Genomic DNA, 72,089 nt, shown 5'->3' on the forward strand with positions numbered 1-72,089 from the left:
AGCAGACCGGTGAATCGTGATGTGGTGTCTGGGGTTATAGGGGGTGACTCCTTCACTCCAAGGGAGATGTCTTCGGTTGTCCTTGATGATCCACAGGTGCTGCACAGAGCCTGTATGGTGCATGGGCACAGACGATGCTTTGGACGGAATCGGAGACGAAGTTGGGCCCAAACGAAACCCAGCAAAGTCCAGAGTGTCCAGACAGTTGAAGGTCAATGGTTTCTTGATCAGAATCTTGTCCACGTCAAATCCAGGGCTTTACAGGCAGGTAAGCCCTTTTGTACCCACGGGAGAGGGTTAGACAGATTCAGGGGATCCTCTCAGAGGAGGGTCTGGGCAATGGGGAGGATACTCCCCTGTCCTTTGTCCAGTTTCGCGCCAGAGCAGGAGCCAATGGCTCCCAGGACTGGTTTGAACTGGACTATGCACAGGGACACAAAATGTGCCCCTCATGCAGACTTTCAGATGCTGGCAAGTGTACCCACTCAGCCCCAACACACGAAATCCTTCCTGAGAGGTGGTCACACCTCCCGGTGACAGGATGCCTATTATTCCACCTTCCTCTGCTCGAGCTCGGCTCAGCAGCAGGAGGGCAGAAATTTGTCTCTGGTCGGCAGAAACCATTTTGTACTGCCCGGGACTAGAAGGCTGGTACTGGGAAAACCAGGGACCCAACAAACCTCGCTTCTGTGGGGTGGAATCATACCTCCCACACCAGTTACCGGTGTAGAAGGTATGATTCCACAATGTTTGACACCAAACACGATAGGATTACTGTCAGCCGTTTTAGAGTTTTAGAGTTGGTAATCACGTGGTCGCGTAATGCCACTCTATATGTCGTCAATGTCTGATACACTGACAACCCAGGAGAATGGACTGTGAAGGCTGCAGGGGTGTTCTGCTCATGTAGTGGCACTCTCTCACTTAGAGCCAAGAATCCTGCCTCCAAGATTGTAAAGGCCTACTAGAGGGGTGACTTATATGTTTTAAGTGCAGTGACCCTTAGATATAGTAAACCTATTTCTAAAGTAAGTGGTGCATGCAGCATCTTACACCGGCTGCAATCGCAGGCCTGTAGTTCAATTTTGCATGACCTCTCATGGGTGGCATAACACATGCTTCATCACATGGGAGGACTCTGGCGTATCTAAGCCCTGGGTACATGTACATATACTAGGGACTGACAAGGGTACCCCAGTATCCAATCTGGAGTGTACCTAAGTACATAACATAACAGTTTAGAGAGAAAGAAGATAGACGGGATCCCAATCAGACTAGTCAAAAACCAGCTTAGCACGAGGCACAAAGTGGGGGCACACATGCAGAAGGATCCCACCTTCCTACAATGGGGAATGCGAGCCTTTTGCCAAACGGGTTTAATTGGGGCTAATTATCTTGGACTTTTTTGTGGTGCAATTATCTATCTGTAGAATTGATCGGGGTTTTCCCTGGGCGTGTGTTTGTCTTGGGTTTATGGAGGGCCCCACCTGTGACCTGTTACTCGATAGGCATGGACATGGGTCGCAGGACCTGCCTAACCACATATCTCTGACTTGGGGTTGATGGAGAGGTCACCTTGGGTAAATTCCAACAGAAACAATGTGTTTATAATATGAAATAATATGGCAGCCACTAGTACCATTTTTATTGACATTATCATCATTACGCATACAGTTGTTATTTTGTACATTGATATAATTTGTACTGGCATTAACAGAGTTACGTATGCTCTGGTCTGAACATATGTTGACATTGTTCCTATTAATAACAATAATATTATCGTATGAGCGTGGATTGCTGAATACATTGGTATAATTATTGCTGATGTCGGTGCTGCTGTGCGGGCACAAGTTACGGTACACATTGACATTGCATTGACGGGCAATGTGTGGGCACAAGCGGTGGCACACGTTCACATTGCATTTGATGATATTGCCGCTGTCGGGCCTGCACATATCATGACATTCATTGGAATCATATTCACCCATTCCGACATTACACCCTCTAGTTGATTTAACTACTCTATTCTCGTAAGTCATGACAATTATATTATTTGAAAGTGTGTGTGTGTGTGTGTGTAGTGTTGGTTGCTTTTTCCCTAGCTAAGTGCATACTACCTAATTTGCGGATTACGTTTTTAGAGCAAGAAACCCCCCTTTAGAAAAACACATAACAGAAGTACAGCAATGACAATTGGTGCGAGCGACATAAATAGTTTGGATACCCATAAGGGGATCAATGGATCAATCAATCAATCAGTCAGGGGATTGTAAGCGTGCTACTCACCCGTGAGGGTCTAAAGGCGCGTGGGGGATGAGCAGCTCCTTTCAGTCGAAGAACCAGGTCTTGAGTGTCTTCCTGAAGATGTTCAGCGAGGGGCGCGTCTGATGTTGATCGGTAGCGCGTTCCAGGTCTTGGCCGCGATGTAGGAGAAGGTTCTTCCACCTGTTCTAGCTCTGCGGATGTGCGGGGTTTTGGCGAGGTCGGCAAATCGGAAGTTTCTCTTGGGTACTTGGCAGGAGATTCTCTTGTTGAGGTATTGGGGTCCAGTACTGTGGAGGCATTTGTTGGCATGGGTGAATATCTTGAAGGTTACTCTCTTCTCAACAGGGAGCCAGTGGAGGTTCCGCAGGTGTTGGGTGATGCAGTTGTGTCGAGGGATGCCAAGGACGAGTCTGGCTGTGGTGTTCTGTGTGGTCTGGAGTTTGCAGATCAGAGAACTTGTTGATCCCGGTGTAGAGGGTGTTTCCGTAGTCCAGAGTGCGTGGGTGATGGTCTTCCTTGATTTGGGGGGGATCCATTTGAAGGTCTTTTGGAGGATGCGGTGGATGTTGAAGCAGCTGGGGCGGACGGCGTTGACCTGTCGGGTCATCGAGAGGGCATCGTCAAGTAAGATGCTGAGGTTTTAGGCATGGTCCGTGGGGGTGGGGCTTCTGAGGGCGTGGGCCACCATTAAAAAATACTATGCAACCAGTCCTTCTCCGGGCACCTCCCTCCTTTTTCGTGTGTATTTGTGGAGGATGCAGTTCTTTGATAGTATGGGCTAATGACCACCCCTTATCCAGGTCATTTCCAGTGATAAAAGTACAACAGGAATCACCAAACTTGGCACACACCCCACCTTCCATAGCGGTCATCAAGTCTAACTCATACCGATGTTGCATCAATATAAGGAGGATGGCTCTCAATTTCTCATTGATAGCAGTAAGGCCGAGCTCAGTACTGTTTATGAGTTTCCTCATTTCCCATTTGGTTATTTGCAACCAGGGGCATTGGCTTTTGTTTGCATGGTGAAAAAGGGTATTGATCTTTCGGCGTTTACTTGAGCTTCTGTGAACAGTATGATTCTTACGGAATATCCTTGTACTGAGCCTAGCCAAAATACTCAGCAGTTCTTCTCCTTCGAGCCTGATGCAATTGATTTGCTTTCTTCTGTAATGGATATTGAGACAATTCAGACAGATCTCCAGGGATAGCCAGGCTTGAGGTGTGTATGGTCATGAGGATGCAGGGGACACGCCATCCGGGTTGAGCTGGGTGTAGGTAAGGTTCCCACATTGCCAATACAGATCCATCAACATAAAGGTGCCCCATTGCAAGTCCGGACTATGCCTTATTGTACAGCAATTCTCATTGCTACCCAACAGTATGGGTCCTTTGTCTCTCAAACATATAGAGCACAGCATACGTTTCCGTACAATTGGGATTGCTTCCTACCCTCCAATCGGGTGTACCTATCAATCTCCCTATCCCAGATTTCTTGGCACAGGGTTTCTATGCTGCCATTGGTAGCCATCCCATGAGATTCATTCTCCCTCGGGTGATTACGATGAGCGGCCTTGCACAGGAAATTCATGTCTGGGGTCCATTGATCGTTAATGAAGGTGGCTCCAATATGCTAAGGGTCGCCGTGGGACCGCAGATATAGGAGGGAGTAGACAAGTTTGGCAAGGAACCTCTTTTCTACCGAGTCCTGGGGACAAACTGTGTCCTCCCATATGGTGCCCTTCCTGTGCATTCTGTCTACCTTAGATAGGATATCACTTGGCTCGTTGAAAATATAGAGCGCAGTGGAATTGGTCTCATACCTGGTGATGTTTACTAGAGTCCTACGGGGTTCTCCTTGGTTGGATTTTTGCCTTGATCCTACATAGCTATAGATTGACGAGGCATTTTGCTTTTGTCTGGGACTATCTCCTGTGATAAGTAAACCCTGTCTGCACCTACAGCGTGAGGTATCATACTTCTCATATGCTGATACCAGGTGTTGAGTAGGAGTGCGCTGTATAGTGCATGAGAAGTACTTGTGTTTGGTTCAGTATAGGTGTAGGTGAGGTAAGAGAGGTCTCTGTGCATGCATTGCAAGAATGTAAAAGTAGAACTTACAAATCATGTACATTTATAGTTCTGGAGGGGCTCGAAAGCAGCTCTCAGGAGAGAATGTACAAACATATAGGGGTACATACTTTGAAAAGCATTTGTAGAATGTAGAATTGTCTTCGGAAGAGATGCCTGTCGCCTGGGTCTGTCTTTTGTTGTTCATTGTCTGTGGTCCGGTTTCGGGTGGCTGTTGTCTGTTATTTGGTGTCTGTAGTCTGGGCTCCCAGGGTTTTTTTCATCTTGGTGCGGTGCAGAAAAATGTCTCTTAAAAATGAAGTCACAAAAGTAAATTGAATCTAGAAGTACTTGAGGAACTAGTCTTTTGGAATGGAATGGTGGGTTACAGCAACGTTGGTGCACTTACAGTTCAGTTGCAGACCTGTGGAGTAAGTACTGTGCGTTGTAGGTTAACCTGGAAAAATAAATTTGTTAGGCAATTCATTGGAACATTACTGTTTCATTTGTAAAATGATCCTGTAAATGGTTTTACTGGGAAGCAAATGTTCCTATTGGGGTTGGACAGAGGTAATCGACTTTTTAACGGTATTGGTGAGGTTTTTAAGAATTGTAACTAATTTCAGTGAGTGTTAGAATTTTGGGGGTGACCGCAGATTTTTAAACTAATTTTAATGTGGTCCCTATAATGGGTTACTCCTCCCTCTCTTTGCCACAGAGGGAACATTATTTTCCCTGCAAGCTATTCTATTCAGAGCGTGATGTTTTATCCATGGGCTACAAAAAAATCTTTCAACTCCCAAAACATCTCTCTCTAGGGCGAGACTCAGGCTGGAGCTCGGATTGGTCAAACAAACACTAACCCTTGAGGCCGACTTCCTAAAATATTATATTCGAATTCTGAATTCCCCAGAGGAACCTTTAAAGAGCTGCCTCAGAGACATATTTGAAAAAACTGGCTACTCATGGAACACGTAGCTCAAGAGAGTCATGGCCTTCACTGAAATAAATAAACCAGCACTCGCTCTGCCTTGCATCTCATATGCTACTTAGAAAAAGAGCATCAACAAACAAGTCAAATTAGCCTTGTTCTCGCAAGACCAGGCAACATTAAAAACATCACTTTTCTTGGTCCAGCTGAATGCCTCATATTTGGTAATCAAACCTCAGCCTTACCTCTCCACCTCGCTGAACCCCAAAATTAGAAGAGAGATCATGAACATGCACTGCCAATAGCGGATTTCAGCCGGGTCTGTGCAAACAAAAATACAGTACGAGCATGTCGACTGTGTGACTACAGACGAGAATCATGGCTACACCTTCTGTGCTGTTGCCCGGCCTTAGTAAACGAAAGCAGAATTCTTCTTGAGAAACTATACCTGAGTGAAAAGCAAGCACCTGCTTTGAGGCCTTGGCAATATGTTTCACACAAAAGGAACCCTACATCCTGGCCCACTGTGGAAGATTTGTGCAATCCATCTGGGATGCTCTACATCACCGCACTGGCCCTAGACCACGCCCTCGCAAAGTCCACGCAGACCCTGCCTTGGATGCAGCAATTAAGACCAGAGACCTCCAACCATTTAACCCAAATAGAAGTCTGTGCTAAATTGTCATAAAATCGAATTGCACACGCACAAGCACTTTACAAATGAACTAGCCCCAACGACAGTAAACGTGGTGTCTGAGGAGAACAGAAATGAAGGAAGATTTGTTCAATCGACGAGCCAGACGGATGTCATCCTCAACTGGGGCCGGAAGCAAAGCAACGGTCAAAAGTAAATATAAGAATAAGCCCCTGGAATGCATGACGGCACATAACATTTGCAGCATTACCTAAAAAAATCTGTTATAATTTCCCATAAAATTGCAAAGCACAAGCACTTTACAAGAGAACTAGTACCCACGAGGAGAACGGAAAGGAAACAAGATCTGGAAAATCATAGAGCCAGATGGGTGACACTCCCCCATGGGGCCGGTCGCAGTGAAAAAAGAACGACAACTGCCACAAGTCATATGACGCAAAAAACAATTGCACCTTATCTGAACTTTCAATTTTCAAGAACAATGGTTCCTTTTTAAATGTTATTTTATTGTAATGCAATGGTTTTAATTAACTTATGCAAATAAATTTCAACTTTCACTGATGTTGGAAACTCTGTAGAACCCAACCCTGCCCCTAGCAGCTCCTTCACAATGTTATCTAGTGTGCAAAAACCATCATGGACATTCATCAAGTCTATGTAGGAGCAGCATAAACCAGCATCCAACTGACAACCTTGTCTGGCAGGCAGTAGCGGCTCCTCGAGGGAGTGGTGCGGGCAGTGAGGCGGGCGATGCAGCACGCCCAATGTAATTTGTTTTATTTACTTATTTAGCTACTTATCTCAGTGCGGCCATATGCCGTAGTTTACTACCCCCCACCTGCCCCTCCCCGCCCCACCCCGCATCACTCCCTCGAGGAGCCGCTACTGCCGGCAGGCTCTCTCCATACTCCAATTTGTAGCCACTCTTACCCGGGAGATCCAAAATGTATTCCCGTGTGGATGTAGTCACACCCACACACAGCCCACAAACTCCAAGCTCACTCTGCACCACAATCACAGAACAACCATTTAAGAGGCAGCCACGCCTCACACGGATGGAGCAAAGGACCAAGATGAAATTGACTGGCAGAACCCTTTTTAACTGGGGAGGCCAGTAGGCCACACTCCACAAGCAGATAACTGGAAAAAGGCATGGTTGCCCATTTATAATCAATTGTGTCACCACTGTCAGCATTCCTCAACTTGGCGACAGAACAGTAGTCACTCTCAACAAAAAGGAGCGGTGTGGGCTCTCAACAAACAGGTTGCACAGACGCATGTGTCAACTTCGCCTGTAAATATCTGCAGATCCGACTGGTGAACCTTATTGCCAAAAATACACGGCTAATCCATTTTCTCTATTGTTGCTGCTTCTAAACAGCACAAGTATTGCACATACGGATTTCACCCTATGTGCTGCTTTTATATAATAGGATCTGTAGAAGATTCGTGTTCTTAACTTTTCAGATGTGAAAGATTGGTCTCGGTTTGGGCTACAATCATTTTTTTCAATTTGTTTATTATAGAAGAAGCAACAACCAAGCAGAATCAGTTTGAAAAGGTCTGTCCACGGACTAGACAATAGTTTGTTTTGTGAATTGATTGAGGGCCCTTATTAGGGAAAAGTGATACTGGGCCAAAAATAGATGGCAAATCAATGTATTCAATTTAAGCTCCGAGCAAAAACATATAAACCAGGGCAAAAACTGCACAACGTGATTTCACCGTTGTTTGTAGTCTTTATATAACAAGATGTATCGAAGAAACATATTCCCCCATTCTCAAACGTGAAGTCACAGGACTAAGTTTGGGCTCCACTCAATTTAATTAATTTCTATTACAGAAGATTTCAAAATAATCAGTTTGCTCAGTTTTTTGTTTTTTTTAAAGTGTCCTTCTTGGGCTACAGGTTGTTAAAACCTCAAAAACACGTGCAAATTTATATAGAAACAAAAAAGGTGTTATATAGGTTCAGCAATGTTTCTACAATCTATTTTTTCATTTTTACCTGATGCAAAATAATTCTGTAATATGCACAATACTTCTTTACACAATCCTGTATTGCAGAAATAGCAAAACGGCGCAGGATGAGTTTGAATGGATATTTGCATGAGTGCAAGATTTCTGTAATTTATTGCCAGATTCTGTCATTTGCACGTGCATAAGACCATTTTTTCCGCACCTGTGCCACTTGCCTTCTAAAAGGCTCTGTGTATGCTACTGGAGGCGGGAAAGAGGCAACCGGTCTTAAAAAATGAGCAAACATAATGTGACCTCATTGTAAAGGGCCAGTAATTGACCCGAAGCCCATGTTTGTGCAAAGTGGCTTTCGGCAGCGTAAAGACACAGGGACGCACCGCAGCCTTCTGTCAGTCAATCTGTGTTCATAAATCGAGCATTGGAAATGCTGCGTCCAAATTGGTTTTTGAGGATTCCGGCCCACTCCACTGTTAGCGTACATGGAGAAGGGTAATGTGTTCTTCTTGCTTAAGTGATTCAGTTTGACCCATGGCAGAAGCAAGGCAGATGAAATGAGCAGAAAGAGCGGCTTCATGTTGCATTGCCTAACTCCAATGTCAGTCTAATGTTGACGTACAGCGTTCACCTGCCGTATCTCATTCATTTCTACAGAGAGATGCCGGGCATGCTCTCAAATACATGAAGGAGATTAGGCCTAACTTGCAAGGCCTGCGGCTCGCCGAGCTGTCCCCGCCAGAGCCAATGAAAGGCCTGCTGGTGCTGAGCCAATGAAAGGCGTGCTGGTGCACCCATCACTTTGACCCATATCCTGAATGGCTCTGAGCGAATGAGCAAAATGACTTAGTCGATTGTTTCCTAGTGATGTTTATGGCCTTGTTCCATCCCACATGAGGACATATTTAAACTAATATACTAGCTGATAGAGCACATTTCTTCATTTAGCAAGCTGAACGCATTTATCTGAAAAGTGCTATCTTTAATGTCAAATAGCACCCATACTCAATGCAAAATTTGTAGTGGGTAATCTCATCTCATAAATCTTTCCTCGGAATACATATATCCATAGAAAGCATCAAACATATCACAGATCAAAATTTCATTGCACCTTTAGAACATCAATCAATACATAATATAATTCATGAAGATACGTATAGAGACAATACCAATAAATTCCTACCGTATATACACAAAAGTTTCCTCCTCCTATTTAGAAATTGAACTGATATTTGCACTATAATATCGTCCTCCGGCTTATAAGTAAAGTATGTAATCATATGTACACATTGTAAGCAGCTTCTCAAATTAACCTATTTTAATGAATTAAGTTAGCCTAACTGATGATGTTAATTTGAATGTCGGCTTTACATGTTAGGGCCAAAAGGCCTGTTTTCATGTTTAAGCTGTTGTTTTTGCACGAGATCTTTCTCTCTTCCTCCTACTGCAGATGCTGACATTTTCCAGAAGCTTTCTGTTAGCTAGTGAATTAGCATTTGTTATATATTAGATAACAGGTAGTGAGGTGCTCACTGGGAGGAGAGGAGATGACAGGAAGAGTGACTCGTGTTCAAAGTAATAAATCGAGGACATGGTTGTCTAGCCTAATGTAAAGACATAAGAAACTAGTGAGTTTACCTGTTTCCAAAGTTTGCTGAATAATGATTATCTCACGGCAAAGGGAATGTGGAAATTGCTGCCACTAATGCTTTGATTGAATTGTATTAACCTGTGTTCCTTAGATTAGAGAGGGTCCTCTCTCTTACACTGACTTTCAGAGAGCTTGCTGCAGAATTTAGAAGGGAAAGCTTAGAGATGCCTGCTAACTTTGAGCTAAGAATACCCTTCCAGCCTCTGATAATCGCCACTGCTTGAGTGCTATGGCTTCATGCCAGTGTGATTGTATTCTCTCATTAGAACCCTTCATTTGGGTTTCTAAAACTGACACCTTACCTAGCATGCTAAAAACAAATGCCCTTTTCATGCCCAAAATGTCATTAACTAAGATTAGGTATTCTTCCTTTATGGAATACACTTGCTGCATATTTAGCATTCGTGTTGTAATTCTTACTATTGTGATAAACTTTCTTCTTTTGAAATATTGCCTTTTGGATTATTTAAATATGTAATAATGAGGACTAAAACTTTAATTACTTTCTGAACTAATGAATGGGTTGAAATAATTTGTTAATAAACCTTTTTAAACTCAGATCAAATCTCTTGGCCGATTCCTGTGAAGCCCCAATTGGACTTCACTGGTAAAGGTAATTGATGTAAATGAAATCACCTTATAATCTCTTTTTGTGAACTAAAAAAAGGTCCATTCCACCAATGGTGTTTTTTTTGGGTGCTTAGACCCGACATTTGAGATATAAAAAGCTCTGCTCCCTCAGAACCAAATGCAGAATTCCTTACCTGGGATTCAAAAAATGAGTTTATAAATCTAAAGGTTTCCAAGGGAGTCCTGTTTAGACGCATGAAACAATCTAAACATTAAGGGCTAACTACAGAGGTGGACTGACCACAGAGAGGTTGAGGGAGTGACTCCTTCTCAGGAAAGGTTTAAACAATTGGGTCACATTGTGTATTTTGCAGCACAGTTTTCAAATACTTTGGCAATAAAATGATAGATTGTATTCTAAATCTATGGGGGACCTCGTGTAATATCCCACTACTTACATGGTCAGTCATGTTTCACTCTCCCCAGAAGGTAATTAACCGTTTCTGTTTCCCAAAAGCATGATAAAAATGGTAGCAAAATTACACTTTTTGCAGTCCAGTTTCCCTAATAATTGTGTAAAAAGTTATAGATTGCAAGTCAATTTAAAAAATCCTGTATGAGATTTCACATGACCTACTATTTTATAGATTTGACTAACAACATTTTTGATTTTACTATATTTCTATGTTCTATCACTTTTCATTTTACCATACTGATCCTTTAAAATAGATGTGATTTCATATACATTGTCTCTGAGAATCTACGTGCAGGCCTCAGGATGGAAAAATGAAAATACATGGTGAATTGGGAGACTGGGAGGGGGGTATCCCTGAGGTCAGAGAGATCTCATAAACTCGGAAAATAAAGGTACTACTGCTTAGATTACAGAGCCGTACTGCTCCAGGCAATATATTACTAAGACGACACTGCTCTGACAGTCTCTGGCCTCACACAGCAATGCTGATGATAATGTGATGAAAGCTTTATCAGTATAGATGATGAAATACCTCTACATGAATCAGGAGATAACACCCATAACAGCAAATGCCTTCTGGCACAATGATGTTAGCATCTGCATTAAATGTCCCCATCTAAAAAGGTATTATCATAAAGTCAGCTGTTCTAAGTGTAATATGGAAATGCAGTCAATCTGCCCTTCATTTTGACATTATCTGAAAATCAAAAACAAAATCCTAAATTCAAGCTTTTTATTTTGATTAAATAACTTTAAATCTGCTGAAGAAATGTTTGAATTTTTAAAAAAAATAATATTTTGTCACCCAATCACCAGCTTTCAATTTTTAGCAATTCCACAACTTTAGTCCCAAAATACAAGCTTGTCATTTTGAGGCACTCGCGTGTTCTTCTGGCCCCCAGGTCAAAATCTGACTCACTTGCCCATGTAGCACAAACACATCGGAGAGATGTCCATCATATGTCTGAGGTAGCCAGCAAATGCCACAAGGGCCCTCTTTTTCCCAGGATGACCAACACAAGTCAGGGGTTACCAGTGACATTGACCAGTAGGTTTGCGATATCCACAATAACACAAAGTATGTTTAGGAAAGACACATTAGGCCAGGGGTGTAGACACCTAGCTCCATGCCAACCCTTAACTCTCCAAAGTAGAGGGCCTCAGATCTTGTTCTAAAAACAGCCTTCATTGGCTATATTATATTTGCCCCCAGAGTTATTTTTGAAGCTGCAATTCTTATTTTATCAGAGCTCTGAGACCCAGGACTTTTCTGAGGCCCATGTCCAGGCAGGGAATTGTTTTCTGCTGAACCTGCATTTCAGTGAGATCTCGCTAGAAGACAAGGTGCTGCATACTTGGCATTCATCTTGGAAGTGTTATCTACATATATCTCACACAACCAGGACAGAAACACGTTGTCTGATTAATCCTTCCAGCTACAGCACTGGGGCTTCAAGACTCCTGCAGACAAGCCTCTTCAGTATCCTCGGTCATCTCTGAAGATCTTTGAGCAGTGACTCATCTTAGGTATGGTACCTGCCTGAAGAGAGAACATAAAAACAACAAGGAGGAGAGGATGTGGCCTAAGGGCTAGGGTCAATCTCAAATCTGGAGAACCAGGTTCGAGTCTCGGCAATGACGCTCAACATCTTGTGATTCTGGGCAAATCACTTAATCTCCCCGTGCAAAAGAATAACGCAACTGGTGCTCATGTAAAGTGCTCTGATACCTTTGGGTCAAGTCCGCCCTATATAAAACTCTGAAAAATTACAAAAAACAAAAGGTTAGTTCACGCGACGGGAGCTTGAAGTTACAGAAGAAAAGACTATGGGGCATATTAGCAACAAATATCGATAATTATCGCTAAATGCGCTTAGCGCATTTTTTTTATCGCCGCCTATCATTGGATATTATTGCAGAGATAAAATGCTATTAGCAACGTTTATCTCTAAAGCGATAACATATCCGGCGATAGCGGCTCAGTGCGTGAATATCGCTGGAAATCCAGTGATATTCAGGCATTATCGCTGATGGGGACTTATCCTGAATATCCACCTCCCATTGGATATACAGGTTAAGTCATGGTCTGAGCAGGCGTTCGGTTCTGGCGATATTTGCGCTTAGTGCAAATTTTTTAATCGCTTCACCTGTAATGTAATGTAATGTCATTTTTTCTTGTATTGCGCGGTTTACACTCCAAGGAGCATCTTGGCGCTTTAGAAAGGTTTAGGCCGGGATAGGGGAGTGTCAGGCTGATGAGGGGGTACTGTATGCTAGATTAGGGATTTGCAGGTGGTGCTGGGTAGTTTATATATCCATGTTTTAGGGCCTTTCTGAAATCGGTTTCTTTACCAAGTTGGCGAAGGGGTGGGGGGAGGAAGTTCCAGGCCTTGGATCCCAGGACTGCCAGTGCCTTTCCACCTCTGGTTTTCAGTCGGAAGTTTGGGATGGTCAGGAGGTTGGAATTTTGGGATCTTAAATTACGCAGGGGGGAGTAGTGTTTGAACATGCTCTGGATGTAGCTGGGTTCTTTCCCATGGAAAGCCCTGAAGGTGATTAGGAGGATGTTGAAAAGGACCCGTTTCTGGATCGGTAGCCAGTGAAGTGTGTCCATTGCTGCTGTGGCTGAGGTTCTGCTTTTCCAGCCTAAGACCAGTCTCGCCGCTGCGTGTTGGACCATTTGCAGTTTGTGGCAGACTGTTTTGTTTGTAGGCTATTGCAGTAGTCTAGGCGAGATGTTATCAGGGCTACTGCCGCCATTTTACGTGCCTGGAGTGGTATGAGGTCAAAAAATGTCCTAAGCCCTTTTATGAGGCCGAAACATGTTCCGGCCACTGCTACTGCTTGCTGTTTGAAAGTCAGGGAGGAGTCAAATCTAATCCCTAAATTCCTGACCGATGTGATGGTGTTTGGGGGTGTGTTGGCCTCCTCCGGCCACCATAGGGTGGGGTTAAACAGATTCTCTTTTCCAAAAGGCACAATCTCTGTTTTCTCAGTGTTACATTTAAGGTGGTTTTCGCACATCCATTTGATTGTGGCTGTGAGGCAATTTTTAAGTTTCCTTTCACTTTCTACGGTGTCATCCTCCATCACCAGGATGAGCTGTGTGTCATCCGCGTATGATATGGTGTCAATGTCGAAGGATGATATGAGTTTAATCAGGGGGGCCAGGTATATATTGAAGAGTGTCGGGCTCAGGCATGAGCCCTGAGGCACTCCTAAGGTAAGATGTTTTTCTTCAGACCTGAACTGGCCTAAAATGACCACTTGTCGCCTGTTGGCTAGAAAGTTTTTTAGCCATTCCAGTACGTTCCCAGCAATCCCTGCCGCTGCAAGTCGTTCCAACAGGATGGTATGTTACACCGTAACAAATGACGCGGACAGGTCTAGGAGCACCATGACGGCTTTTTTCCCTGGTCCATTGCGGCTCACAAGGTTTCAGCGGTGAATATAAGAGCTGATTCAGTTGAGTGCTGGGATCTAAATCCTGCTTGGTTTGGGTGCCATATGTTATTTTCCTCCAGGAAGGCTGTGAGTTGCCTATTCACGAATTTTTCAGTTAGTTTACAGAGAGCTGGGAGTAGGGAGATGGGTCGTAGATTGGTCAGGGTGGTTGGATCGGTCAGTTGTTTTTCTGCAGAGGTTTTACTGCAGCAAGTTTCCATTCCTCTGGCACTACGCCAGAGTTGAGTGAGCAGTTAGCCTTGCTAATAGGCGATAGCTGTGTTAGCGACTGCTTTCAGTCACTAACAGGTTGGGTACGCCCACTTTGCATGTCATTAGCGATAAATATCGCTGACATGCAAAGCGGGCCCCAAACCTGTAGCTATCGTCTATCAGTTATCACTAACTGCAGTTAGCGACAGTTTGCTAATAGGGCAATAAAAATATCGCTGCTTTCGCGAGAAATGTCCTACTAAAGCGGCGATATCGCCCTTGCTAATATGCCAATATATTCTGACAGCATTATTGTTTTGATGTGCTTCTCATTTCATTGAATAATTTAAAATTTACAAAACTTGTCCAAGAATGCTCAAAAACATTCGACTACAAACATTTGCAAAAATAAAAACCCTTTGCTTTAAGGGAGAATACTTCAAAATGTAAACTTTGAACTTAAGTGTTACACTAGTTTCGCATTTATTTGAAAAAGACAACCAGGGACCAATCACGTGAGAAGGTCAAGTTTGGAAATGGATCTTAATAGATTTTAGAACAGTTTATCGAATCAAGTAACAGGTGCGACTCTTGCAGAACAATATAATCACTTAACCTTTGTTTTAAAGTCTAAATATACCTTAATTGTTACTATTTTTTGGGAGTGCTTGAGAAAGCATCATTAAGTGTGCTAAAAATCACGTCAGAGGTACTTATAGGAAGATTAGCCAGTGTTCAGTGATACATCCAAACCATTGATTATTGGATTGTGGTCGCTATAGGGGAGAGGCCTCACCTCATAGTGGGGTAGTCACCGGGCCAAATCCTCAGATGCGATCTATTAAACTGCTCTTGCCTTTCCCCACAATAGTGGGCAGGTTGACAGATTTGGGACTTGAAATATCAGATGAAAAAGACAGGTTATTCAAAAAAATAATTTCTCTTAGGGCTTTCACATATGCAGAGTGTAAAAAATGGCTAGCACCTTCCCTCTCCCCATCCAAGTCCCACATATACGATTACCACTGTGCAAACATCACTCAATATTAAAGTCACCGGCCCGTATAATCGTTCATTGTACTCTACATCCACAACGTGCACCATGTGTTGTATCACTCCCTGCTTGCATGAAACCCTCATTATGTTAGACAGTATCATATGTTGCTATTCATGCATTCGTTTTTTGGTATTAAAGAAGGTCCATTACCCCTAACCCTCTTCTATAATGTGCAATTCCCTGGCATTTGGACTCTGCTTATGTGCTGAAGTAGGCCCCCATAAAGGAATCCATGCTTCCCATGAGCAGGAACCCATTACAGGGACAGAGTGAGAGAAATGTTTTGAGGTAACAAGTAAGAACTAATGCAAATTAATTTCATATTTAAAGAGGTCTCAGTCACAGAACACCAGAAGCAAGTGTCTCTTCACCAACAACAAGCTCTAAGAAGCTCAACCTGAAGATTTGTGTCTTTACAATTGTTTCACAGTCCTTGAATGACCAGCATTCATGAAACACTTGGTTTCTAGCTTTCTGTGTGAGGTTCTTGTATTTTTTTCAACTTCCAATGCCTCTTTAAAATAATCTTTAGATGTATGCCTGGATTCCTTACTTCCCAACACAGATGTTTTTATTATGTGTAGTAGTATTAGTGTTATATTCAGTAAAACACTACTCAAAAGTAACACGGCCACATTAATGGCTCCCCATCTCTGTAGTAACATTCTGGGAACTCATTGTGTGCAGAGTGCAGCACAGTGGTGGAAGTGCGGGACTGAGCAGGAGTGGGGAACTGGTGGGTAGCAGACTTAGGGTGCACTTGTTCATCACTCCAACCATAATGCAAAGAAATGGGACTGTTACCAAAAGTAGCATGTAAACAAGTCATAAACTGAGTGTGGCGGCGAGCATGTTCTCTTCCTCCTGTCAGAAAAGGCTAGGTCCAACACTAGCACATGAAGTTATTGGCCTAGAGGATTAACATCTCGAGAGACCTCAGGTGTGCATGTTTGGAATATTACAAACCCACAGTATCCCTAGCAGCTGACTGACCATGTTTAGAGAAGAAACATATGCTCTCCAAGAAGGAACCAAACTGAAAGCACTTCCCTGAAAGCTCTCTTAGGTTATGTAATACACATTTAGATACGTCAACTGAAGTCCCTTTCCCCATTGGCTGCATAAGTATATTGTTGTATGAGTAGATCTATTTGAGAAATAAATTATCACCTTCAACACCAAAATGTAATGGCTGTTTAGAAAGTAGCACACATATTACAATCCATCCCTCTTTAGCTGGAGGTCAATGTGTTCACATCTCAGTTCAATGAGAACTTGCGAGCGCCAATAATTATGATGAGCTTAAAAGACAAGGAAACAAAGAGATTTGTTCATTGGATCTCAATAGAACTGAAGTGTGGTAGAACATCTCTAAGATGTTATCCCCCTTCTTTGTTGAGCAGGTGAAGAAGATAGACATTTTTCTCCCTCTTCTGAAGAATCCCTAGAACTAAACAATAATCGCACATAAACTGAGGTTAGTTGGCCCTCCTTCAAAGAAGACAACCCAATAGAACTGCTTCATAACATGACCCAAACGAAACAAACCTCCTATTTCACTGAATGTAACCCACATTACTTCTCAAGAAAAGTAACTCCTATGTTTCTCACTACTGAATCCAACAGATTAATACCACTTCATACCAAGAAATAATCTCTGAAAAAATTGTCAAATCGTTCTTTCTTGGTAAAAGACCTTAAAAAAAATGGAATTCAGCTTATAGGCTTGATTGAGGAAACCAACTTGCTAGCCGAGCTCCATTCAGACTCCAGGTTAGGCTATAGAACAGAGACCGCAATTTTACAAATAGTGGATGATGCAATCCACATCCATGATGAGAGTTATTCATGACTCCTCTTCCTTCTTGACATTTCAGTCTCCTTCAACACAGTGAAACACACCATTCTCTTGAAGAGTCTCAAATGGAGTTTGTACTTCTGGGCAGTCCTTAGACACTCATCATGCCTGGAAAACTAATATCATTACATAATATAGGAAGCCAATATAAGGTCCCAAGTGTTATTTTATCCCTCCCTCTTCAGACTCTACATAGCTAGCCTCCACTCTGTGTCCTGCCTTCTAGAAAAGATCAGGAAAATTCATTCTGTACAGAATATCAGAGAATTTACATTTCAAAGAAAGCTTGTGCTTTGCTTGGCTCAGGTTCCCTGCCAGCGTCGTTATAGCAGGATACAAACGGGACCCACCTAGCCAGCAGTGTACTTGACCTGGAACTCACAAGGATCTGTGAAACAGCCCCGATACTTGTTTGCCAGCTACGGAACCTTGCTGTAACCTCTTTCCCTCCAAAGCCTAGATTTTGAAAAAGGACAGTTGATGTACTTTGTCCTAGTAGAATAGTAAACTGTAGTACCTGGTGTGAGGACTTGAGCAGGACATAGTTCATGAAAACAAGAGCAAAGGCTAGCTTGCAGTAGACTGATTCAATCAATAGATTTGTAAAGCACTTCTTTTCATCTGTGAGGGTATCAAGACCCTGGTATCTCAGGGTCATCTCGAGGTGTAGAGTCACATAGTAGCAAGGTGGACCTTGTAGTCTAGCTAGGCATAACCAACCAAGCAAGCATGTGTGTCCACCTATCTATGGCTTGCAGGGATGTGTTCCATGACTGTTAACGAGTTTCCCATATCATCCCAACACAATAGCTGACCATAAGGAAGTCAATATTTGCCCACATTGAGTCACAAACATTTTTCATGTTCACCTCTGGACTTGGGATGTCCCATTGGCCTTGATTAGTTATCCTGATTTTGGAGCTGTTGTAATTCTGTTTATAGCCCATACAGTTGCAAAGTTACGAATACCTGAAATCATAGATGGACTCTAACCCTACTACCTTTTTCCCACGCCACAACTGGCAAGCATCTGGGTCGAATGGATGCTTTTAACCCTGGGGGCCCTATCTAAATAGCCATACCAGGGCTGGCAAGATTGTAAACACTTAACTCTAGAATGTGGTAGCCCACTTACTGGAGGTAACAGGAAGGGTAGTTGGCCGCCAAGGATGTCCTTGAGGGAAACTACCCCTCCTGTTACCTCCTCTCACATAGGTGGATTGCTGAGAAGTCTTCAGAGGCCATGCCCACTTTCTCCCCCATTCTGCAAAGGCAACTCCTTGGGCACTACTAGAAAGAGGATGATGTCCCCTTGGCATTTGAGGGTCCCTGGGACCCAACAACCCCTCCTTCTACCTCCAGTAAGACCCACACAGTGGGTTTGCTAAGAAATTTTTGCTGGCCACACCCCCTTTATCCACCACTCTGCAAATGCGCCTCCTGATGCACTACTAGTTTGGGGATGAAGTCCCCTTGGCTCTTGAGGGTCCTTGAGGGCCAACTAGCCATCCTGTTGGAAACGACAGTTTGCGTTTTCAATGGCCCATGAATAGGGGTGTAACTGAGTTGTGGAGAGGCACTCCTTTTTCTGACTGTATTTATTAGGCCCAGCCTCCCCACTTGTCCACTAGGGCCAAGCTCCCCTTGTACTCCCAAGAAATTTTTGCTGGCCACACCCCCTTTATCCACCACTCTGCAAATGCGCCTCCTGATGCACTACTAGTTTGGGGATGAAGTCCCCTTGGCTCTTGAGGGTCCTTGAGGGCCAACTAGCCATCCTGTTATTTCCAGTGAGATCCATACAGCTTGATTGCTGAGAGGTCCTCAGGTGCCACGCCTCCTTTCTCCACCACTCTGCAAAAGCACCGCCTGGTGCACTACTTCTTGGGGGAAGAAATCCACTTTAGTCCTGAGGCCCTCAGGAGGCAAGGAGCCTTCATTCCCCAACCAGCAGCATGCCAGGAGACGCATTTGCAGAGTGGTGGACAAAGGGGGCGGGGAGTCCGGCGAGTTGCCGGGCTTTAAAAAAAATGTCTTTTCTTTTTTCATGCGGCCCTCGCCACCCCTTCCCCCAGAGCCCGGTCTTTCTTTTTATCTATTTTTGAATAAAAGAAGTGAGGCTGCGTGGCAGGGAGGGGATCCAAGAGGCCCCCTCCATTAGTTAAATATACAAGCCCTGGAGAGGTGGTGGTCACCGGGGTGCGTGGGGTGCTGTGCGGGCAGCCCCGCATAAATCATAACAAAAACCCTGGGGAGGTGGTGGTCCCTGGGGTTTAATTAACCCCTGGGGGGTGCTCTATGTGCTCCTCCTTGATTTTTAACATGCCCCCAAGATTTGGCCCACCGGGAGCTTCATATTAAAAGCAGACGCGCAGGAAAGGGGAAGAGGGGAACACAGGGCCCCTTCATAATGCTTTTTGGAGCCCCAGGGACCACCTCCCTGGGGCTTTTTGCAAATATTGGAGGGGGGCCACGCAGAACCCCCTCTATTGGGCTCTTATGAGCCCCAGGGACCACCACCTCCCCTGGGGTTTGCAGGGAGGTCGCTTGGACACCCAGGACCTCGGGGACCACCATCCTCCAAGGGCCAGTAATATTTTTTAAATTGGGAGGGGGTCTGCGTGGCCCCCCTCATGGGCCATATACAGCCCTGGGGCCCACCAACACCCCAGGGCAGGACTGTGCATACTAAAGAAGGGGGCAGTGCAGCCCCCTTCTGGACCCATTTATGACCCTGGGGACTGCCACAGCCCAAGACCAGCTCCTGCTATCTCCTGAGGTGCCCACCCTCGGGAGATAGCTGTTTGCTTTTGCTTGGTGGGAGCTGTGACAGCTCCCGCCATAGGAGAATAAACATTAACTCCGTTCTCATCAAGGGGGAGTTGTCAAACTGCTCCCGCTTGCTGGGAGCAGAGTTTTCATCTGTTTTGCGGTCCGGGAAACAGATGAAAGGCTGCTCCCACATTAAGGGAGATGCATATTTAGCAGCTCCCTTCGTGCGGGAGCAATGTTGGCTCCCGCAGGAGGTGGGGAGCCGGCTAGTACAGCAGGGCATTCAGTCTCCCCCTTCCAATATTATTTTTTTAATAGGCCACTGGAAGGTAGTGGTCCCCAGGGCCCAGGAGTTCTGTGTGCCCCCTACTAATTGTTAAATTTAGACCCAGGGAGGTGGTGGTCTCTGAAGCATGGCAAAGCCCAAGGAGGAGGGTCCTCGTGGCCCGCATCCATTGATAGAATAAAAGTCCCAGGGATGTGGTGGTCCCTGGGGCTCAAAAAAGCCCAATGGAGGGGGTCTGCATGGCCCCCTCCAATTTTTTAGCAATACCCTGGGCAGGTGGTATTTTCCGGGGCTTCAACGAACCCTAGGCGGGGTGCCCCGTGGGCTCCCCTCCCTTTTTCAATATATTGAATGCCCTCTGAACTTGGCCCACCCTGGGTCTATACTGAACAAGAAATCACAATTTTTAAAAAACAAATTTCACCAAATTAGCAGATTCTCCACGTTATTTGGCAAATTAAAAAAAATATATGTTTTTTTTGCCCTGGTGTGGTCCCTTGGGGACCCCGGAACCCTGCCCCTTTTCTTTTAGGTAGTGTGTGGCGTGGAGCTGGTTGCCTAATGGGGTTTTGGCCGCAGAGCCTGACCACAGACCAGGCCCTGTGGCCAACCTCTGCAGTGCACAGCCAAAGGTCATGCGTGGCTTGGGGTTGGGTGCTTACAGGGGGTAGGCCATAGGGCCTGGCCATGCATGGCTTAGGGTTTGCTGCTTATAGGGTTATGCATGGCGGTGGTTGGATTAATGTAAAATAATTAAATTACTTAATGTTAAAAAACATAGAAATTTGCAGGAAAAAAAAGGTTACAGAACGTTATAGATAGGAAATAAAGTTTTAAAAAACGTAGAAATTCACTGAAAAAAACAAAGGTTACAGGGACTTTATAGTTGGAAATTGAATTTAAAAAAACCTTAAAAATTCAGTGAAAAAACAGAGGTTACAGGGCCGTTAAAGTTAGGCTCAGATTTCACTCGTACAAAACCAGTGAAATGCAGCAGTAATAGTTAGCTGAGCTAACTATAACTGACATAGTCAGTGACATTACTGATGAGATTACTATTGACATCTCAAATGACATCACTCATGACATCATCCACAGAACCCCCCACATGCCCATACAACCTCTCATACACCCATTCACACACCTGCATAATTAGTCACATACTCATTCACACTCATACAACTACTGATACTCACCCAGTCACTCACTCATACAGCCACTCACACAATCACTCACTCACCCATGCAGCCACTCACACAGCCACTCACTCACACATGCAGCTGCTAGCAAAGCTACTCAGTCATGCATACAGTCACTCATAAATACATTCACTCTTTCACAAAACCACTTACAAATGCATTTACACATCGAAACAAGCACTAACATGCCCAGTTACTCACCTATACAGCCACTCATATAGACACTGACTGTAAAATATATCTACTCACGCACCCACTCACTTAACCATATAGCCACTCAAACAGCCACTCACTCACCCATACACCCACTTACACACCCAAATACAGCCAGTCACACACCTACTCACTCACCCATACAACTACTTACATACCCACTCATTCACACATACAGCCACTCAGACAGCCACTCACTCAGCCATACAGCTACTCACATAGCCACTCACTCACCCACACACCACTTACATATATACCCTCACACATTGAAGCAAGTAGTCACATGCCCACTAACTCACCTAAACAGCCACTCACACAGACACCGACTATGTATTCCAGCCACTCACACGCCTGCCCACTCACACACCTACTCAGTTACCCAAAAACCCACTCAAACTGCCACTAACTCACCCATGCACCCACTTACACATCCAGTCACTTACCCATAGAGCCACTCACACAGGCACTGAGTCACCCACTCAGCCACTCACACATCCACTCGCCCACCAATACAGCCACTCACATAGCCACTCCCCACCTGGACACTCAAAATCCACTCAGTCACCCATAAAGATACTCACACAGTCACTCACTCACATATACAGCTACTCACACACCCACTGAACTGTGTTTTCTTCTTTTAAAAACTCTACTTGGTATTTTATCAAGTATATTGAAGTTAACTTTTCTGGTGATGCCACAGTGATGTCACTGACCATGTCATGAGTGATGGAATATTTAAGGTCATAAGCAGTGCAGTGCGGGGGCAAGTTCTAGTTAGCTCGGGCAACTATAACTGCTGAATTTCACTGGTTTTGTACAAGTGAAATCTGTCCCTAACTATAACGTCCCTGCAACCTTTGTTTTTTTTAGCGAATTTCCTAACTATAACATCCCTGTAACCTTCGATTTTTTACAGTGAATATATATATATATATATATATATATGCACACTAATGTACATACTTACATTTGTATTTCAGCAATGAAAGTAGTGTCATTGTTGAAAGCTAGTCCTAAAAGGCCTGGCACTGGCAGAAAAATTGAATAAACTAAGCATCGCGGTACAGAGCAATTGCATTGTTGCCATACATACACATATATATATTTACTTTAATGTTAGCAAATATATACAGCTGTTAAATATTTATTTTAATATTTTCCAAATATTTTAATAGTTAACAATAAACTAAATTTAAAAAAGATTCAATTAAACTTTTATTTAAAAGTTAAACCTGATTTAATTGAATTAAACAGCATGTTTTACATATTAACTTAAAATATGAATGTGTTTTTTTTTTATTATTGTTTATAGAATATAATTTATGTATGAAATTAATATAGTTAAATTGATTAATTATTCAATACACACTTAATTTCAATGAGTTATTGTGCTGTAACATTTTATTAGTTCCAGGTTAAAATTAAGGGCCTTGTTTATATATTGGTGAATGGCCCGTTATTCTGCCAGGGCAGCAGAGTAAATTACTCTGTCGCCTTAGTGGAGGGACCTCACACCGGATTTATATATAACTGCCAAGCTGGTAGTCATATATAAAGCATTTCCAGGAACTGCTAACACAGGGGGTGCTGCCAGTGCTTTTTTCTGTTTGGTACAGGGCTCCATAATTTTTTGGTAAGGGGGAATTGTATAACTTGGCAGGACCTTCAAGCAAAGGCGGGGATAGGTGTAAGTTCTTTTTATATGGATATCAACAGATTGCGCACTTACTGAAAAAATGGTGTTCTTATTCTAATCTAGTTTCCTCCCCGATGACGGCCGCCTTATTAAGGTCAAAGCTAAGAGGGGTTGGCAACTGGTACAGACTACTGCAGAGCCAAGGGGAATGCCATCAGGTGAGTTTTTATTTTAGAAAAGATCACCCTGGCAATACAATGCCCTTTCTCTGATGTCAAGTGGCAGGGAATCTCGCAATTAGGCAATAAGGCCTTAGGAGCCGCAAACTTTAAAAGAATGTTTTTTATAGTACTAGATGGCATATTACACTCCTAAGGCCCTCCATAGAATGTATCCACAGTTGGAGGATCCTTGCTTTCATTGCCACCAGCTGGGGGGGGGGCGAATGGGTACATACTTTTTTTTACCTGCTCAATGTTCGTGTGGTTCTGGGAAAAAATATTTGAGATTCTAAGTTTAGGATTGCAAAGAAGGATTGATCCAAACGCAGGTGTAGCACTTTGCTGGATTTCTTGGGCACAGGCAGAATTTGACATTAGATAAAGGGGGTGAATAATGTATTGCTATCTTGTTGCTCGATCTCTGATCCTGCAGAATTGGAAGACAACAAGAGCACCAACCTATCAAGATTGGCAAAATAAGATTAGCAGAACTAAGAAGTTTGAGGAGGCTTTTGCAAATAGGGGAGTAGATTCCAAAAGATTCAATGCTATATGGAGGTTTATGTAGGGAAAAAAAATGCAGCCATATAGGATTCGGTTAGCAAAATTAAATACTAGTTTTTAATAAGGATCGCCCTAAAATTAAGAATATTTATAATAGCATTTGTATTCCATGTATTTTGTCGAAGGCCGTTATAAACAGGTAAGGAGTGGAATCCGGATATTTATAATAGCATTTGTATCCCATGTATTTTGTGGAAGGCTGTTATAAATAGGTAAAGAGTGAAATCCGGAGTGATCCATCCTATTTAGCAGCTAAAAAATTATTGTTTATAGGAACATTTTAAAACATATATATCCTAGGCACATGTGCACTTTGTTCCCCCACAAAATATATAGATTGATGTATTGTACTTTATTTAAGTATTATATAATATGACCATTCTGCAAATCAGAATATTTGTATTTTGAGGCATGGTTGCGCTATGTCGAAAGAAGAAATTTCCTTTATTATTTTGGGATAATGCATTTGAATGTATATTAGGAATAAAAATCTAGATAGAGGTCCACATGAATCCAATGCCTTAATCAATGATATACATACACTTTTGGGTACGCTTTACACTTTGTAAAAAATGTCCACTAACCGGAAAGATGTACCTTATGCATTTAGCTGCTAAAAGAACTATTATTTACAAGAACGTAAAAACAAGTACATTCTAGGCACGTTTGCACTTTCCTTAAAATTTTAATAACATGGCTGCTAGGATTATTAGAATTTTTATTTTTTCAGACACATCGCCACTTTGTCAAACTGTCTTAATATTTTCCTGCCATGATGCATTTATGTGTGTGATTGGAGTTAAAATCTAGATTAATGTCCATATGAACCCTATGCCTTAATTAATAATGTACATTGTAGATGACGCTGTGACTAGTCAATTGGTGTATTATTGTTACCCTATGAATTTGCTCAATAAAAAAAAAAAGAATACTAAACTTAATGATTTTCCCGAAACATTCCCATTGGAAGCTCTCCGCCATCATAGCGGAAATTTCCAGCTACATGTGCGAAGTTATTAGTAGTAACTTTATACTTGTAAATCCTGTTATAGGATGCTCTACCTCCTGATTTGAGGTGGTGGGGATGCGTAAACCTCCACATAGTTACAAACCTACTCTCCGAAATTATGAATAGCAAAAATGTAGACTTACACCTAGGTCTTGTATTAAATATACTCATAAGTAACTATGCACTTATATTTTTATCTTTCCAGAAAAGGCCTCAATGAAAGCCTGTAAAAAGGGCTCAGAGCCTAGAGAAGGAATACAGCAACCCAGTGGTGCAAAAAAGGGGATGACTGCAACATGCATGTGGCCCGGCAAGCAGAAACACCTAGAGAAGGGAAAAGAACACCGCTTCCACAAAGAAACAGGCGTAAACAGGCCGCAACTAGTGACACTAGTGGACCCCTAAGAGAGATCCAGCCAGGCGTGGCACAAGGAGAAAATCAGCTGTGTCAAGTGGGCGATAAGGTCACTACAAAGCCTTACTGGAAAGAATATGCTGTGTCAGGGCAAGTTTAATGCTAAAGGTAAACTACAAAAATAAATATGCAAAGCAGTAAACACCACTAGAAATGTTACAAACATGTAAAAAAAAAGAATAGAACACACTAATCTCAGCTGCCAACTGTAAATAAAAAGGACTTACTACTTGTAGTTAGAGTATTTATTCCACTTATTGTAATTTATATTTATGTATTTTATTTTATTTAAGAAGTTTTCTATAGCGCTGGCCTAACCCTGGGGTATCGGAGCGCTTTACAGCAGGTACATAGCTGATAATCACCAGATACAAAATAGAAGAGCGACATATTAACAGAAGAACGCAAAATAAAGAACAGAAGAACGCAAAATAATTCATGTAGTTTCATGTCTAATTGGTTCACTAAGTCCTGGGTTTTAGTGTTTTTCATGTTCACTGCTACTCTTGGCCACTGTTATAATAATCGCAAGATTGGAAGCTTAACAGGAGCTTTCCATCTGGCTATAAAAGCATTTAATCAGTAATTCAATAAATTGAGATTGGAGCAACTCAGGGATATAGAAGGTGTGGGGAATAAGGGTCAGTGTTTTTGTGTGGTAAATAGCCTTCTGCCTCCATGCACCTTTGTGACCAACTCACTTTGGGGTGGTTTACCAGGACCGGTGCTCTTCAAACTAGGAAGTGCACCTCCAATGAGTTGCAGAGGCCTCTGAATGGGGTGCGCAAGTCAATACATCGCAATATTTTACAACTGGAAAGTGGGAGATTTTGAAAACAAATCGAAGAAATATAGTTTCCCTGTTGACATATATTGAACAGAAACAATATCAGGAGGGAGACAGCTAAATTAAAGCTATTTTTGGCTTTTAAAAATCGGGAGTCTCATGCCTGAATCTGTTCTTTTGTCATGTATGCAGGCTTACCCACCCTGAATATCGTAAGAGTCCTGCAACAATTAAATCATGGTTTTCTTTGGTGTATTTTCTGTGATGTATTATTGTTGTTGGGTGTTTGGTTTATTGTTTACATGCAGTTGGGCTTGCATTGCAGTTTGCTCATTTTTAATGTGTACAGTGTCAACTGGAAAAACATTTGAACCTTAGTAAAATAGTGAGGAGGGAAGTCCACACTCTGATGAGAGAGCTCTTTATAATTCTTTATATAGGTGTGTGCAGACTTTACAAAATAAAACATTTCAAGGGTGTCTGATTCCAAAACATAGTGTTCAGTGGAGCTCAGTATAACAAAGTTTGAAGACGACTGGTCTAGACTGAAGAACTAAATAATCCCCCAAAGGCGCAGTTATTTGATGTCCTGCTGAAACAGATTACCATGTTCAATGGAGTGGAAAAGTGTTTGCTTGCAGACCACAAGGGTGATGAGACCAGGGGTGGGGGTGGTGATACAGCACCCCTAGAATAACTTTGCAGTTGTTAAGAAGGAGAACAACCGGTAAGGAGACCTTTCAATTTTGCTTTAATCTTGTAGCATTTGCTGTGCATTCAAAGACAGAGGACAAATGTCAGGCAATGTTTTGTAACAAATTCTGCTTATTATGTGGCATATTCTCAAGGACTTACCGCCGAGTTAGCGGCACTTTATCTCAGCCAAAGTGGCGATAAAGTTATCGCCCTATTCACAAGCTGGTGCTAACAGCCGACATCACCAGTTTTCCTGCGATAGCACCTGCAAAAAACATCACCACAGATGACACCGGCAACTAACGCTAATGATATGCAGAGTAGGCATTACTGTGCAAAAAGCAGCAACAACACCACTTCGCAACATTCTCAATGACCAGCCAGGTCGGCAATAAGATCCCAACACAGGAGATAAGGCACGTTAGCAGCAGGGATTTAACACCTGCTCTTACCTGGTGTTAAGTCAGACGACTAACTGCACCATAAAAGGGAGCCCAGCCCAGAGCCAAACCTGAAGAACAACAGATTCCATGGAGCTACTGATCATGCAGCTCAGAGCCCCATGAGAGCCACAACACCGACCGCCACCACCCCCGGCCCGCCCCCCCCCCCCCCCCGAGACGCTCCCCGCCCCCCCCCCGGACTACCACAGAGGAAACACAGACAAAGATAGAGGACCTTCAGAAAATGCACCAGCCTCACAGACTTACCACCAGAGGATGTCATTGCCCACTATAGGCTCAAAAGGACAACCATCCTCCGCATCCTGACCATCATTGCCCACAGGCTGACAGTACCAACACAGCGGACAACCAACATCCATCCGCAGACAAAGCTGCTGGCTGTGCTGCACCTGTTGGCTTCTGGTACCTTCCAACCAACAACCGCCAGAGTCGGAAGAGTCTCACAGCCAGCCCTATCAAAGCTCCTCACACTTGTCTTGGATGCGATCATCAGCTTGGTACCCCAGCAGCTTCACTTCCCCCACAATGCGCAGGAACAGTTGGAGACCAAGCAAGGCTTCTACGCCGTAGCTGGCTTTCCGCTCTGTTGGGTGCAATTGACTGCACACATGTGCTACTTGTGCCCCCTTCCAACACTGTACACAATTACCTCAACAGAAATCACACGCATTCCATCAATGTGCAGGCAATAGTGGACCACCGGGGACTCTTCACCAATGTCATCGCCAACTACCCAGGCAGTGTGCATGATTCCTTCATCTTCCGACAGTCCATCATCAACAAGCGCTTTGAGGCTGGCACCTACAGAAATGCACTGCTCGTTGGTAAGAACCAAATGAACACACCACACACCTGAACTCCACAATGATACAACTCTGGGAATGCACGTTACAAACTCACATACGGTTTGAAAAATATCAATCCTAGGCAAACTAGAATGTCAGACTCAAGATAGATAATAAAATACAACAGTATGCAATATATGAAAAAATAAAAATAAAGCAACAATAATTGCAAAATATATATAAATTTCAATAGGTATTTTTGTTTTAAATTTCCAGACCGGAAATTACACAGTGCAATACAATACAATACATTTCAATATTTCTATTTGTATTTAATCATAAAAAGTCAACATAAAAAGTGGCAGATAAATCTCAATATTATTTCCGACGCGCGTTTCGGCGTACAACACGCCTTCTTCAGGAATAGCCACAGTCAAACTCTGAAAGTTAATAAAATACACAATTTAAATTCATAAAAACATTACATAACTTCATTTGAATCTTTTTAACTTTACATATCTGATTGCACTCTTATTGCTCGACTGCACATACTATTTTTATGTATAAATAGCCATGCATATATATTTCTCATAAATGCATACTAAAGATACAATCATGTCTGAGTACTCATATCTACAATACACAACACCAAAAAGGACACCCTGGCCTAGGCTACCTTAATCCTAGTTCAAACAGCTAATAATGGGACCCATATCTATTAATTTGTTTAATTAATGGGTCCGGTGTTGATGGTTTTACACACAGAGGTTGAATTGGTGAACCTGTACCAAATTATATATCCATTTAGATATGATTATGTAATGGATGACTCACTATTTATAGAACATAACATCAATAATATGGTGATTACCTTGTTGTTTCCTATATACGAGCGGGACATTGATATATATTGAGAGCAGGATCCTCAGTTAGAATAGCCATTGTATTTAAATCGATAAATATCATTTTATGTATTATAAAACATTTACCTAAATTCTATTTTATCGATGTAGTAGCAATCTCCTCAGCTGCGAATCCAAAGCCAACGTCCTACGTAACCCAACAACGCTCTTGTAGTAGTTTATTGAAGGGCACTAATCTGAGATAAAAGAGAGCAGAGAGGGCTCAACTGTATATTCCTTATTTATCTTCTAACATATATCATATTATCAAATATAGAAGCTATACCTCCTATGTTGTTGGAAGTAATAGAATATTATTCTATTACTTCCTTCAATAAACTAACTCTGTGCATCGCTAGCCATCGACGTGTTGCTGTGGGCACCTGCTAACCGCTGCCTCCGGCCTACACTGCGGTCAAGTAGGTCACACATTTGGAACTGAGTCTTGATTTATTCATGGCAGAGTTTATACCATTGTTCAGGCCCCATCGCACACTGCATCCCCTTTCAGCTCTGGTGCCACTAACTCTGTGTCCCAAAATTCATGGACATTCCCTGGTTCAACTTTGGTGGTGTCTGAGTCTATGTCCTGGGGTTTCGTCTTCATCATCATGCAGCTGATACTGACTTGGCGTAAAAAAGGAGTCTGTAGCATTCATCTCCTCCATATTGCCTATTTCCTTTTGGTTCTGCTCTCTGCATCATGCCCTGGAAGAACACCTTCCACTGTCTGCCGAAACACTCCGTGACATTCAGCTACGACATCGATGAGGATCCGCTCAGCTCTCATGGCCCTTCCTCAGTGCACCACAAGTCACCGTCCAGTGGCGTTGTGGCTGTGCAGGCCGCAGTGCATACCGGGCTACTAACTCTGTGCAGCACAAGTCATGGACCCTTGCTGTTTGAACTTTGAACTTCTGATTGTCTGATCACTGTTGTAGTAGTTGCCAGCACCAACCACTCCCTGAGGGCTGGCTTACACTCACCCCACACCCATCCAGCACAGGCGCCACTAGACATGTGCCCCTGGCAATAAAAGGGGCCGGGCGCTCGTGCCCGTAGCTAGTTCCACAAACTATCTTAGTGTGTCTGTGTGGTCATTATGTATGCATGAGGGCCCCGGGCCCTACCACATTACATTGTGCTGCGTACAGCGGACGCAACCATGTCACCTCAGGCTGTGGGGAAGACCTGGAACATGTAGCTGTGTCGTACCCCCCTGTAAGCGTAAGCGGTGTGGACTGGTGTATAACAGTCCAGCGTAGGGGTTTGGTTAAATGAAGACGAGGCAATGGGCGTGGTTAAGTTTTGGTCTTGCCAAGGAAGTAACTAATGCGTGTGTCTCTGTTGTAGTGTCCCACAATGGACAATGTTGCAATGTAGCATGCCCCCGGAGTGCGGGCTCGGCCGAAGGGGTAAATGAAGGAGCGCAAGCCTGCTCGTGGTCCGGGATCATACATGCCAACTGTTGTGTGTGTCGCTATTACTGCAGCATACACCAAAGGTCTACACTCAGCGAGCCATGATCTCATCATCTGTGTCCGCACTATATTTACCATAGGCCAACATACACGTGGCCACCCACCTTCAACGCACAACATCACAGTGTCGTTGTCAGGCTTGTGGACATGCGCAGACAGGCATGACAATAGTGTGCCATAGGAGTGCAAGTGATGCTACGTGCCACGCACACTAGTAAATAGGCTCAGGGAGGGAGGAGCAGCAGTGAGGGTACGTAATACACATTGATGCTGCTCATTTGCCTCAAGTAGTGCATGCCAAACAGGAATCACTAAGTCACACATATCACACACCAATGAACCAGTGAGTCTGCCAATACATCATGCAGAACCAACTATTGACTCATGTCTCTCTGCACTGTCACAGGAGATCAAGGATATTCACTCTGCTTTTGGTTGATGACACACCTCCGAGCCCCGAACACACAGACCCAGAGGCAGTACAATGCGGCCCACAAATGCACTAGGGGCATCGTGAAACGCACATTTGGTGTGTTGAAGTTACGTTTCAGGTGCCTGGACATCAGAGGTGGAAGGCTCCTGGGCAGGCCAGACATTGTGTGCAAGATGATCGTTGCATGTTGTGTGTTGCAGAACATATGTGTAACCACCAATGCCCCATAGATACAAGTGCCAGATGCACCGGACGATGATGAGGAAGATGAGGCAGGTGGACCACCCCCCACTGCAGCTGTAGCAGGAATAGCCCGTAGGAACACCATCATTGACAATTTCTTCACATGAGCATGTCACATTGTGACAGTCCTTAGCAATCATGAGACAGTACAAAATGACCACAGGCACAGCATGTGCAAATACATTTACAACACACATTCCCTGAGTGCATGTCACTCTTCTGTACAAGCACATCACACTGACAAGTGTAAGTGCAACATGTAGTGCTAACAATCTCATAATTTGAAAATAGATGGTGGGTGTGTAACCTCTGTACAGACAGGCTGTTTAGGGTGTCACGTATTTAAAATGCCATTTCTGTGTGTCAAGGATAGTACGGAATCCCACTCATCAGCGTTTCACATGTGTCCCAAATCATTACATATAGGCTGTCATTTGTGACCTACAATTGAAAACAGGCCTTCTTTTGGGGTCCAATATGTACCACCATGATGCAGGGATGCACTCTGTGACTTAAGTCCAACAACATGAGCTACATTGACATAAGGGGGAATCACTGCCCCTACATTTGTCCATGCTTTCATACTTGATTAATCATAGACATGACACGTCTGTGTGTATTAGTATGTATTATTCACGTTCAGTGGAGTGTTGAAGCTGTCTTACTACTGGGCCATGCAGACAACACTTTATAATGTTGCCCCGTGGAGGGTCAGCCAGAGTCCTTTAGGGATAGACAAGTTACTCGGAAGGGGAGGAGTCCAGTACGCAGGCTGATTGCTGTGTCACTGTTAAACAAACAAAATATGGTAGTCCATGTCAAGGTTCAAGGTTAGTGTCGCAGAGTGTATCGGGGGACAGTGGAAAGTGTTATTCCAGGGCATGATGCAGAGGGCAAAACCAAGCAGAAACAAGCCATATGGGGGAAATTAGTGCTACTGCTTCCTTCTTACCACTAAGGCAGATTCATCCTCATCTTCGTCCTCTGACGTTTCGTGTGCCTCACATGTGGGTGGTGGTGTTTGGTCTGCAGCACAGTGTGACACTGACATATCAGGGGCCGTAGATGTGGATGTAGAAGTAGCAGCAGCATTCATCTGCACAATGTATTGCGGCATCCCTCCCATGATGAGGATCTGCAGGGAATGGAAGATCCCATCTACAGCTTTCTCATGTGCAGCCGTGGTAGCCATTCTTTGCATCTGCATCTACTCCATGTTCTCCATGACCCTCCTTATGTTTCCCAAATCACGGATGACATAGCTGTAGCCACTCTGACTAGACAGTTGTTGTTGTCTCTGTGTCATGACTCCAGCGATGCCAGCCATGGATTGTTGGAGGGCATGGGACGGACTGTGGGTGTCCGATAGGAAGTGTAAGTGGTCCCTGATGGGACTTAGACACCCACGTATGGCATCTAGTGTGGCTGCCATGAGGTCAAACCCCACCCGCTCCTGTTCAGCCAGCTCCTTCTGGTGATCTAACACACGGCGTTGGAATGCCATGTGTTCTTCGGTGAGGTGCTGGGAGCCAGACGTTGTGGTTGGTGCTTCCTGCTATGTGGTCTGTGCAGGGGAAGGCTCACCTCGATGGTGCTGGGCTGTCGTGCTACTGGAGGTGGGGTGCGGACGTTGTCCATGAACCATTGGAGTTCGTCGTAGTCGTTGTCCTGGGGGTTGTCTCCATCATCACTGACGTAATCTAGGGTCTGCTCTGCAGGAGGTGTTGACTGTCCCTCTGCAATGTAAAGGGGAGATGTAGTTTCACAATGTGTTCCATGTATATTTACGCATTGGCGAAGTTTATATACCGACTGCATGACAATGCACATTGTAACTGTTTGTGATGAGATGCCTATTTGATGCGGGACAGTGGACATTTGTACTACATCACAGATGTGAGGTTGTACTCGTACATTGTCACCTCACAGTTTTTTTTCTCTGCTTTTATAGTGCATTTTCCCGCATGACGCATGGGAATTGCGGGCCTGTCGCTGATTATCGCTGATTTTTGTATTGCGGTTTGGGACATCACCGCTTTTTTCAGGTTTGTGTTTTGCATTTTTTAGGCGTCGCGTTAATTTTAACACGGTCATTTGACATGTTATCATGAGTCTGTCACATGGAACTACTGTGTTGTGATACAACCATAACACAGCGTTATTTTCCCGTGATAGACTGTGATGTAAAAAGTTGCGTTAAGCTAATTTCACGATAATGATCACAAGTTCTTGAGAATATCCCCCTATGTTTTTTAACATGGAGATCGGTGTTTATTGATGTTTATAATCCCTTCTTTCACTGTAAAGAGGGTTCATTTTTACAACCAAGTGATAATGATCCTGTGGTACAGACAGCGAGCAAGGGAAAGTCAAACACTTTCTAGCATACAAAATTGAAATATTTGTAAATTAACATTTTTTTCAAAATAGTATCAGCAGCTATTTAAGAGCAACTGAGACATATTGGTGTTTTTTTTTTATCTAACTCTGAAGTCTGATGGAAAAAAATATTTTAATAGGAACAAAACAAGACACTTGTGTGGTAAATTACTAAATATACTTAGAAATAAAATATCCAAATATTATTGTTTGTGCACCATAATGGATGAGCAATAATACTGTGTGCCTGGTGCATATTTAATACCCATTTCAAGAGGTCGTTTTACTTGAAAATGTGATCTCTGTTGATGGCACCCTCTGCCTAGGTCATATATTTGAGATTATGTGCTTCATTGTGCCCGAATGGACACTACAACCATGTCATTCTCCCACTGAATGGACAGGGATCATTTACTACACTTCCCCTTGGTGCAACACTTTGATTTTTCACAAACTGTGACTTCAGTGTCAACATTGTGACAGCACCCCGCTGCGGAAATTGCTCCAGCACCACTGGCAGACCCTGCAGTTCATTTAACTGAAGCTTCCACCGGAGCCATGCTACGCCACCTGCACAGCTGCAGCACAGTTTGCAAATTGATTGACAGAAGGCAGATAAGGCGAAAAAGTCAGAATCGCCCGGGTAAACCCGAGTTTCGAAACGTTAGGCAGATCAGAGTCCTGAACAAGCCTGCACGGGTTGACGTGCTCTGCACTTTGCAAATGCTGCCACCTTGAGGACGTTTTCTGAAAATATATTATTCTAATTAATGTTCAGCGCTGGAAGTGTCCCCATATGTGTGAATGTTCAGCATTACTCGCCTTTGTGTTTTTACACTAATTTGAAAAGTGCGAGAGGATGTCAAGGTACTTTATTTAATGCCACAACGACTATTGCGCTGCATTCTCTCCTCGCGTTGGTCAAGCACCTGCTGCTTGCTTGCAATTGTGGGAAGACAACTGTCTGAAGGAGCCATGAATAGAAAAAGTGTCTATTTGTAAGTTCATTTCAATAACTTTTCGGTCTTCTTTCTCTCTTCTTCACTGTTACGACATGTATGGCTTGCTAAGAATAATATTGTCAAAAAAGCGATTGCAATAACCTATGCTAACCCTGTAACAAAATTGCTAATGTGTTCTTGTATACAATTAATAAAACATATTGAGATTAAAAAAATGTGTCTATTTAGTTTCCATTATTGCCTTATAGCCTGTTTCCGAGAGCTATACTGAGGCAGGAGGGCTATATGGCTATTAGAACTTACCACCCACTCAGGGTAGAATGTTCTAAATTATAAAGGGAGAAACAGAAAGACAAGCAATGGAATGTTGGAGTTTCAGATTTATATCAGCCATTAAAAAATTGGAGCTACTCCATTGCCTTCATTGGAGCTCTCAACAATCCAATAAACTGCTAAACATTCACTCGAGGGCACCAAGGTGCAAATCCCTACGGAAACAAAAGGAAAGCCAAACTCCACTGGCTAGCTACGGTGGATAGAGTCAAGTTTGTATGGCTTTCCTGAATTTCAACGTTACATACTTGACGTATAGCCCGAGAGAGTTTGTGCAATTTGATGGAGTCAGCCACTGAAAAGGCCTTGTAAACAATCCTGAGTTTCTTCACATTAGGGTCTTATAAAAAGGATTAATCGTAACAATCAAGGAGGGTGGAACCATGTAAAGCAGGACTAAACTGCCGTCAACTCGTTATTATGTATAGCCTTGTGCACTAAGCACATAGGGCCTCATTCACAAGCTGCACTTTGTAGTAATTTTAGTAGTACTACAATAGTACTACATAACTTAGTAAAAAGTTCTATTCTCAAACCGCGCTTTTGTAGTAACTTACACTTTTGAGTAATTGTACTGCTTTTTGGCATGTACCTATGTACAAATTAAACAGTAGAGGGGATAAGATAAGAACCCTGTGATACTGCAAAGAGCATTTGCTGCAATGTTTAATAAAAAGGATATGGCAATTTTCTGTGCAGGAGGTTAGAAAATCTTGTGACCAGACCAGGGTCATATATTTAATACCAAGATGATCCAGCCGAGATATGACAACCTCATGATTAAGGTCTAAGGCTGTGGACAGATCGGATAATATAAATGCTGCGGGAATACCTAACCTATCTTAGTCCTCCAAAATTCATCGACAACAGCCGCCAGCACCATCTCAGCACTGCAGCGAGGGTGAAACCCAACCAGCAGCAGATGGAAGATGGAATTTGTTCAACAGAGTTCTGCAATTCATTGTATGTTGCCCTCTCCAGCAGCTTAAATGAAAAAGTGTTTGAGAAAAGAGGTGATAATTGGCCAAAACTGCAGGGTCCTTAGTGATATTTTTTTAATTTAGACTGCAGTCACTGATTTTTAAGCAACAAACACCTTTCCTGCGGTCAGTGATGCATTGATAATGCTCACTGCTGCTCTGCCAACTAGCAAAAGGACTTTATGCAGCCGAGCAGGTAAAATATCCTCCGGGGAAGCAGATGGCGGGCTGGTCCTGGCCATCAAAGCAACCTTGTCCTCATGAAATGTGCCAAAATCTAAAATGCTGGATTCCACAGGAGGAACTTCTCCATCAGCTGAGCCAGATGAGAGAACAATAGCTTTCCAAATACTGAGGGTCAATGGAAGAGAAGTCATTTTCTCTCAGAAGAGTTGGTTTCATTTCTCACCTGAACCAGTCAGTTGATTATTTTAGGCATGCTCCTTTTACGATGGAAAAATGGCAGCCATCTGGTTGGTGGCCGCAAAAAGTCATTCATATATCAAGTTGCATTCAACCTTTTAATAGCTAGATTGTAGTTGCAATTGTAGATCTGCCACTGCCCCTTAGTACTCAGGAGAAATGTTCTTACGACAACCGCACTCTAAGCCATGGATATTTTCCACATGGCTCTTACATTGGAGGTGAATCAGGAATTATTAATCCTGAAAATTTCTTCAGATCCTTTTGGGGGCTGTCTTATTAAGGGAACTCCAGAGAGTGCTGTTGTAGCTATTCAGTGACAGCTGGGAATAAGAGGTTCCCTGAGTGGGCAAGTGTCAGATGATAAAGTGTCTATAGACATGTTATTCGAGTTATGGGTCACAACCTTCCCTGCCACCACCAGTGGTGGTTGATACATATTAACTGTGGTGTGGCGGGTGGAGGCAGTGGGGTGGAGCGTGGCGGGAGAATAAAAAAAGAAAAAGAAAACTTACCTCATGCTGCTTCTGCCGCCGCGTGCCTCAGAGCTCCTGGTCCTGGTCCCAGCAGACACTGGGACAGCAGCAGACTCCCATCCAATCATAATGCTGCTCTCATGCTGTATGAGAACTGCACAGGGATTGGCCTGAGTGGGCTGGTGTGACGCTCCATTCAGGACAGGGAGTCTGTGCTGTTTCTCCAATCCGGCTGTACAATACAGCTGGGTTGGAGAAACCTAACTGCGCATGTCTGTTTGGCCGGCCTAAGACGGCCGGCCAAACAGACATGAACAGTTAGTAGTGCACATCACTCGTCCCCCCTCCCATGGCCCAGCCCAGCCCCACCCATGCCCACACACGCTGGCTCAGCCAGCAGCAGAAAAATAAAACAATATTGTTTTCTTTTTAGGCTGCTGGCTGAGCCAGTGGGGTGACACTCCTCCGCCATTGCGGAGGAGCCGCCTCTGGCTACCACATTAGTATGACTTGGTGAAATAATGGCCTGCCAAGTAAAAGTAACCACATAATAGTCAGTCCACCGTAACAAAAAAGGATTACTAATGAGACAAGACCGTGAGTTGAAACAAATAGTATCAAGTGTAGGACCCTTTTTTAAAAAAAAACTTTCTTTATTGACAATAAGAAACACATTTACAGCATATATTGCGTTTGTCATTCCTCACTCATAAGTGTAGGACCCTTAACATTAGTGGGAAGTGAAGAATCCATGTTAAGGCATGCATGGAGAACAGTTTCACGTATCGCATAGAAGGGGTGGTCAAAGTGTACATTATGCTTACTGTGAAGACACTAGTCCCATTATCAATCACATACTCTGTTAATAGCTCTGTTGTGTGAAGTTCTGCCATCAGGTGAAGGGCTATAAACTAATACAATATTACAAGAAGACATCACAGACACTTCGACATTCGCTGACAATAATTCTAGCCAGGACTGTTGAGTGATACACAACCGAACCTCCTTAAGGTGGGTCTTCAGGAGGATTGGAAGCCCACCTCCCCTATTTAATCTCACAAATTAAATAGAAACCTATATATTTGTCTGGAATAGGATCATTTAGCATTGGACCATAATAGTTTCTTGACCAGGTCTCTGTCAAACAGGTTATATGTAGGTTACGTCTATAAGTATGCCCCTAATAAGTTGGCAGTTTTTAACTACTGAGGTGGGCATTAACCAACAAGCTATGGTTTTCAGTTTCTGATATATGTGAATGGGACACTCAGATTTAGTAAATAGCCAAAATTAGTAAAGCTACTCAAAAGCAGGGGTGGGTGGAGCTTGCAGAGTTTCACTCCATGGAATTCTGCAGAGTTACATAAAAACTCTGCAAGATTCCATGGCATTACCAGTGGGCCCAAAATCTGCATGTCCGCTGCCTGCACTGAAATGTAGCCCGAGTAGCGCGCGCAGCGCAGAAAATTCAGCTCGAACAGCACCATGTAGTGCACAAGAGCGTGCAGCCATTCAGTTTGATTTTGCTGCCGCTTGAGTACAAAATCTACTCGAAGGGCAGCAATTCTACTCAAGAAGCAGCCCTCTGACCATGACCACCCACGTTTGCCCGCACAAGAAAATGGCGCTCTAGGATGCCAAATCTCATTCGCATTTCTAGAACCTCACCGAAAAAAATTCCGCTACGGTTCGATTGGCGGAATTTGGCCAGAACTCTGCATTACAACATTAATGCGGAGTCACCAAATTCCGCCAATTCCGTAGGCAGAATTAAACATTCTGTCCACCCATACTCAAAAATGTAAGAGTAAATTACATGCGTAAATTACTCAAAAGTATACAATAGGATCTACAGCCGACTACAAATTGAGCACCTCAATCATAAAGTCCCATATATATCAATTTCTGTGCAATGAGCCTCCGGGACCTGCTGTGGTTGGGTCCCACTGGAATTCCAGAGGAAGATTCAAGAAGCGTAGAAGCAGCGCCAGATAAGCAGTCACGGCAGAGCCAGGGATAAACTTTATCAATATGTTTTTATTCTTCTCAGTAAAAATCAGAACAACAGCTGTTGTGACTGCTTATCTGGTGCTGCCTCTACGCTTCTTAAATTACTCAAAAGTGCAAGTTACCTTTGTGCATGGTCCCTGCAGTTTATGAATAGCCCCAAGGGCCTTCAGGTTGGTGAAGATATGCAATTTACACTTTTGGAATAAATGTACACTTGGATTTTGCACACACGCAATCCCAGACTGGCATGAGCCTACTTAAGCCACATCAGTGCGATATAGCTTGAGTCCTGTGGCACATTGAGCATGGGACCCACATCTGGGCTTTCCCGTCGCACCCATGGCATCAAGTGTAAGAGACAACAAGGTAATGGATGGAATGCTTGCATTCATCTGGCAACCACTTGGACGATAGTCCAGGCCATCATTTTCACCCAGTTTTGCACTCAAGGCAGAGACCTGCAAATGCACATCAGCCTAGGTCCTACCTTAATAGGAACAGTTTATCCAAAACTGATGTATACTCAAACGGTTCCATCGGACCTTAGTGGCAAGTATCAGAAACAGAGCCCCAAAAAAGTCTTAATTTGCCATGCTAGCCCCCTCAGTCAGAGGCTATATATTCACTAGTATTTATACACAAATGTCAAATGCGCCCACACAAGGGAGGGGAAAGGAGTGCAAGGGGAGGGGAGGTGCTTCAATTAGTTAACATCACTAATTAGAAAAATCATTAAGAACAAGTCCACACATGAAACCATCATTGTCATTGATCTATGAATCGGAGATCAAGAGAAAATACATGTTTTACAAAACATTCCACATAACAGAGACTCCTGTAATGATTATTATTATCAATCTTGGGGTGAGGAGTTCGTCTTGAGTAGAAAACGGTCTACGTTTCGACCCAGGGGTGTAGGATGATGGATCCTTACTAGCGGGTCTTCTTCAGGACGTGAGGGGGGTGTGGTGAAGGAAGCGGTGGGGCCGAGTCCTGGCACGCAGGTAGACAGGGCCAAAGGCCTACTGGGCGTGTTATGTCTCCTGACGTAGTGAGATCCTTCAATAGCCCAAGAGTTTTGTTAGAATTAACCAAGCGCTTGTCCAAACCGGATGATTAAATTCTGTCAACAAGGAGCAGACACAGCGTGTCTCCTTAAGGGCGGCGGATGACTCCGTGGTTTTGGCGTCCCCAGAATTAATCAAATCAAAACATCTTGTATTCTGTGGATCACCCGTTCCGTAATTACCAAAGATTAAAGTAGGAATGAAACCGGCCTCGTCCGACAGGATAAAGAATTTCTATCGACAAAGAGCAGACTCAGCATGTCTCCTTGTTTGGCGGCGGGGGCCTCCGTGGTCTAAGCGTCCCCAGAAATTATCAGGTACATTTTGGAAACCATCCGAAATGGGTCAGAGCGGAGCCATCGTCAGCGCGTGTCTACCTGGAACCGGTGGCAATCGTGGTGACACGCGCTGACGATGGCTCCGCTCTGACCCATTTCGGATGGTTTCCAAAATGTACCTGATAATTTCTGGGGACGCTTAGACCACGGAGGCCCCCGCCGCCAAACAAGGAGACATGCTGAGTCTGCTCTTTGTCGATAGAAATTCTTTATCCTGTCGGACGAGGCCGGTTTCATTCCTACTTTAATCTTTGGTAATTACGGAACGGGTGATCCACAGAATACAAGATGTTTTGATTTGATTAATTCTGGGGACGCCAAAACCACGGAGTCATCCGCCGCCCTTAAGGAGACACGCTGTGTCTGCTCCTTGTTGACAGAATTTAATCATCCGGTTTGGACAAGCGCTTGGTTAATTCTAACAAAACTCTTGGGCTATTGAAGGATCTCACTACGTCAGGAGACATAACACGCCCAGTAGGCCTTTGGCCCTGTCTACCTGCGTGCCAGGACTCGGCCCCACCGCTTCCTTCACCACACCCCCCTCACGTCCTGAAGAAGACCCGCTAGTAAGGATCCATCATCCTACACCCCTGGGTCGAAACGTAGACCGTTTTCTACTCAAGACGAACTCCTCACCCCAAGATTGATAATAATAATCATTACAGGAGTCTCTGTTATGTGGAATGTTTTGTAAAACATGTATTTTCTCTTGATCTCCGATTCATAGATCAATGACAATGATGGTTTCATGTGTGGACTTGTTCTTAATGATTTTTCTAATTAGTGATGTTAACTAATTGAAGCACCTCCCCTCCCCTTGCACTCCTTTCCCCTCCCTTGTGTGGGCGCATTTGACATTTGTGTATAAATACTAGTGAATATATAACCACTATATGGTCTTGTGGGTTCAGTGAAAATAAAATAAAAATAAAAACACTGTCAACCGTTACTTTGTGTGTTTGATCTTATACAATTGTGTGATAATCCAGTTGATTTTATATATTCTGTGTATTCCTTGTCTGGGACCCCTTCATATACTTCAATCTATTACCCAGGTCCCACTGACTATATGGGTCGAACCCCTCTATTTACAATATAGCCCCCTCAGTCAAGCATGTGACATGCCTCATCAGTAAGCAAAAAGAGTAGTCTACCCATGCAGCTCATTCCATTGTCCATTCAGCGTGAGAGTACTGCAAACAACTGAAAATATAAAGGCAAAGATGATCTTCAGACATTTCCCAAATAGAGTAACAATGTCACTGTGTGTACTAGCAAAGGGTGGTGGAGAGAGTGGGAGGTGCGCGGGGAGCTGGCACAGGGCGTGGGGGGACCTATTAATAATTTTTTTTAAACTTACCTGACGCCGCTGGCTGTCTCTTGCATCACGTCACTCCTGGTGGCGTCTTCCTGGTCCCAGAGCAGCCCCTGGGACAGACTCCCATTCAATCTCCGTATTGCAAAGCAGCGCAGGGATTGGCCAAAGTGGGCTGAAAAGACGATCTGATAAGGTCGTGGAGTCTGTGGGGTTTGAAACCTAAGTGCGCATGTGTGTTTTGGTGAGCCTGAGACTGCTGGCCAAACACATATGCGTACTTAGGAAGTGCACAAGCACTCCTCCTCCCCCCTCCCATGCCCCACCCCTCCATGCACAAGCTGGCTCAGAGCCGACAAACGAAAAATAAAACAATGCTAGAGCACTGTTTTATTTTTCGTTTTCTGGCTCTGCACTAGACAGTGGGGCGATGCTCCTCCTCCATTCCGAAGAAGCCGCCACTGCATGTAGGGTTATATAGCTGGACAACAGCAGGGGTGTAGCACAGGCCCCTGCGGCCCCTGTGGTGAAGGGGGGCTCATAACCCATTTGGGGGCCCACATTCAGTCCAAGTCCAATGAATATCTGTTAAATATTGTAGACTCACAGGGCCCTCTTCATATTCTGCAGGGGGCCCAATCACTTTGCGTTATGCCACTGAGTAACAGTGACTAGCGTGGTAGACAACAAATGAAGAAGAGGGAAGCTTGAGCTGTTTATGATGTTACTCAGATCCCAAAGTGAATACATTTTTATTCACTTTTTACCCGTCTATAATTTTATGTTATGTATGGCCCTTAACATCATCCTCTTTTGCTATCAACAGCTACACTGGGTCAGGGGAGTAATGGGAGAGCCATACATAACAGTGGGAAACAGCTTTCGTTTCCCACTGTCGCTACGTTATTGCAGTGAACACCTACTTTAAGAATCTGGAACGCCTCATAGATTCTGAAGTCATACATAACAAATAAATGATACCTTAAAGATAAACATGAAAACATAAACTTAAGACAGCAGCCTCGATTGTTCTTCCCTATTCTCTACTCGATGGATTACTTAGTTAAATAGTATCTTGTGTTTTCCATGAGTCGAAGGTTTATGAAACGTTTCAGTCAGCAAAGAACTGATATCGCCTACTTTTACAAGGAGGTGCGGCCTCTCTCCTTTGCCACATGGAGGCGCTGTGGGATAGGCAGATATTTTGTAAATGCGCGCAGTGAAATACAATCTCGTTGCAGAGAGGGCATGTGCTGCTTACAAATAGCTTCATAACAATATAAAAGGGGAGGTCGGTGTGCGAATGTGAGGCCCTGTATAGGCGACACTGACATCTGAATGTTGCTTTGAATGCGTCAACGTAGTCGAAACTCTACATTCCATAGGTAGTAGTTATTGATCATGGCCTCTGAGTCAAGTATGTTCTTTATTCACCTTTTAATGCCTGGAAAACCAGTGCGACGAAGACATGAATTTTGTCTGTTCACGCCCCATATTGTGAACTGTGTTTGCACGAGGGGGGAAATTACAGCATATAGTCTAGCCTTTCGTTTCAGCGGAAATGATCGGGCCATATGTATCAACACATTTTCCCATAGACGCAGAATGGGCAAAACCCTTTGATACATCTGGCCAGAGACTGCAAGAATGTGGGCGCACGCGCTAGAAAATATCTTTCTTGGTTTATTTTCTTCCCACATGAGATCCCTTTCACGACACTCCTTAGCATCAATATCACCGTCTTTCGCCTGTTGCAGGTACCTCCAAGGACGTGCGACAGGCAAGCTTTACAGTGCAGGATAATTGTTTGTTTTGTCCAAGCCGCTAACAATTCCAGGCGTGATAGATAGGTGGCCGTGAAGCGTTTGCGCATCGCACAATGGCTCCTCCTCTTCACCGCCTTGCCCTGCCTGATTGAGTTCAGTTAAGAAATGCGTATTTTCTCTCTCTTTTGTTACCAGCTTCGGTGGCAATCGTGGTGACACAAACAGACCAGGAAGAGTTTCAAACAGCCTTTTGCTCTCCAATCCATTAGCCGGCCGAGTTATTTCTATAGCTCTCCGGTGCCCGAGCGGCATTCCACTGTGCGCTAGAATTGTATTAGCCTTCAAATATTTAATTCTTTTAAAAGCATTTATATTATAAGTGTATGCTTAACTCCATCATGTGATATGTATAATGTATGAGGTGAAGTATGAATTGCTTTGTCACCTTTGCGTCTTTTCGTCGCAGGGTGCCACATACAACAAGTGAGGCGTGCTAAAGAATAAAAACATCAGATTCCGGTTTCAGTTGTATTATGTTGTTTTGTATTGTACGGTGGTGTGCCTGAATGCACCTCGAAACGGTAACACACCAGCAAACGGAGCAAGTAGACATTGAGAGGTCTTTAGTCTTTGTGCCGCCATTTTGCAACCATTTCCTGGCGACAGTGCGGGCTCAAAAGCTGCTGGCGTGAGCGTAGTCTAATTATGAATCATGAAACCGGTAGAGTCACCAATGAAATTCTTTTTCACCCAAAAGTATGTAATAAATCATATGAGCGCACGCGCATGTGTCAGAAGGTCAGATAAGCTGACCAATCAAACCACCTGGAAAACAGAAACAAACAAGTAATGCATGCAAATTGCAGGAGAGACATGACAAAAATATGGAAGGTTGACACGTGTGCACCAGGGTAAATTCACCACGTTTGCTCCAATGACGCTTACAACAATAGTGCACTGAAACAAGGTAGAAATTTCTGATATCATGGCCCTGTACCACGCACAATGAACTATAACTATGGCAAGCGTCTTTTGACCGCTACCATAACGTAAATCCACAATTGAAACGACCACAGACACGAGGGGGGCTTCTGCAGGACACTTTCTTGCCATAGGTCAGATATCCATGCCCTTTAAGTTTATGAACCTCGGAGGATCAGGCTGCCAATCAGCCAACAACAATTGGGGTGCACCATTGGAGGAGGAGGTCTAGGATCTACAGTACTGTGTTAATTCCTAAAAGCATCATAGAATGGCAAGTACTGACCATGTACTGGCATAATCTGGATATTATGAATACCTCAATAGATCTCATCAGAGGAGACAGAGCCTAACTTAGCACGTTACCCTTTTGACAGTGCTGCACTTTTGTGAAAAGTAAGTCCTTCCTGCACACAGTGACCCTGGCACATTTTCACAAATCTTGGCATAGGGCATGGATGCCCGAATAAAGGAGAAGGGAAAGAACATCTTTTCCCCTATTGATCCACAGAATATGAATGATGGTGGATGTAAATGTTTCTCTCACCTTGGCTGCCCCAGTGTATTAGTATCCGGTCACTGGTCCCACACTCTGCTGGCCACTCAAAAGTAATGGGACAAGTTTACCAGAAGGGAAAGATGTGGTACATTTTGGATGTCAATTTGATGTGTGATGATGATCTGGGAATTTACTTTCCTATGGGTTAAGAAAACATATTTTTTACTGACGGCCGATGTTAGCAGGCTGATTGACTCTGCTACTGAGCACCATGAAACTCATGATCTACCAGTGCCAAGAAACCCTTGCACTATTTCATTCATTCAAAGGCATTCCTGTTTTAGATTTAAACTTATGAACATCCACAACACCCTGCAGAAGGAGCCATAGTGCTTCTAAGTGGCATCAAGTAAAGCCCGAAAAACTGATAAAGACATTTCCATGTGCACCAGCAAGCTAAAATACCCTTCAAGGAAAATGAAGCAAGTGAGAATGAGTAAAGTTAAATTTCTTACTGAAAGAGGTAAGTCAATGTCACTTTATTTGGTGAATGGTCTAAGATGAATTTGCTTTTATAGTTGGACCCACCTGGATTACAGAAACAAAACGTTCAAAATCATAAGCAAGACAATGGTGGATTTGCCATAATGGAAGACCCAAACCAATTTTTAAGAAATCAATTGAGTATGTAACTATAAAGTAAAAGAATAGATGCAAATTTCTTCAGAAGGAATAAGAATCAAAATAATAATAGCCAACCCACACGAACCCCAACCCAAAAAATAGTTAAAGTAACAAAAAATATTTTGAACACAGAATTTATGGTAGCAAACGATGACTTAAGATAGTCAGCTATGCCAACATTCTTTAAAAAACTGAAGATAACTTTATACTTATGCAAATGTAACTTACACTGATGGAAAGCCCTTTTGAGAATTGTATGGTTACAGAAGTTGCTTAACCAAGTTTCAGTCTTTAAGTTCTGTCACGTCTTCCACAACCTAAGTAATTATTTTCTTTTACACAATTAAGGCTCTAAATATAAAAAAATGTAACCTCTATGATCCAGGTCAATAACTACAAGGTGAGAAGGGGGAGTAAAGTAGTTCCAACCCCTTACTGGCCGTATTATTGAGTACAGTACACATGAGATATTTGTCCTTGACAGTGGGTGACCCCATCCCACTGGCGAAAAGAAGGTTCCAAAGGTGTGTCAGGACAAATTAAGAATACAGTAGTCCAATCACGGAAAAAAGTCCATGACGGTCCATGGCGGTCTCAGCAGTCAGCGTCAGCTGACGCCGATTGCTGTGTCCGATTGCTCTAAGGCATTTACGCCCATATCCAAGAGATTACACATAAGGAAACCGGACTGCTCAGACAAATTGTAGTCCATACCTAAACTTAACGCCCTGAGGAAGCCCCAGGGCGGATGGCCATGCAAGGGGGCGAAACACGTGTTAGCTGTCACTTCTGGCTAGTCTCCTAAAAAGGAGTCTTGACAACTGTATATAAAACACTGCATATGATAAGCTGAGTCTGGGACTTTTTTTCGTGATTGGACGACTGTATTCTTAATTTGTCCTGACACACCTTTGGAACCAGGTCAATAACTAAATTAATCTGAGAGAGACCTTAATTCCAAAATTCAGTTACATGTTAGCAGACGTAAAATATTCAAGAAAGTGAGCCAGAATCTTTACCACATCCTCAACAAGAATCACCAACAGAGGTTCCCTAACTACATATATGAATTTAGGCTGAAGTATATTTAAAAACTGACCATATTGGTAAAAGTTTTTAGAAAAGATAGTTTTTAATCAGATTCAAAAATACATGGAAGACAGTGATATTTTTGATGCACCCCAAACCGTTTTCAGAGCCAAAAGAAGCACTGAACTCTTGATGGTCCTTGATGGCCTTCATAGACTGGTGGACAAGGTTGTGGCGAGGTCCATGGTCCTTATGCACTTCTCTGCTGCCTTGAATAACATTGACAACTAGAGCTTGCTCTCCAGGCTCAGACTGGCAGGCTTCTCTGGTACGAATTGGTACAATGTAAATGCAATATATCGGTTATCATAACACTGACCCTCTACCACCATCCTTCTAGTGATCAATGGGGCATATTATCAAGGAACGGCGTTAACATTATCGGCACCTTAGCGGCAGAAAACTGCAGCTAAAGCGGCAATAATGGGCTTGATAATATGCCCTTGTGAATTCCCATAGAAGCCCATGTTCTGGTGTGAACATGGGCTTCTATGGGAATTCTCTACAGCGTATTATCAAGCCCATTATCGCCGATTTAGCAGCAGTTTTCTGCCGCTAAAGCAGCGATAATGTTAACGCCATGCTTGATAATATGCCCCTAAGTTCTTCAACATAAAAAAAATGTCATGAATCTGGTTACCAGGATTATGCCATAAAGGAATTTGTTAGTGAAATTTCAAGGTCAGTGCCAAAGCTTTTGTTATTTTTTAACTTTCGTTAATTAAAGTTAATGTTGACATTGGAGTGGTCCTTAATTTCCACTTCATTATCTTAAAAATAGCCATGGAGGCTGAAAAAATACACATAGCATAATTTCTTATGGGTTTCCAGGGGAATGTCTTATTCTTTAAGGAGGAAACCCAAAGTTGGTAAAAGCATAGTGGGTATATTTTTAGGTTGGGAAACCCAAAACGCCTCAATGCTATATACATCAGCTTCCAAGGTGCTCCAGCAGAATTAGAGTGTTTTACCCTCCCCAAATATTCTTTACAAACTCATACATTCCTGAGATGTATAATTTTTTGTGGAGTGATATAGAACAAAAGAAAATGCACTAGAAGCTTTGAAGCATTCAAATTGTGCGATTTGTGGTCGTTTTTGAATGAGCCATTCTGATTGGCTGCCAGCGGTCAATTGGAATGATCCAACAAATTAGTCCAATTGGTGGAAAATATCCATGTATTATGATCATTCTGACTGTCTGCTGAAAGCTAATCAGTATCTCGGTGGGCAGCCCACATTTCTCCGGATTGCGTTTTACAGTCCAGGGAGGAACGGGAAGCCTGTTCAGCAAAGAAATCTCTCAGATTTTTCTAATTTGCCGGAGGAGTGAAGAAAGGCAGACTTTTCTCCCAACTGTACTACTCGAATGGACTAAACAAGGCTCTTCGAATTACCCCAGCACTTAGACAGATCTGCTCCCCACCTCCCCCCAGCGCCTTGAGACCCTCAGGGGTGAGTAGTTGCGCTTTACCAACCCTTGATTGATTGACTGAACAAAAGTACATCATTTGCGTGATTTGCTTTTTGGTGAATAGTTTAGTCCAGCCCTACTGCTCTAACTGAGATCAATATCAGTCTATGTGTCTTTCGGTCTAGTGCAAAGTGTTATACAACCCATACGAGACGAAGCCTCAGTAGAGGGACCCTCAGCTGCTCCTAACAGTTTGCACTTCATTTAGGGATTGAACTGAAAAGCATATCACAATCTCCATTTGGGGAGAAAGCTATCAAACCCTCAAGGTTATAGCATGCATGAGAGTATCAGGTACCTGCGATAATAATGAAAAAAGCTAAATATACTCACTGCACATCTCCCCCAACAGACAGCAGATCTATTGGGAGGGTAAACCCCTCTGCCTTTGAGAAGACATTTAGATATCAGAAACATCAGTGCCTGAAAAAACGTTAGCTGAATGTTATTCTAAAGAGAAAACATCTCCCACTCAAACGGAGAAAAAACACAATGGGCCAACTGAGATAAAACTGACACCAAAAGTAGTAAAGGCATATTTAGCATGCTGGACATAAATAGAAAACTCTTGTTACCGGATTACAAAATGCAATCCACGCACCAAGCAAATAGGCTTGGTGATGGCAGCTGTACCATCTTTTCCATTTCTATAATCATACCCACCTAAGAAAGGAGTAACTGCAATCGAGATGCACAAATGTGACAAAAAATGCATTAATAACCACATTGCAGAATCACATAATGAGACAGCCACCTGCAAAATCTAAATTGCACTAAAATGCTTAACACACCAACACACAATGCAATTTGCAGCAATAAACAAACTGCACCAGTATGTCCATGGTTAGAAGTTGAACGTTGATTCAACAAAAAAACTGACAAAGTAAACACATACAAATTTGAACATTGTGGTCAGTAAGGATAAATACTAAAAAAGAGAGCACATGCCTGGCAGGAAGCCCTTAGGGGTCTTATCTGGTCACAGTGCCCTGGGTATCTAGGGTACCATTTACCAGGGGCTGACCTGTGGTCATAGATGCCAATTGGGTTTAGGTTTCAACACAGTTTTATGGAAGGAACACAGGCCCTGGGTACCTGGTTGGCAGGAACCCAGGGCACACTCAGTCAAAGTTATTCAGCCATTCAGCAAAAAGTGGGGGCATACCATGCAAGAAAGATGGCACTTTCTCACACACTGTCATTGACTAACAAGTACAGGAGATTCTTTAACTGTAAACAACAAAACAGTGGAACAACATTAAAAAGCAACACACCATGGGCAATGGCGAAGCAGAAAAACCAGAACACACTTACTAGCCATGCACATATAGCTCCACCTGGTACACCAACCCATGCACCGCTTTTAGAAGGTATGAAAAGCAAACAGGGAAAGAAGATTGATGCTACAGGCAGTCTATAGGATTCAGGTGGTAGTAGGTCACCACCAATGAGTTACTACTAGATATCACATGGCACACACAAATGAAAACATGCCTCAGAGACACAGCTCCCATAAAGCCCTATGTTTTGCCTAAGGGCTCTCAAGCATGACACCAGCGACACCATTGGCATTGGACAAACATCCATATGCAAAGCTTGGTGACATGTAACTGATCACTCAATCCCCATGCGGCACACAATGGACCCGATTCACAGAACTAACTTATGGCAAAATCCTAAACTCCGTTGCTCATGGAATGTTTTAACAGTTTTTTTGGGTAGCCCCTGTCAAGTAAACGGTCCTTTAGACTGTTGGCATGTTTGAAATATTCCTCCTTATTGGAACAATTCCGCCGAATTCTTAAAAATTGACCAAAAGGTAAATTTTGCTTAAGGCGATCATTTCGAAAATCGAAAATGACCCAAGAGGTGGAAATATGGATTGCAAACTAGCCCAGAGAGAAGCATTCTTAATTATGAAATACAATACTGCCTCATCTGGACTTAATGAAATTTCAGAGATTTACAGAGGAACCCCGGGGTAAGCGCCCCTTGCCAATCGAGCGAGGAGACTGGATGCAATACATTACAACCTTAGACTGAAGGTTTCATTGTTATTAGTCCAAAATGTGTACTAGTGGACTTCATTAACTAGAATGCAATGCAGGCGGGTGCGTTACAACAACTCATCCGGTTTTGTCTAGAAACTTTTGTTTGCAAACTTTGCCATGGTTACCCCACTTTGGGACGGCTACTCAATAGCTGGCCACGGATGATGACAAGGCTACTGAAAACACGCGACGCCTTTTTAAAAAAATACCGCGAGCGACGTAGTTAGCACGCATACGGCCCCAGTGATGACGCACTCCGTGTAGAGCACCCGGCGACACAAGTAAGAAGACGTTTTGGCTCTTCCTCTAAGTAAAATGCCAAGGCTTTCGATCACCGCTGAAAAACTTTCACACCCCTGATGTTTGTTTAGTTCCAGACTCCGCTGCTCCGTATGGATATAACCAGAAGAAAAAACGTTTTGACTCAGCGAGAATTTTCCCAACACCAGGTAAGCAGATTGCCAGTCATACTGCTCCACAGTAGCAAGCATTGAATGTATCCATCCCTTGAAGTCCCGACTGATTTAATTTCCTCTGTTTAGGTCTTCGAAATATTAAAGACGAAGGTGAGCGTGTTCCCTCATTAACCCTCTGCTGCAAGGTAGACTAACTGAATGTCACACATGTAATCCTGTCTTTTTGTTTGTTTGTCTTGTTGTGTAGATTCATTTATACCGGACATTGCTCTCCCACACACAGGATAATTAAGGTAGGCAGTGGCGAGTTGACTGGTGGTTGTTCCTTAGTTCTTCAAATCGCAATTTCAGTGCAGATAGGCTAATTTAGTTCACACGTTTTTGTTTTGTAGAAATCGTGTTTGGTCCTGAGGAGAACCCCTACACTAAGGGTGTTCGAAACGCGTCGACCTTGATGGTCCAGTGTCACAGAAAAGATTGGAAATAAGACAAAATATATTACGTTCAGTCTTGATTAATTTGCTGTGGTGATTTATGATTTCAATAATATAGGGCTGATGTAGCATATAATTGTACCTAATTCTGACACGGACCTATACCTCAGTGGTATTTATTGCTTGTTGTTTTTGTACATCAATGTTTTTTGGATCATTAATGTTTTTGGAATACAACTGGAATGCGTGAGGAGTGAAAGTTCAAGTGTGGTTGTGTAATTTCTATTTTGTGTGTTGTACATATTTGTATAAAGTTTGTATGTAATTGTATATTTTGTATATATCCATGATATGCACTAAAAAGTTTTGATTTTGGAAAATATGAAAAACTTCTGAGAAAATATTTAAATACATTTGAAACAAATGTGTTTATAGACTGTCATGTTTAATTCATAACAGATCTTTTTGTTAGTATATAAGAAAACAGCCCAGTACTGGCACTTGTATTGTTAGCTTAGGATAAAAACAGGACACTATATATCGGACTCAATACCCATCAGCGGTGGCACCAGACAAGGATGCCCGCTATCCCCATTGCTATTCTCCCTAGCCATAGAGCCATTGGTGGAAGCTCTCCGCTGCGGTGGAGAAGAATAGGGGGTCCCATTAGGCAATGGTATACACGCGGTCTCCCTATACGCCGACGACCTGCTCCTCTATTTGCGAGACATCAGTGGATACTGCAATAACATAATGAAAACATTATCCAACTTTGCCTCTCTCTCTGGTCGACATGTAAACTGGACAAAATCGTGCCTATATCCGTTCAATGCATCTACAGATAACCCAACGCTAGTAGTCAATGGCATGCAAGTACATTGGCAGCCATCCGTGTTCCGATTTTTAGGTGTCAGGGTCTAACACCGACCAGGCGATCTGCTGGAGGGCAACTTCATGCTCGCTATCAGCACAATCAAATCACAAATGTCCTTGTGGTGCACCCTCCCCCTGACAGTAATGGGCCGCATAGCACTCCTTAAAATGGTGGTCCTTCTGTGACTCCTATATTACTTCCAATCTACCACTGTATATCAGGCCCCCAATCTTTTGTTCATTCGAACATGCATGCAAGACTTTATCTTGCATGGAACATGCTGTACAGTTGCGCTATCTAAGCTATATCTGCACACAAATCAGGGAGGATTAGCAATGCCCAACATGGAGCATTATTATCTAGCTGCACAACTCCAATGGATAGCCAAATGGATTGGAGGAACCCATCTAATAGACACGAGCACGCAGCTACCAGGGAGTACGCACTCATCCATTATAAGCCTGTTTCGTCCTCGACGGAAAGGGGCAGTCCCTGCCCAGTTGTTCCTGGGAGTGGCCTACAGATGTTTCTGTCGCAGCTTATGCATCCAACGACATACACTCCCATATGCGCCTTTTTTACCCATTCAGCGCCCACCCAAAGGGACATGAGCCATCACAGAATTGGAGTTATCCGCCTGGGGAGAGACAGGAATACAGACATTAGGAGACTTATACCACGATGTCCACTTAGTACCTTTCAATACCCTCACTGATGAGGATAGCTTGCCAAGGGGTCAATTCCTATTTTACAACTCGCTAACCTCAACACTGCGAACACTATGGGGAGACATATCACACAAACTCACGACACACCTCACCATTCAATATACACACAAACTGGGAGCAGGGAGGCACCTCACCAAATGGTTTGCGGACGCATTGAGAATGCATACAGCACAGCCTCTGACATCTCTCAGACAGCACTGGGACACTAACTTATAAAGGTCATGTACAGATCAGGAATGGGCAACCATATTGGAGGGGTCTACGCGGATTCTTAGAAATGTCAGATTCCACCTCAAATAGTACTTTATAGTCCACAGAGCATACCTGACACCAGCTAGAATAAATACTTTGGGCGCACAGATGCTGAATGCCCCAGATGCAACCATATGGATGCAGACCTGTTACACATGCTATGGAATTGCACAGATCTCACACAGATTCAGAACGACCTGCCGCTGCTGTAACGGAGAATCGTCATTGCTTTTATATTGTTGGAGGCTAGCTCCTTTTTAAACTGTGTTTCTGTTAAAATTTGCTCACAATCGAAAAATTGTTTTAGAGATCGGATTTCTGCTCGAATATTGTTTAGTGACCCTACGCTCCCCCATCTCTCGCATTGCTTGCACCATAATTGGAATTAAAAGCACATATCACCATTTCGGTGATTCCCTCGACGCCTCACGCCCGTCCGCCATCTTGGGTGGGGGCTAGAGACGCTGACACCACGCTCTGGGGGTTAGCGGGCTAGTCTTTGCGAGTGCCTTCAGCCATACACCATAAATATCCACTAGTATGCAGGCGCGCAGCGATCGCGCGCAGCATCGCGCCAGAGGAGCGCCAGAGGAAAGTTCGTCTGTGCCCGTCCGGGCCAGGACGGGCCTAGGGGCCACAAACTCTGGTCCAACCCGTACTTATTCGCCTGACGCCCTATGGGCACTAAAGACAGACTCCATCGGCTTAGACGAAGTCACATTGGCCAACCTGCAAGCTGAAGCCCTGGCGCAGACTACAGGTACAGGCTCCAGGTTTCTCCCCACATTCACTTCCCGGCAGTCACATGGCCTAAGAATAGCGACACTTAACACGCGCTCTTTGCAAAAGCATCACCTAGAGGTCTTCTCCTTATTGCTCGATGGAGAAATTGATATTCTTGCCCTCTCAGAGACATGGCTCGGTTCCGCCTCAACGCCAGACATCTTGGCTGCCCTACCCCCAGAGTATGATGCAATTTGGCATAATCGCCCAAATGACTGCAAAGGGGGGTGTGTGGCCTTTTTGTTTAAAAAATGTCTCGTAATGAAACAGATTATAGCAGAAAACTGCGCTTGCGCGGAGCTGTTAGGGATTAAAGTCTCGCTTAAATCTTCATGCATAGTGATATTGGTAGTATATCGCCCGCCGCAAAGCTCATCGGATTTCAATGACATCCTTTTTGAACTTTTGACGGACTTGGCCACCAGATATAAGTCTCTTCTGGTGGTAGGCGACTTCAACTACCACTGGGACAAAGTACCCAGAGACCCTAAGGAGACTGAGTTTGAAGCCAATCTTTCGGTGCTCAACCTACAGCAGTTAGTGGTGGGCCCGACTCATGTGAAAGGCCACACATTGGACCTTGTTTGGTCCTCCTTGCCTAATATTGAAATAACAGAGGTTAGTCCCTGCATTTGGTCGGACCACTTTTTGATAAAGTGCTGGGTTCCGGGTGACCCTGTGCGGGCTGCCCCAAATAAATCACGGAGGAAAACTCGACCTTGGAACAAGGTGGAGGCCGACTTGTTAATCGCGGCCCTGCTCTCCTCCCCCCCCCCCTAAAATGAGTGGTACAGATTTGGACCATGACGCTAAGATGCTAAAGACCTGGATGCTCGCCGCTCTGGATAAACTGGTCCCTGAGCAGATGGAGAGGACTAGAACTAAAGGGAAGGGAGCACCATGGTTTGACGCCTCTTTGAAAGAGAAGAAGCAAGCCCTTCGTAAGGCAGAGAGAAGGTGGAGACTTCATTACTGTCAAATAGAGGCTGAAATTTTTAAAACCCTACTTTCAAAATATAAGGCAGACATCCTGGAGAGAAAGTCGGCTTTCTATGAGGGAAGAATTAGGGAGGCGATAAACATACAGCGAGAGACCTTTATGATACTAAGGGAACTCACACAACGAGAAGGGAAAATCTCTACGTGCGATCAACCAGACTGTGACTCCTTTCAAACTTTCTTTCTTCGGAAGGTACAGGATATCATTTCTGACATCAATGCACGGCCAGTTACAACCATGCCGCCAAGTCTGATCGCTCAGTTGCCTTCTACGACTTTGAACAGTTTCCCTCCCATTGATGACAAGTGCCTAGCGGAACTTGCCGGACAGATCAAGTCAGGCTCAAATATAGATCCTTGCCCCCCCAAATTTTTTAAAATGGCTTTGCCAGGCATCCAGCCCCAGGTGCTGAGTCTACTGAACAATTCACTGAAAACAGGTTATCTGCCAACTCAGATGAAAGAAGCTAGGGTCTCCCCACTTTTAAAGAAAGCAGGAACGGATACGAAAGCCTTAAAAAACTATAGGCCCATCTCACAGTTACCATTTCTGGGCAAGATCCTAGAAAAGCACGTCCTCAGCACTTTAGCCGGTCACCTAGAGGAATACCATCTCCTTCATGCCAGGCAGGCTGGGTTTCGACCCCAACATAGCACAGAATTAGTCATGGCCTCAGTCGCCGATGAGCTGAGAGTCAGGGCAGACAATAAACAGCCATGCGCCCTGATTCTCCTAGACTTATCGGCGGCTTTTGATATGGTCAGCCACACCATCTTGCTGGACCGTATCGCGAAGCTGGGGATCTCAGGCCAGGTGCTGAAGTGGTTGGAATCCTTCCTGTCAGGTCGATCTCAGAGAGTGCAGTTGGGAGACCAGTTTCTGGGGTCAGTGAGGTGACTTGGGGGGTGCCCCAGGGGTTGGCCCTATCCCACCTGCTTTTCAATATCTATTTACAACCATTGGTGGAGGAGCTCATGAGTATGAACTGCAAAATTTTCAACTACGCAGATGACACCCAGCTATTGGTCCAGCTGGATGATACCAAAGAGGCCCAGGAATCAGTGAGGAATTTGCTCAGCTTCACGGTCAACTGGATGACTAACAATCTGTTGAAAGTGAATGCTGACAAAATGGAAGTGCTGGTGATCAGCAACCGAGAGAATCCCTGGAGTGACCTGTATTGGCCCCCAGAGTTAGGAGCCACCCCTTCTCCTGGTTCAGTGGTAAAAAGCCTGGGGCTGAGGATCGATGCGGACCTCTCAATGGCCCCTCAAGTTTCTGCTGTGGCCGGATCTTGCATAGGTGTGGTGAGGCAATTACGTAAGCTAGTCCCCATCTTATCTGCCTCCACCCTGCAATCGATCGTATCTGCCACAGTCATTTCGAGACTTGACTATGGCAATGCCTTATATCTTGGCTTGCCACAGAAGCTGTTGAAGAAGCTGCAGGTAGTACAGAACAATGCAGCTAGGCTGATCCACTCCCTGCCCAGAAACTCGCACGCAACTCCCCTGCTTCAGAAGTTGCACTGGCTTCCAGTGAAATTTCGAGTCAAGTTTAAAAGTCTCTGTGTGGCCCATAAGGCACTCTTTGGGAAAGCCCCAGAGTACATTAAGCAACATCTGAAGAGGTATGTTCCTGGGAGACCTTTGCGTTCAGGAACAACTTCCAATCTGTTTCAACCCAGGTTCAAATTAAAAACTAGAGGAGGCAGGGCCCTGTCTGTGCTTCTCCCGCAACTGTGGAATGAGCTCCCGGCCACCCTGAAGGAAGAACCACAGTTAGTACCCTTCAGAAAAAATCTGAAAACCCATCTATTCAGAAAGGCATTGATGACAGTTTAGGCGGTGTATCAGCTGAGGGCTCTATCGGTACCAGTGTGTTATGTTTTTTCTGTTAAGCGCTTAGAGACCGGCGGTGATAGGCGCTATATAAATATTCCATAACATAACATAACATAACATATTGGGAAGCTGTAGTCAATTACTTGTCAAATTGCATTGAATGTGATTTGGACACATCCTGGGAGGTGTGCATTCTTTGCCTCTATTAGAGACCCAAAAAACATGAAATAACATCCAGGTTTATAGACTTAGGACCAATCACAGCCAAAAGCCTGATCACCAAACACTGGAAATATCCGGACCCCCCTCCCCGAAGATAGCCTGGTTTCATTCACTTACTGCTTGGGCGCAGGTGGAGAGCATTGCTTTCCACCATAGAAATACCATGGGGATTCGTAAGTACCCAATGGCGACCACATGGGACACAATTCTCCTAGACGTCCGAACTGCCTGGCAGACAACAACAGAACACCAGGCGCTTACTTCTGTGTATTGTATGATCCCCCTCTTTTACTAATTTGTTGTTGTCATTACACTCTTGGCCTCTCTTGTAAACTGCTCTGATATTCTTCGGGATCTAGTTTGCGCTATATAAAACTTTATAAATCAAAATCAAAATGAACATAAACGATGGTAATACACCGGCCAGCATCACCCATAAATCACAGTAGAAGCAGGAATGTGACTCATTATACGACCCGCTACCTCAGCATTACGCATATGCATCCTGAAGGTACAACATATGATGAAATAAGGAGGAACATAAGCTCCAACCGATCACTAGAATGAGCTATAAGCACTGGGGAACGATAGAAAACTGCATTGGACAAAAGTTAATATAGTTCACTTCTCGACCCCGCCTCCCTTCGACCTTTCACCCTCCCACCTACCCCTTTTTTATACTACACGTAATGCTCGTAGGCACACAGTCACTAACACCAGATTGTAGTGTTATCATTGTCGGACACTCCACTGAACGTTAAGTGCTTAAATTCACATAATAATCTGACAATCGCAAAAAATGATATGTGTACTGTCTCTTCACTTCATTTCAATTTAAAATGTGAATGTGATCGGCGTGTATATTCTCTTGAAATGTGCAAATGCGTAATGTCCCTGTGCTTTTTCTTTGTTTTTTCTTTTCCTTCCCTTTGTTCAAACCAAAAATTCAACAAACACATTTAAACAAAATCAAGGCATATTTAGGAGCACAATAAAACCACTGAAGGCTGGGGCCTACTGTAAATCTGTCTTATGCTCCACAATATGGCTGTCAGCAGAGAAACTCCCAATCCTGGGTGAGCAGAGACAACACGTTCATCAGTCAGCACAACCACTACTAATGCATGAAACCCTAAGGCAACAGTTAAAACACCAATAACCAGGATCATCTGAGCTGCCATCTCTAAGTTAGGTAACTCCCATTGCCAATTTGTTACATTGCTAATGTCTGTGTTCATTGTATCCCTTGCCTTCTATGGGACTTTGTACTCAGTGCAAGTTATACATCTAATGTTCGCTCTTGACATTGTGGACATCTTCCAAAAAGCTCTGTTCACCCACTTGTAGGACAAACTCCTCAACCAAGCACCATCATGATATCCATCATGAGGCATGGATGTCCATCCTTTCACAGTAGGTGGTGTTTGGGAAGATTACAGTTGTTCCTTGTGGCAACTTTCATTGATTACTGTGGGAACAGTGTACGCTGGTCCCATTGGACAATCTGTTTAGTATTCCTCGTGCAACAGTTCACAATCTATCACTGGGGTCTTCCCTCCAGGGGTTGAGTAGTGCATGTGAAAGGTTCACCTAGTTATGGACCAGTACTTTGAGATATTCTCTCCCCAATGAACAAGCACTTTGTTCCATTGTCCTGGTTCCTCAAGCGTTTGTACAGTAACTTTTCATTGTCTGTTAGTTTGACAGTGGTGAAGGAAGCACCTGCATTCTCAGGTGGGACAGCGTCCCTCCACGTGGTGTCAAATGCAAAAACAATAGTTGATGGACAGAATTCAGAACAATGTCATACATTCACACCAATACAGAGATCTGGGCCTAAATCCATAGTTTTTTTTGCTAACCATGCCATTCCAGTTTAAACCCAGCCATATGCAAGTCAGTCTTTACCCTGTTTATCATGGAAACAGTCCAGCCCAAACTGCCAAGCAAGGTCCTCCCTGGACTGGAAACAAGCATCCGAGAACCGGTTTCGGGCTTTCCGCCCTCATTAGCCAGGATAGCATGATTCCAGTGGCATGGAGAGCACAGGACTCACCTCTGAGCATACCCGTCCCAGTTTGAGCATACCTGTCCCACTCAGGGTTACAAATGCAAAAACAACAGTTGATAGACAGAATGCAGAACAATGTCATACATTCACCACAGTACAGAAATCTGGGCCTAAATCCATCGGTTTTTGCTCATCATGCCATTCCAGTTTGAACCCAGACATATGCAAATCAGTCTTGACCCTGTGCCCCATGAGAACAGTTCAGCCCGAGCTGCCAAGCCAGGTCCTCCCTGGACTGGAAACAAGCATCCGAGGACCGGTTTCGGGCTTTCAGCCCTCATCAGCCAGAATAGCTTGATTCCAGTGGCATGTAGAGCACGGGACTCACGTCTGAGCATACCCGTCCCACTCGAGGTGACAAATGCAAAAACAACAGTTGCAACATTCCGTCCACCATCTTGTGTGTTTTGCTGTTCACCCTATGTGGGAAGGGTATGCCCAGACGTGGGTCCCGTGCTCACTACGCCACTGGAGTCAAGCTATCCTGGCTGATGACAGCTGATAGCCAGAAACCTGTCCTAGGATGCTTGATTCCGGTCCAGGGATAACATGGCTTGGCAGTTCAGGCTGGACTGTTCCCATGAGGCACATGGTCAAGACTGATTTGCATATGGCCATGTCTGAACTGGGGTGGCCTGGTGAGCAAAATAACGATGGATTAAACCCATATCTGTGACTGGGGGTGAATATTTTGCTAATGTGCAACATTCCGTCCATCACCTTTTGTGTTTTGCTGCTCACTTCATGTGGTGTGCCCCACATGGCTACAGAATGTGAGGAGTGGTAATCTCAATCCAGTCATGTCAACTGAGGCACAATCAATCACTTTGATTTCAGCAAGGTATATATGTAAGTGGAGGCAGCACCAGTACCAGAAGAGGATGCTGCAGTGGAATTGTGGTCCTCACAGATCCATGGACCTTGCTGCTTGAGTTCTTACTCAAGCCCAATCACAAAACACACCAGCAAAATAAGCACTATGCCAACTCCTGGTTGTGTCAGAGATTACTTAGGTCCCAGTGCAAGCCTCTTGGTTGACGTGGTTCTCCTCTGGAACTTTTGTTTCTCTTTTGGGTGACTGGACCATGGTCTCTCCTAGCACCGCATGGAATCTTGATGCTCAATTGTGCAACAGAACTCATATGGGCAGGAGTTCCTCAGTGCTATATTTCGAAGGAGGCAGACAGTTCTGCTCACACTGTGGGTTCCCTTCGGGTTCACTGGGCCTCACCCTCGTAGACCACTGCACGTCTTTGCCTGATGCTCGAGTGGATGTCATCAGCTTGTCCCACCCCAGTTCCTTCATCATCTCTCTCCTTATGAGCAGAATCTTTCTCATCTACGGACACCTCAAGTTCACCAATTGAGCAATCTGTCAGTTCTCTCCCCCGAAGCATGGTTCAGACAGCCCCTCCTGGCAATCTTTAGCAAAGTTCCCACGTTTCTGGTCCCAAAGCTTGCAAGTGGAGTTGATGGTCAACACAATAATGCTTTAGAATAAAAGGTTTCTCGGACCCAACTGATGTTGAGATCAAAGATTGTGGTATGGAGATTTTGGCTTACTGATTGTAAGTTTCTATCGCATATTTATGTCAAAGTTGCAGACAGTAGTTGTGTATTCCAGCAGTCAGCTCTGAGACAGGTTTTGGGCAGTCTTGGACCTTTTGCTTATTCCACTCAGAGTGGCCCTGTCAAGTTCTTTTTTACAAGGTGCTTTAAAGAAGGTGAAGTGGAACTGTGAGTCTCCTGGCAGAAGAGACCCAAAACAAAGGTGCAAAACAGAGGGAGGTTGCCCAAATTAACTGCCCATTTACAATGGCCCATTAAAAGACAGGGGAATCACTGTAAACTCCTCCACACCCAAAAGTCTAACCCTCTTTCAAGGGCCCATTGAGTATCCTAATGGAGCCTTGCAATTTCCATCTGTTGTCTGAACATACTTTTTTACCTCTTGGATGTAGGAAACACAACATGGGTTCCTCTGGGGCTAGGGCCACAGGAGTCATAAACACTCCATACTTGCATATTCTATACATGCAGAAAGTTACATCAAATGATGTCCATCCTGGGAGGGTGGGTGTGGTTAGGAGTTGAGTGGGAGGGAGGTTTCTGTTATTTTATTATTTGTTGTGATTCTTGCGAGTTCGTAATGGAACAGACCGATAAGATGTCGGCCACCCACTGCAGGGATATAGAGGCTGGCTCGCCTGAGGACTCTGATTTGACCTAAACGTACTGTTGACATTTTGCACAAGGATCACGCCTGGCGAGAACCTGAAACCCATACTGTGAGATCATTGGATATAGATGTCGATAATTGCTGTCGAAAGTACGATGTAAGCTCTAGAATCCCAATGTATTGATCCTAAATGCTACTGAATAAAATTTGTTTACAAAAAAAAAAACATGCAATATCCATGTCCTACTTGGATTAGTGAAGGACCCAGCAACAGTGGACTGGCAGACAAATTTAATAAGGTGATATTGTGTTATTCTCACTGGCTTGGGCAGGTAAAAAAGAGCCTTCCTTTCCATTGTAATCTGTATCACTGTCAGTCCTTTACATCTCATTGAACAGACAGTAGTCACTCTCACTCTTAGCAAAAAGAGAGCATACAGAGCTTCACTCTGGATCTTAATTTGCTTCATAAAAATGCCTTTAGTGCACATGCAGGATTGACATATGTGCTCAGGTGGGGTCAGAATTTTACAACTTGTTACAATGCACTTTAGGCAGGAATGCAAGCCCTTCAGAGCCATGCAGGGCATCTTTCTTAAATCCAATAGCATTTAAAACAATATCAGGTGACATGATTGTTCACCTGAAGCTCATGGGTTGAGAATGACCCACTTAACTTAAGGGGATGATTGTCAGCAAAGCTCGAGTTGATAAATCTCTTCTCGGCACAGCTTCAATGAATTGATAAAGTGTTTTTTTTCTGCACAGACTTAATGCGGGTGTAGTCTTTGAATGTAATTCATTACATCGCATACCAATACCACGTGTGCCATTACAATGCGGGTATTACTACGCGATGTCAATGACAACGACATGGCATTACATCGCAAAATGTTACCATGACTATGCTTTTACCACGCATGCCATTAAAACGCAAAGGCATGTGTGGTAAAGCTATACTTGTGGTAAAAGTTTGCAAGGTAAGTGACTCTACCCTACTCTACCCTAAACACTAATATAGTACCCCTGCACAACCCTCCCCCGACCTCCAGTCCTCTCCCTCCAATAACAGCTAAACTACCCTGCACGACCCCCCACACTACCCTAAAACACTACACTACACAAACACTACCCTAAACCCTAAAACACTACACTACACAAACACCACAACACTACCCTAAACCCTAAAACACTACTCCCAGCACGACCCTGCCCCTAGCCCCAGTCCGGTCCCTACACTGAAACACTACCCTGCATGACTCTCCAGACACTACCCTAAACCCTAAAACACTACACTACACAACACGACACAAACATTGCAACACTACACAAACATTACAACACTACAAAAAAGTAACCCCCACCTCAAGTGCAACCTCCCTTACCTCACTCTCCTCGTGGTTCCTCTCTCCTGCTTCCAGCGTCGTCTGAGAGGCAGTGCACGTCGTCGTGAGGAAACACCCTCACTTTCCCCACAATGACGTGGATAGCCATTACATCGCATGCGTTGTAAAAACGCATGCGATGTAATGGTATGCGTAGTAATGTCTACGCGTTGTTACATCGTATGCGTTGTAACGCATGCGATGTAATTGTATTGCGTGGTAAAATCTGCGTTGTGATTTCTGTTTTCCCTATTCTTGACAGTCATAGAATGTGCACAAGCACTGTTCCTTCATAGGTTTAATGCAAGTTTGGTCTTGATGTTCACTACCCTGCCTTGCCATAAAAGGTATGCAGTCATTTATGCATCTCTGGGTGATTAGATATGGAACTCCTGAATGCAGTGAAATAATCCAACCAAGTAAGTAAAAAAGCAAATGTATTCCTCTTTGTTGCATCACAGAAGAAGTCAAGAGTTATGCAGAAAAATGACAGCGCAACTACATTTTTAAGAGTCTTTGGATTAGTTTGCTTGAGCATAGTAAGTAAATTAAATTGTAGGTGTGCATTATTAATTGTGAATACTCGTGCTTAGCACACTAATCTTCGTTCCTTTGGCTCATTAGCGGGTGTCCATAAAAATGAACCATAGAGGAGCCCACAAATGTCTTTCTGGTATCTATGTTCAGAGGCCCACTGAGGAACAGCAGCAGTTTCTTAGTGAGGACAGGGTGCGTCACCCCCCTGCCCGCTGCACCGGCACAAAACGTGATAAACAAAATGGCAATTAAATAATTTCATTGTATTGTATTTTTCACGTTTAGCATGCAGCTGCCAGCCTCCCAACAGCCATGAGAAATGGGGGCGTGTCGGCAGCAGAGGAGGACTGAAGCAGGGCTGACTGGACGCTCCAAAGTGTGCATGTCACTTTGGCTAGCTGTCTTTCACCAGCAAAAGCAACATGCACAATTTGAAGCTCTACACCCAGCTGTTTTAGACAGCTGAGTGGAGACCAAGCAGAGACCTAAAGTGACTGAAGGACCGTCCAGCTAATCCTGGTGCTGCTCTCATGCTAGTGAGAGGTGCGCCAGGATTGGTTAGTGGAATTTCCTGGAGGCTGGAGCCCTCAGAGCTGACAGAAAAGAGACTGAGGAGGTCTGATATGCAGCAGGCATGGTTAGTGGGCCCGATTCACAAAAGCAATCTGAGACAAAATCCCAATTTTACAAGTTTAGGTATTCACAAAGAGCATTTAGGAGTACAAAAGTTAAGAATCATAACTTTACTACACCTAAATCCCCTTTGTGAATACCGAAAGTCGTAAATTTAGGATATTGTCTTGGTTAAACTTAAGTTTTGGTCATAAAATCCTAGTTTTATGACTTTTGGTATTCACAAATGGCATTTAGGTGTAGTAAAGTTGGGATTCCTAACTTTACCACTCCTAAATGCCCTTTGTGAATACCGAAAGTTGTAAATTTAGGATATTGTCTCAGTTAAACTTAAGTTTTGGTCATAAAATCCTAACTTTATGACTTTCGGTATTCACAAAGTATATTTAGGAGTAGTAAAGATATGATTCCTAACTTTACTCCTCCTAAAGGCCCTTTGTGAAAACCGAAAGTCGTAAAGTTAGGATTTTGTCTCAGATTACTTTTGTGAATCAGGCCTAGTGACTTTATTTTTTATTATTTGCCACTCGCCTTGCCCGCATGCACGCACCCACCCGCCACTTAGTTGCCTGACTCACCGATGCATAAACTTGCCAGCCGCTCCTGCTGTGGAGCCAGCAGAGGAGCAAGTGTATTCTCACATGATTTTGCACCTTAACCTTGCATGCAAACACAGTGACATCTATATCTGCATGGCAGCCTCGGATGAGACTTGTTGTGGCGGCACATGCTGTCTGGGGATGCATCCCCAGTGATACATTTGCTTAAACGTCTTGCCCTGCCCTTCCTATAATGCGCAGTTTCCAGTACTATTTGTCTACTGAAGGCCAATTATGCTGATAATGTATTGCAAGCAAAGTAACACAGTTATTTTAAAGCAACTACTGAAATAATGTAAGCAAAATATTATTCAGAAACATTTTCCTGCATCAAATACTTTCATAAAGAGGAACCACAAACGAGCCCATAGATGTCCTCCAGGTATCCACATACATAGGCCCACTGTGGAGCCCCCAGAAGAACAGGCAGCAGGATGCAAAATTGGGTGCTTAGGAGCTGGAACAGGGTAAGCTCACAAAACCAATAATGTAAGCAAGGTCCCTGAGGTTTGGGCATGGTATAAATAGTACCATCCCCAATCCCAAGATGGCCACTATGTTCTTGCGCTAATTCTGTGAGAGTTGTCTCCTCACATGGTTTTGAGCATTAGGCTCCAATGTGAGCACATTCACACCTATGTCTGGAGGGCTGCCTTGGGTGAGAGTTCCTGGGCCTAAGTAGGCTGTTTGGCGATGGGTCCGGAACTAAGGGAGTATGAGCAGGATGGAAGAGGATATAGAGTTGGTGACATTTTGTTAGCTCATCTAGCCAGGGGAGGTCAAGTGGCCCAAAGAGGAATCCAGACAGCTCAGTAAGCAACCAGTGACTACTGGCTGTCAGGTCTTGTAGGAGCAGCATGAATCCACCATTCCCAACTACCACTGCAAACTATCACTGAGTGAGTGACATGTGAGCAGGGTAGGAGAATGGACGAGGTGAAGACAGGAAGAAAACACACCTGCTGCGCTAATTGTTACTCAGCCCTCATGTTGGTAAGTGCCCACAATTTAGTAACGTCCTGTGTGTTGGACATGATGTATTGGTGAGAGGATAGTTAAAATAAAAATTTTAACAGGTTATGCAGCAATAATCATATAGTTATACATTTGTTAAAGCATTGATGGAGCACGGATTCACACGTAATGCGACTTGCTTGTATTCAGTCCTCTCGACATAACGTTAATGCACTAATCAACATGTTTGTCCTATTAATATTGCATTACATGACATCTAAGTGAAGCTTGCATATGTGCTTTTACTAACAATATTCCGCTTGCATTAATATGATGCTGCTACGCGGGTTTTCTTACTGCGCATGCATCTGTCACACTCACGTGACATGACTTACTTTCTGCTTTGGAGGGAATATTTTGCTTCTGCGCATTAGAACTAAGATGGCTGCTCTGTGTTACAGCATGCTTGAAGCTTGCAGAGCTGCATTTGCTAAGCTGTTCGTTCTGCTTAACTCTAACGCAATAGTTAAATATAAAGTAATGGGAATAGAGTAGAGATAAGTGGTATACAGTGCATTCATTTAGTCTTGTTCTAAAACTGTTTCTTTTCTATTATTTCATGTAATCACACTTCTGAACCTGAAATGTACCCGATACTCCATTTTGAAACCCACTGCACTCCATATTGAAACCTTTGAGCCTGCGCACCAGAGTCTGAGAACCATCGAGTCATTGCATTGAATGAGTGCCATGGACAGTCTTGACCAAGATGCGCCTGGGAACTACAACTCCTGACCCCTGTGAAGGAAGCTGATCTAAAATATGAACTAAAATGTAACCAATATTGGAAAATTCATTGTTGGGTGGAATAAAACATACATGGGAAAATAAATTGATGGGCGGGAACGTAAACATTAATATTCATTCTAAAAGTTTCAATTTGGTATGGTGTGATGACCTCTCCTCATCCTTTTGCCCAACCGAAATTGGGGATCCTTACACTTGCAACATTGGGGGTGGTACACTGACCTGGAAAATAGTATAACTAGGGTAGGCTTAGTTAGTTAATTTGTCCGACTTGTCCAAATAGCTCACCTGTCACTGACCCAATGCACTCAATCGGTGATCGGGAGCAGAGGTGCTGGCGGAGCCCTCTGTCAGAAGGTTCGAAACCCAGATCGGGGTTTGAGAGCTGAAGTGCTGGCGAAGCACTTTGTCGGAGAGATCGATAACTCTTACCGGGTTCTGGCTGTTAGCTGCAGAGAGGGAGTAACGCAGGCGTTGGAACTTTAACTGCGAGTGCCAGTCTTAGCCTGTGGCGGCCCTATCCTGATCCAATTCGGCTTTACCTGTCCTGATTCTGATCTGCACCTGCTTGCCTTTATGGTGCCTGCACTTTCGGGGTTGTGTCCTTTAAACTGACCCGTGCCCAGGGTTAGTTCTTCACACCATTCTAGGTAAATATTCAATGTGGGTATGTCATTGTATTGTTTCCTTCTCTCTTCCCACCCTAATGTCAAATGCGTAAAGACTGCTTTATAAAAACTTTGCATATTTTCATTCTAATTGTTATTTTCCTAATTGAGAATTTTCCATGTTCAATGCTTGGATTATGACATTTAAAGATTTTAGATAAAGAGTTTAAACCTTTCCCGAGTTGTGGTTATTTTCTGAGTGCAAATTTTCTTATTCTACCTATTATTCTAACTCCTTTTGATCCCTGAGGACTTTAGGTACCGATGACAAGGATTGGTAAGTCAATGGTATAGGTCCTAATGAAAACTATAAATCACTGATTAGAGTAAGTGCTCAGGTTACCTGATTAAATCTCATCATATGTTGTTTATGGGCCCAGGTGAGTATGGTAATCTGAGTCGGGTGACCTGCCGCTCTATCAGCGTCTTGTCCTGCTTTTCCTGTAAAGTACAGCTTACATTACCAATTGTCTGCTGCAAGTCGATTGTGCTGAGATTGTATTGAAAGCAAAGTAACACTACCTGATTAAGGTCCTTATTTTGAGTTTGGTGGACTGGTTATTCCTTCACAAAACGGACGAACATCGCATCCGCCTTATTATAAGTAGATTATATCCTATGGATCTTGTAATAAGGAGGACAGGCTATCAGTAGCCATCTGCCAAACTCTAAATCAAAGCCTGAGTAATCTTAAGTGGGCCTTGAGATCCAGCAAGTACCAAAGAAAGAACTGTGAACGAGGTAATTGAACTGGAAATCTACAGCTAATCATTCCTACTGCATCAACGATGGGGAGCACAATAAATAGCTACAGGAATGCTAGTGAAGTCCTGGAATCAGTTGGTCTACAGTCTGAATAGCTGGAGCATGAAGAGATGATAGTGCCTCCTGTTCAGAAGTCTCAAAGACAAGCAGAGAGCCCCAGATCAAGCAGCAGGCTTTTATACTGTGTCACATGTAAGAGCTGGTTTCAGAGGAACGATACAGAAAAGGGGGGGGGGTGGTGATGAACAGAGTGTCTGAATTAAGCAGACCACTCTTACCCAGTCCAAAGATCAGGGCTTGATCCATCACCGTTATTTATCTCACTGCCCCATCCCAGCTCAGAACCTGGCTATATGCAAATTAGTCTGTCCCTGGCCCAGTGCATCATGGGAACAGGGCAGACCAAACTACCAAGCCAATTCTTCACCAGAAAGGAGACAAGCTACCGGGGACCGGTTTCTGGCATTTCAGCCTCTTCAGCCCGGCTTGCTTGAATCCTGATGGAGCAGTGAGAAAGGGACTCATGTCTGAGTATACCCTGCCACACCTATAGTGGCCAAAAACGATACAGAAAAGGGGGTGGTGATGAACAGAGTGTCTGAATTAAGCAGACCACTCTTACCCAGTCCAAAGATCAGGGCTTGATCCATCACCGTTATTTATCTCACTGCCCCATCCCAGCTCAGAACCTGGCTATATGCAAATTAGTCTGTCCCTGGCCCAGTGCATCATGGGAACAGGGCAGACCAAACTACCAAGCCAATTCTTCACCAGAAAGGAGACAAGCTACCGGGGACCGGTTTCTGGCATTTCAGCCTCTTCGGCCCGGCTTGCTTGAATCCTGATGGAGCAGTGAGAAAGGGACTCATGTCTGAGTATACCCTGCCACACCTACAGTGGCCAAAAACAATACAGAAAAGGGGGTGGTGATGAACAGAGTGTCTGAATTAAGCAGACCACTCTTACCCAGTCCAAAGATCAGGGCTTGATCCATCACCGTTATTTATCTCACTGCCCCATCCCAGCTCAGAACCTGGCTATATGCAAATTAGTCTGTCCCTGGCACAGTGCATCATGGGAACAGGGCAGACCAAACTACCAAGCCAATTCTTCACCAGAAAGGAGACAAGCTACCGGGGACCGGTTTCTGGCATTTCAGCCTCTTCGGCCCGGCTTGCTTGAATCCTGATGGAGCAGTGAGAAAGGGACTCATGTCTGAGTATACCCTGCCACACCTATAGTGGCCAAAAACGATACAGAAAAGGGGGTGGTGATGAACAGAGTGTCTGAATTAAGCAGACCACTCTTACCCAGTCCAAAGATCAGGGCTTGATCCATCACCGTTATTTATCTCACTGCCCCATCCCAGCTCAGAACCTGGCTATATGCAAATTAGTCTGTCCCTGGCCCAGTGCATCATGGGAACAGGGCAGACCAAACTACCAAGCCAATTCTTCACCAGAAAGGAGACAAGCTACCGGGGACCGGTTTCTGGCATTTCAGCCTCTTCGGCCCGGCTTGCTTGAATCCTGATGGAGCAGTGAGAAAGGGACTCATGTCTGAGTATACCCTGCCACACCTATAGTGGCCAAAAACGATACAGAAAAGGGCGTGGTGATGAACAGAGTGTCTGAATTAAGCAGACCACTCTTACCCAGTCCAAAGATCAGGGCTTGATCCACCACCGTTATTTATCTCACTGCCCCATCCCAGCTCAGAACCTGGCTATATGCAAATTAGTCTGTCCCTGGCCCAGTGCATCATGGGAACAGGGCAGACCAAACTACCAAGCCAATTCTTCACCAGAAAGGAGACAAGCTACCGGGGACCGGTTTCTGGCATTTCAGCCTCTTCGGCCCGGCTTGCTTGAATCCTGATGGAGCAGTGAGAAAGGGACTCATGTCTGAGTATACCCTGCCACACCTATAGTGGCCAAAAACGATACAGAAAAGGGGGTGGCGATGAACAGAGTGTCTGAATTAAGCAGACCACTCTTACCCAGTCCAAAGATCAGGGCTTGATCCATCACCGTTATTTATCTCACTGCCCCATCCCAGCTCAGAACCTGGCTATATGCAAATTAGTCTGTCCCTGGCCCAGTGCATCATGGGAACAGGGCAGACCAAACTACCAAGCCAATTCTTCACCAGAAAGGAGACAAGCTACCGGGGACCGGTTTCTGGCATTTCAGCCTCTTCGGCCCGGCTTGCTTGAATCCTGATGGAGCAGTGAGAAAGGGACTCATGTCTGAGTATACCCTGCCACACCTATAGTGGCCAAAAACGATACAGAAAAGGGGGTGGTGATGAACAGAGTGTCTGAATTAAGCAGACCACTCTTACCCAGTCCAAAGATCAGGGCTTGATCCATCACCGTTATTTATCTCACTGCCCCATCCCAGCTCAGAACCTGGCTATATGCAAATTAGTCTGTCCCTGGCCCAGTGCATCATGGGAACAGGGCAGACCAAACTACCAAGCCAATTCTTCACCAGAAAGGAGACAAGCTACCGGGGACCGGTTTCTGGCATTTCAGCCTCTTCGGCCCGGCTTGCTTGAATCCTGATGGAGCAGTGAGAAAGGGACTCATGTCTGAGTATACCCTGCCACACCTATAGTGGCCAAAAACGATACAGAAAAGGGGGTGGTGATGAACAGAGTGTCTGAATTAAGCAGACCACTCTTACCCAGTCCAAAGATCAGGGCTTGATCCATCACCGTTATTTATCTCACTGCCCCATCCCAGCTCAGAACCTGGCTATATGCAAATTAGTCTGTCCCTGGCCCAGTGCATCATGGGAACAGGGCAGACCAAACTACCAAGCCAATTCTTCACCAGAAAGGAGACAAGCTACCAGGGACCGGTTTCTGGCATTTCAGCCTCTTCGGCCCGGCTTGCTTGAATCCTGATGGAGCAGTGAGAAAGGGACTCATGTCTGAGTATACCCTGCCACACCTATAGTGGCCAAAAACGATACAGAAAAGGGGGTGGTGATGAACAGAGTGTCTGAATTAAGCAGACCACTCTTACCCAGTCCAAAGATCAGGGCTTGATCCATCACCGTTATTTATCTCACTGCCCCATCCCAGCTCAGAAGCTGGCTATATGCAAATTAGTCTGTCCCTGGCCCAGTGCATCATGGGAACAGGGCAGACCAAACTACCAAGCCAATTCTTCACCAGAAAGGAGACAAGCTACCGGGGACCGGTTTCTGGCATTTCAGCCTCTTCGGCCCGGCTTGCTTGAATCCTGATGGAGCAGTGAGAAAGGGACTCATGTCTGAGTATACCCTGCCACACCTATAGTGGCCAAAAACGATACAGAAAAGGGGGTGGTGATGAACAGAGTGTCTGAATTAAGCAGACCACTCTTACCCAGTCCAAAGATCAGGGCTTGATCCATCACCGTTATTTATCTCACTGCCCCATCCCAGCTCAGAACCTGGCTATATGCAAATTAGTCTGTCCCTGGCCCAGTGCATCATGGGAACAGGGCAGACCAAACTACCAAGCCAATTCTTCACCAGAAAGGAGACAAGCTACCGGGGACCGGTTTCTGGCATTTCAGCCTCTTCGGCCCGGCTTGCTTGAATCCTGATGGAGCAGTGAGAAAGGGACTCATGTCTGAGTATACCCTGCCACACCTATAGTGGCCAAAAACGATACAGAAAAGGGGGTGGTGATGAACAGAGTGTCTGAATTAAGCAGACCACTCTTACCCAGTCCAAAGATCAGGGCTTGATCCATCACCGTTATTTATCTCACTGCCCCATCCCAGCTCAGAACCTGGCTATATGCAAATTAGTCTGTCCCTGGCCCAGTGCATCATGGGAACAGGGCAGACCAAACTACCAAGCCAATTCTTCACCAGAAAGGAGACAAGCTACCGGGGACCGGTTTCTGGCATTTCAGCCTCTTCGGCCCGGCTTGCTTGAATCCTGATGGAGCAGTGAGAAAGGGACTCATGTCTGAGTATACCCTGCCACACCTATAGTGGCCAAAAACGATACAGAAAAGGGGGTGGTGATGAACAGAGTGTCTGAATTAAGCAGACCACTCTTACCCAGTCCAAAGATCAGGGCTTGATCCATCACCGCTATTTATCTCACTGCCCCATCCCAGCTCAGAACCTGGCTATATGCAAATTAGTCTGTCCCTGGCCCAGTGCATCATGGGAACAGGGCAGACCAAACTACCAAGCCAATTCTTCACCAGAAAGGAGACAAGCTACCGGGGACCGGTTTCTGGCATTTCAGCCTCTTCGGCCCGGCTTGCTTGAATCCTGATGGAGCAGTGAGAAAGGGACTCATGTCTGAGTATACCCTGCCACACCTATAGTGGCCAAAAACGATACAGAAAAGGGGGTGGTGATGAACAGAGTGTCTGAATTAAGCAGACCACTCTTACCCAGTCCAAAGATCAGGGCTTGATCCATCACCGTTATTTATCTCACTGCCCCATCCCAGCTCAGAACCTGGCTATATGCAAATTAGTCTGTCCCTGGCCCAGTGCATCATGGGAACAGGGCAGACCAAACTACCAAGCCAATTCTTCACCAGAAAGGAGACAAGCTACCGGGGACCGGTTTCTGGCATTTCAGCCTCTTCGGCCCGGCTTGCTTGAATCCTGATGGAGCAGTGAGAAAGGGACTCATGTCTGAGTATACCCTGCCACACCTATAGTGGCCAAAAACGATACAGAAAAGGGGGTGGTGATGAACAGAGTGTCTGAATTAAGCAGACCACTCTTACCCAGTCCAAAGATCAGGGCTTGATCCATCACCGTTATTTATCTCACTGCCCCATCCCAGCTCAGAACCTGGCTATATGCAAATTAG

Source organism: Lissotriton helveticus, chromosome 6 (genome assembly GCF_964261635.1).
Source record: "Lissotriton helveticus chromosome 6, aLisHel1.1, whole genome shotgun sequence".
NCBI classification, from domain to species: Eukaryota; Metazoa; Chordata; class Amphibia; order Caudata; family Salamandridae; genus Lissotriton; species Lissotriton helveticus.